The sequence below is a fragment of the Cibotium barometz genome, chromosome 24 (assembly GCF_041138505.1).
Source record: "Cibotium barometz isolate CiBa-2024 chromosome 24, ASM4113850v1, whole genome shotgun sequence".
NCBI classification, from domain to species: domain Eukaryota; kingdom Viridiplantae; phylum Streptophyta; class Polypodiopsida; order Cyatheales; family Cibotiaceae; genus Cibotium; species Cibotium barometz.
This window is the reverse complement of record NC_141069.1, coordinates 56,007,489-56,077,073: the sequence shown is the minus strand read 5'-3', so window position 1 is coordinate 56,077,073 and position 69,585 is coordinate 56,007,489. Positions and strand designations below refer to the sequence as shown.

At 42.5% G+C, this 69,585-nt stretch overlaps 1 protein-coding gene and 1 pseudogene across 1 annotated transcript; one reads left to right on the top strand and one right to left on the bottom strand.

The window, feature by feature from the left end:
- Positions 1 to 10,505: 10,505 nt before the first annotated feature.
- Positions 10,506 to 29,928, top strand: LOC147625472 (uncharacterized). Its single transcript, XM_086818820.1, has 5 exons — positions 10,506 to 10,918; positions 11,276 to 11,402; positions 11,727 to 11,795; positions 11,933 to 12,096; positions 28,523 to 29,928. Exons 4-5 carry the CDS (start codon positions 12,025 to 12,027, stop codon positions 29,180 to 29,182), a joined length of 732 nt encoding a protein of 243 aa, XP_086674946.1. The 5' UTR covers positions 10,506 to 10,918; positions 11,276 to 11,402; positions 11,727 to 11,795; positions 11,933 to 12,024; the 3' UTR covers positions 29,183 to 29,928.
- A 16,521-nt stretch (positions 29,929 to 46,449) lies between these two features.
- On the bottom strand, positions 46,450 to 46,848 carry LOC147625471 (secreted RxLR effector protein 161 pseudogene; annotated as a pseudogene).
- Positions 46,849 to 69,585: the final 22,737 nt, after the last annotated feature.

The window sequence follows — 69,585 nt, the reverse complement described above, 5'->3', positions numbered from 1 at the left end:
ACAATGCCCATGGCAAATTGCTAGACCTAATGAAGCCCCTGGTGAGGCAGTCAGCAAGCTGACGCTCTACCTCACTGTCTTCACTAGTGCTAAGTCGATACGGAGGCTTGCAGACTGGTTTAACATCCTTGAGCACTTCAATGGCATGTTGGACATTGCGCTCAAGGGGCAAACCAGACGGCAAGTTACTTGGAAACACATCACAAAATTCAAGCAAAAGGCTTTGCAAAGAATTAGAAACTTGTTGAGGGAGCTTAGGAAAAATTCGAGTTTGTTTATTATTATGCATAGCACTAATATGTTCACATATGACAGAAATGAGAGATTTAATACTCAAACTGGAATTAAAATGACCACCACTAGCATCATCATGAGACAAAACTGAAGGAGACATATAACACAAAAAGAGATTTTCTATTTCATGAGCATGTACAAGGCGGTCCACTTTAGCAGAACAATTGAGTGAAGATGGGGGCATATAGCGCTCACCTTGCAAATGAACTTGTTTACCATTAACCTTAAAATCAAAAGTATTATCTAGATAACTACAAGAAAGAGATGGTCCTAAATGAAACAATCATTCACAACCCAAAATAACATCAGCTCTAGTAATATGCATAACCTGAAAATCTAAGTGCATTTCATGTCCTTGAATAATGAGTGGTACTTGCTTAACCAGCGTGTCCCATACAAGCTTCAGAATAAAGTACTATAGCCCCATTGGCCTCGTGAGGGAAAAAAAGGGGGGGATCCCTAGCCCCCTCTTTTTTTCCCTCATGAGGCCAACGTGGCTATCCTCTGAGGTGGTTGATCAGATTTTTGGACGGAAGAGGATAGGTCCTTGCTTTTTGATCAGATTTTTGGACGGAAGAGGATAGGCCCTTGCTTTTCATGCAAAAAAAGTATACGAGAATACCAGTATACCTGGTCTACATTAACAAGTCGGACCCTTGCTTTTCATGATGGAGATGTGAGTATACTTGGTTCAAGGATGAGTGTGATTCGAGAGAAGCCACCGATTCAAGGAAGCGATGGAGAAGCATCATGATTTAAGGATGATACAAAGTAGAGGATGGAGGATTTGAGGATGAGAGAAAGTAGAGAATGGAGACAAAGTAGAGGATGGAGATGATAATATTAGGTATAATATTACTAATAGTACTATATTAATATGGAGGATTTGAGGATGAGAGAAAGTAGAGAATGGAGACAAAGTAGAGGATGGAGATGATAATATTAGGTTTATATTAATATAGTACTATTAGTAATATTAATATTAATATATTATTATAATAATATTTATTTTTAATATAGTACTATTAGTAATATTACTAATATATTAATACAATGGTAATATTAGTAATATATATTAGTACAAACATATTTAATAGGAATTATCAATAATAATGATACCAAATATTAAGGGCGGCTTGCATTTAATAGGAGCTATCAGCTTTAGCATAAAAATTGGTCACGGCCTCATGGAATGATTATGTGAATATGTCCACCACCTCATGGGATGATTATGTGAATATGGTCATGACCTCTCTTTCACAACAACCTTGCAGAACTTTTACATGTAATAAATGCACATGGGTGGTAAATATGGCCACGAACTCATGGTGGGATGATTATGCGGATATGGCCACGACCTCTCTTTCACAATCACCTTGCATAACTTTTTCTAGCTCAGTAACCTCTAATAACATTGTCTTTATAGTGCCCTTATTTTCCACCATCTTATTGCTTGCTTAGTAGCCTTCACTCAGTAGCCTCACTTTGCTCATCTGGGCTCTCCTCAAATGCATGATGGCTTCTGAAGAGGAGGCCACAATAGAATGGACTGTCAATGGTGTTAAGTTGAGCCGCTCTATCCCTCTGAGAGGTGGGAGTGTAATTGTAAGTTCACACTTCCTACAAATTCTTCTTCCTCCCGGGCATTAGTTTGGGAGGCTCAAAGCAGTTATGGAAGGGATCCCACCAATGGAGGTGAAGGTATTCTCGCATTGGGATATAGAAGGCAATGAGCATTATCTTCTTGATACCATATTGTTAAAGAGGTTTGTTCTTCTTAATGATGCATTAATGGATAATCTAGAAGAGACATGACCTTCAATAGGGGGTGCTAGTGCTAATGTTGTACCTAAAGAAGAGTGGGGTGTTGATGTAGATATGGATTGTGTCAAACCAACAACTTTTATTGTTAAAAGTGAGAATGAGGTGGAGTGCATTAAGAAAGGTATAGGGTGCAAAGATGAAGATGAGGGTTCAACTAGTATCAGATGTGAAGGATCAAAATCTTGCTATGTCAACCTTGATGACATATTTGGAGCTTCACAAGACCTCACAACAACTGTGGAGCATCACTGGTAGGTCCATCAATTGTTGTGACCATCAATTGTTGTGAGGGAAAAGATAGTTCATGTACCCATTCAAGACAGTGGAGACGATGATTAAGAACCCTCAAAAGACAATGAGAATTGTCAGTCAAGCCAAAGTATTTTTCCATGGCTCATGGAGAGCAAGAAAAATAATATCTTGAAAACCAAGATTATGAACATAAAAAAGAGGATCCATGTAAAGGAGATACCAAGGGAGTACAACGGAATTCTTATTTTGGAATTTCCTCCTACTTTTGGAAAAACTAATGGAATGGATGGCATGGAGCAGAAATATGATGGGCATGTATGGATGAGACCTTCAAACAACTAATATGTCTATCCAGAGCACTGTCAGACTCAGCTGTTGTGTAGGAGCATTGGAGTGTCACAGGGTGAATTGGCCTTATTATATTAATAATAAGAAATACAACACATCCTTCTTTTAGGGGAAGGTTTCAAAAGAAAATTGCACTTGGCCTTCAAGTTAAAGAAGGAAACAACAAAATAATATGTCGCTATTATCATGGGGCTGCCTATTGTGTGGACATGTGTCCTTGTATAGTTTATTATGTCGCTGCACGATGTAACCATGACAATGATAATGGTTCACTTTGGTGATCATCTTCATTTGGTACAACCTGGAACATCTAAGGTTATGATAGAAAAAACAAAACATCTTGTAGCGAACATTGTAAAAGTGGATAAAAATGCCGGTCCTCACAAAGTGCAAATTACTGTGGCCAAGGAAATGCTCATGTCTTCCTTGCACAGCTCTACTACTGATGATAACACTATTGGAGATGCAAAATTAAATCACTTCTTGGAGGAGCTTGTGTCACTAGTTGAGAACCAGAGGTATGCACATTTGTGATAAATAGACTCTTTCTAAAGCAATGGTTTTCATGAATACTACTTGAGTGTAATATTGTACGTACGTAGATTTTGATAGATTGTCGCACAAGAAAAAAAAAACAAGGATGCTTATTGGGGAGGGTTATGATAGCATGCTAATGCTTAAAAAGAGATCAATGTACTCTTTCTTTCATGGTAGTAGATTTCCCAGGCAGGGCCTACCTGATGAGAAGTGCTTCATATTCAAAATGTCAACAAAGGGCCCCGCATCAAGAGTGGATCTTGTGAATCACATGAGGCGAGGAGGTACTAGAGATTTGTGTCAGTCATGGGTGCAGTTTGATCATACACATCAAGTCATCGGTTGGAACACAATGACATGTCACGTATATGATCCAAGGCATGACAATGACCTCTAGGTTATGACCATTTGCATCCATAAAATCATTATCCTTCTCTTCAGTGTACTGGAGCTCACGATTGCTACGTGCAAAATGGAGGAGGAAGACACTCAAAGCCAGGTTCTATTTTGGGATATGTTGAATGCAACCAATAAAGCAATGCGAGTGCCCACCATCAGATTTCCATGGTTTCATGGCAGATGAGGCAGGAGCAAATTGGCTTGCAGTGTTGTGTTCAATGGAGGTCCTGATAAGATAATGGTGCATCGTGAACATTATGGTGCAACACCTCATTCGGTACCCTCGCACATCGGGGTATCTATACTCATAGACGCAATCCACGTTAGTTAAACAATTAATTGAACACATCAATTAATCCTAACATCGTCATGAGATATAGGCAACCATAAAATCAAAATACATGTACCAACAACAGGCACGGCACACATGGGAATCCCCACTATAAAATAAGAAATATAATTCCCAATAAACAAGAGTTAATTCCCATATCATTCCCTCTTGCTAGGGTTACAACTGATCTCAAATGCGTAAATCCATGAGAGGATGGCTTCATGATTGGTGTGGAAAACTAGATCAACACATAATACAAATATGCAATGAACCAATCAAATGAACATATGTGAAACGAGTCTATGTGTCCCATACCACAAAGGCATATTCCACATATACACATAAGATGGTAAAAGATAGAAGACATAAATGTGTCTAGAGTAAGTACATGAAATGAATATGATGTCCCATACCACCAAATTAATTGCACATATCACTCCTTTAGAATAGAAATTTGAGACGGAGTGGCTAGTTCCCTCTGAAACTTGAATTCTGACACAAATTTTCTTTATCTTAAAAATTTATTTAAGTTATCAAATTAAAACTAATCTTAATGTGTTGAATCTATGGTTTACTAATTAGGTTCTTAGGTTTAAAAAATATTATAGAAATGCTTAAATAAATATAGAACAAATGTGACGTTTACAAAAGGAAGTGAATATATACATACCTCCATCATTATGGTGTTATTGAAATTATTTGTCAAAAACAATTTTGACACTCCAAAGAGATGTGAATCGTTATGGTTTCTATGGATAGGGAATATAAAGTTGTTAAACATAATTCATGAGAAACTAAACATCATAACAGTAAAAGATAAATTGATTATGGATATAAGGATAGGAAATACTAACCTTGGGTTGAAAAGCTGTTTGAGAGGTTGTGAGATTGTAAATAAAGAATAGATAGAATTGATTTTTCAATATATCCAAAAGCACAATTATAAATGTGAATGACAAGTAACAATCCTAACAATCTTGATTAAGTAAATAAGTCTAAATCTATGTACTTACCTTAGTGTCAAACGATATGATGATGAAAAGATTAATTTGCATTTGAAGTTGAAATAAACTTGAATAATAAATATGAAACTTGGCAATCATAAGGTTGAGTGAATTATAAGATCATACCTTACATATATTCGGTTACAATGATTTTCTACATTGAGAATAACTCATTAGAAATTAGAGAGAACAATGAGAAAGCAATGCGAATGGATTGAGTTTTTTTTGAATTTCTTCCAAAGCTGATTAAGGTTATATTAAATTATAAAGTTATAAGAAATAAAATCTATAGTAATATGGTTTGAAATTCTACGCACAAATATTTAAGCATGATTACTATTGCAAGGATAGTAAAAATGAGAAACTTACTTGCGAATCACTGTCTGAAAGATAAAGCTTACATAGAAATATTGGAGGAATTATTTACTAACTTATAGAGAGTAACAACTTACTTGCAAGTGTTGGATAGCTTTGCTACAAAAAAATGCATCATTAAAAGGACACAAATATTGCAAGCATATGTGATGTGTTAATTTACTGCTGATGATTAAAATTATGAAAAATAGAGAAACTTACTTAGGTTAGACTACAAAATATTAGTTAGAAGAAAACAAATCGAATACTTAACTGGTAAATCATTGGAGATTTTGCATATACTAATATGCAGGTTAGTTTCAATTCATAATATAATATCAAACTTTAGTTGTTAATTTATAGAATTTAGAAAGTTTAGTTATTACTTAGCTTTCACTTGCAATTTGTAATAAGAAGTGGGAAGCTCGTATGTCAAAAAGTAAGTGGAAAATTTAATATTTATTGATTTCAAAAAATTAACTATTAACCATGGGTCCGAAAATCTCCAAAGGCTTGAGAATAATGCTCAAAAAATGCATCTGATGTAGAAGATAACTCCTTAATCCAAGTTATAAGTTATAACTCCTTAATGTCGAAATAAATCCAAGTGATAACTCATTGAAAAGTCTTCTTAAGAGTAAAAAATTGTCAAGGAAGAAAAACCCTGGTGTCCACTTGGTGAATTTCCTTTTGCTTTTGTGTAAACCCCCTTTCTTTCCACTACCAAATTAAGAATGAATGATGCCGAAATGAACCAGTTAAGAAAAACCCTAGTGCCCACTTAGTGAATTTCCTTTTACTTTCATGAAAAGCCCCTTTCTTTCCACTACCAATTTGAGAATGAATGATGCCGATGAACCACTGATCCCCTAAGAGATTAAACATCTTTTTGTTCACATAGGTTAGCAAATAATCTATCTATTTAGAATCAATATTCACTAATAAACCTTGTTAGGCTAGCATTAGCAAAAAGGAAAGAAGGTGAATAAACGTATATCGAAATAGGATACATGAATAATCAATATGAATAATTAAACAATTAAATAAGAGAAGAACTAGAAAAAATCTATTGGTCAAATAATGTTTTAACGACACTAAAATTTGAAGTAACAAATAATTGGGAATAGCAAAAATTATAAGGATTTTTTTTCTTATCTTTATTGGTGAGTCAGAGAAGTCAATAAACTCCATATTCAGAGAAAATATCGTTGTCGAAAATATAATCCTGCTTCCGTTCATAAATAAGTCAATAAATTCTGAAAACGAATAACTAAGATTGAAAATCAAAGTCGGAAGGATTTATAAAATTTTCATAATAAGGCCCACTTGTAATCCCTCTTTGAAAATAAGTAAAAGCTTTTTTGAAAGCTTTTTACAAGCTTTTGTGTTATGCTTTTTTTTAAACAAAAGCTTTTAAGCTTTAAAGCTTTAAAGCTAAGCTTGGAAGTAACCTTATCAAAGCTTATTAAAAAGCTTCACAGTCCGCCCCCACATTGTTCGTGGGCCAACGGCTAGCGTAAAGGAAGAAAAGGAAATGAAGCCGCCTGTGAATGCTCCTGTCATTGCCATAGTGGAAAAGAAGATAGAAAAGTAGCCAGCAATCTGTGCAATCAGCCAACAGTGTGACGCAAGATATATATTATTATTTTTTCTCTCTCTCTCTCTCACTGCACACTGCACGAATTACACCAGTGGATTTTTAAATCCACACACGCCCGTCTTTTTGCTGAATTTTTTTGAATCTATTGCTGCTTTTGATGCCATGATTTGTTAATTGAAAAGAAAAAAGTAATTAAAATTAAGTATACATGATTTTCCCAATTGATTCAAATGAATTCTTGCGCTTATTAATTGAAGAAAGCTTGAACCCTTGATTATGGAAATCCCGTCATATCCATTGTCTTGAAATCTAAGAGTAGGAGAATTATTCTCATGCCTTGCTCCATACATCCATAAAGAAGGATCTCCAAACCATATTCAATTTGCCAAAACTACTTTTGTGAGACTAAGGATGGTTTCTCTTCCACAATAGTGGTTTTACAAGAAGGGGTGACACCAATTGCTAGCCTTTGATTCCAATCTGCATCCAAGGGTCTACAAATTCCCATGAATCATTCCACCTTTGTCCAAGAGTTAGAGTTCTTGAGGCTTTGTCTCCTTTACCCTTTGGACTTTTGTGAGCTTGTATATGTATCAAATTGATATGAAAGAGCATAACATAGCATAAACAAGAGAGATGGAACAACATCACCATCAAGACAAGATTGGGTTCAATCTCCCCCCTTGTGCATGTAGCTCCACTTCCACCACATGAGTATTTTGAGAATTATATTTAATAAATATCCCAAGGAGCTATTAATAGTTATGCATACAAAATTGGGCTTGCTTTTCCACTTTTACAAAAATAGCTCAAACACTAGATCTTGTTCACACACTAAGTGTAAATAATTAAAACTCTTCTAGCATATGTACTAGGAATATAGCAACGCCATGCACAAGCGTGCATAAATATTTTGTTCAAACATTTGGCACGTGACCAACAAAATAACTCATAAAATAACCTTGTGCTCATTCGCATATATAATAACCTTGTGCACATTCGCATAATATTCCATTAAGCTGATTTTTACAAACATTAAATCAAGCATATTTTTCTACGATTATTATGCATCAAAAATATGATAAAATATATACCTATAACACAACTGGTTGTCTGGAGAGGGGTATAAGACAAAGATTACATTGTATGATTCTTGTGTCTTTGACATGATGGTAGATGCATTGCTACAGAGTGCGAAGCAGCATGCTTACATGGTAGGTAGGCATGTTGGAGATGGACCTAGCCTAGAAGGATCCTGGGACTTTACATGGTGATAAGGAGACAGTACAAAGGAAAATAAGATAAGCACCAGGCACTTATGTAAAAAGAACAACTCTTACAGGCTCATGCGATGGAGACAAGGGAACGTAAGTAGCATGGGAGACCACACAAAATTAGGTTTGAAGTTGGAGCTCTAAGCAATGCAAACACAACGTAAGGGTAGGCGAGAGTGAAATTTCCACCTTTAGTTGAGGATCGGCAAAGGTCACACATAGAAAGTTCACCAATAGTCAAGGAGGGGGACCCATTTTATTCAGTTCAAGAATTTGCAATGAATCATTCTATGTGGGCTATAAGAATAACTCCAATAAACTCAAAAGTGAAGTGCTTGGGGTGGATAGATAAAAAAAATTAAGTGTAGTCGCGATATTCCAAATTCTTCAAGGGGGGTGGTGGCTCCTTGTTTCTTCTTTGAGAGGCGACATACTGGGCTAGGTCATCCAAAGCCACAAATGACGTGGTTCTGCCCTGATGAAAATACACATTGTTGGCACCCAGATCCAAACATTATATACCAGCCTGATTTTCCTGAATCCATTAAGATGGATGTGGGGACAAATATCACATCTTCTGAGATAAGTAAATTATTAAAAGGTGGTTATAAGCTACATGCACTCACAGTTCATGGGCCTTCATTAACAAAGAACATCACAGGTGCTATTGCTACTCCTAGAGATGATGACCATGGTTTCAAGGAAAATACACCACAATCAACATCAACAATGTCCAAAAGATTGACCAAATGGAGGCATGTAATATCAAAGGAGGCCAAGAAGAGAATAGAAAGTGCAGAGACTATGCATGCAATTTTGGTTGAGGAAAGAACAATTGAGTCTGGACATCATTGTGTGTTTCAATTGGCAACAAGTGAGAGTGTCCAAATCTATGATGTGCACATCAAAACTGAGCCCATGTGTATCACGGGAGTGAGATTTTTCAGAATATTTTATCAGGGGAGTGAATGCAATTAATTATATATGTGATGCATGATTCATGTGTGAAGCATGGTTATGGATGATTTCCATTTGTTATAATTATTTTTGTGAATGATTCCAAAGTAATTGTGATCTAACATTGTGGAATTATGTTGAGTATAGATCATGGATTCGAGACAACCAAGGTAGACATTGGTTTATTTTTTATGAAATGCTTTAAAAGCATTGGACTAAGGTTCAATTTTGTAAAAGCCCAATTTTGGAAAAGCTATGCCATTTATGGCTCCAAGGGCTAAATTTATTAATATGATTAAAATACCGAGTGTGGGAGTGGAGCCACACACTTCGGGGGAGAGATTGCACCCAGTCTTGTGTTCTTGATCTTTTATGTTGTTGATTCATGCTCTTTTGATTTATGCTATGATGTTATGGTTTATTTCTTTTATTATTTAATTTGTGGAATTTGGGGTTTTGGAGGAATGAGATTTTTGTTTGTTGCTTCCCTCTCCACACTCACAATCTCTCTGCTACAGCCCCTCATTAGAGCTAGATCTCTCAAGCTAAACAAATTGACTACCATTGCTTCCATGGTATAACAGCAGTGATTCAAGCTTGCACTTAAGTTGTTTGCAAATCCATGACATCTGTACAACACCATGGAACTGCCTGTTGAGTTACATATGGCATAACATGTTGCTTCATACAGCAGTAAATGCCATACATTTGCAGAGTCGATGCCGGTTTCTCTATTAGCATTGTCAGCTGCACACTAGCATTGTCATTCTGTATAGCAGCCCATCATCCTTTTCACACAACGGCCACACTGGATTCACAAAATGTCACATTTGAAAATTTGGACCAGTTCTCTCTTACAAGAATACTGTTTATGTGCATGATTTTGTGAGACCTTAGTTTCCAAGCATTGAAACTCTTATTTAGTTTGATTCTATTTTATTCCATTCCAAATACTGTTTATGTGCATGATTTTGTGAGACCTTAGTTTCCAAGCATTGAAACTCTTATTTAGTTTGATTCTATTTTATTCAAGCTTGCACTTAAGTTGTTTGCAAATCCATGACATCTGTACAACACCATGGAACTGCCTGTTGAGTTACATATGGCATAACATGTTGCTTCATACAGCAGTAAATGCCATACATTTGCAGAGTCGATGCCGGTTTCTCTATTAGCATTGTCAGCTGCACACTAGCATTGGCATTCTGTATAGCATCCCATCATCCTTTTCACACAACGGCCACACTGGATTCACAAAATGTCACATTTGAAAATTTGGACCAGTTCTCTCTTACAAGAATACTGTTTATGTGCATGATTTTGTGAGACCTTAGTTTCCAAGCATTGAAACTCTTATTTAGTTTGATTCTATTTTATTCCATTCCAAATACTTCCGCGTTTATCATGCTCTTTTAGTTCTTTATCATAGTACATACATTCATTAGACAGATTACACTTCTTTAGAGGTAGGAAGTGGCTCAAATGGGTTATTGCTCAATTCTTGTGTGGTAAGCGCAGGATTGTTTTTTTTTTTTTCATGCAGTATGTTAGGCCTGGTGCTCTTGGTGGGGCAAGAGCAACGTCAGGTGCACAGGGTCCAAACAGAGTCTCTCTATCCAAAGCTGGTAGGCGGAAGAGGTGACTGGAGTGGGGCTAGTCGGGGATTTCCTCCTCTACCTTCTTGGGGAAACAATGCATCTCGGGGCATACAATATGGTTTTGAGTATACTCTTCCACCAAACAAGTGAGTTATTATATCCGTTCTGAAGTCAAGAACATTAGGGGATTTTGTTGATGGCTCCTGTTAAGAGCATTTTATTCGTTAGTATTTTAAACAACATTAACGAGCATATATTTTCTCAGGGTTACTTGTCCAAATATGCATGTTTGTAAATTTCCTGTTCATCATCTTGTATTGTCTTCTTATTGGTATGCCTAGAAAAGGCAAAGTTTATATTTGTTTTTGTTTGGCTAACCATATTTATGAAAGTGGTTACAGGTGGTATATAGATATCAGATTCTGGTGTCACTGTTATGATATTCTGCTTGTTGTACATTTAGTTAGTGACCATATAACTTGCTTATAAGAGTTACTGTGCAGGACAGTGTATGATATTGATCTTGATACGTTAGATGAGAAGCCTTGGAGACATCCTAGTGTTGATGTCTCTGATTATTTCAACTTTGGATTCAATGAGAGCAGTTGGAAGGATTATTGCCAGCAGTTGGTATGCTTCAATCCCAAAGTTTAACATTCAGACATTCTCTTTTGGTGGTTCATCAGATGCCTCTTTAAAAGTAGGACAAGGGAAGCTTGCTATGCCATTTTTTGTAGTAATTCTTTCTTCCATACATCTTTTTTGTTGGGATTTTTCAGTGAAAGGTGGTGCTTGTGACTGTGAACTTCATTTTGTTGTTTGAAACTGTGGCCGTTAAAAAAGTCCTGTAGCTTAACTCTTATCTGAAGTTATGTGCAAGGTGGACAGATCTTAATTTTTAGACGCGATTTGAATGCTGGCTAGAGTTCATGATATTGCTTAACTGAATTATAGGCACAACTTCATCTGGAAAGCACCATGCAGAGCAAAATCAGGGTGTATGAAAGTGGGTGATCCGAAAAGGTTAGTATATGTGAAGCTCTTTAATTTACTGAGGCACTCTCTGATAGTTTTGACAACTGTTTGTTGAGACTTCCTGACTACCTTAAGCATTTGTTTGTTACCGATAATTAATGAAATGGATGATACTTTTTCTCTAGGAGTATGATCCAGACCTACCTCCAGAGTTGGTAGCAGCTCTGCAGGCATACGTGGAACATCTGGTGAAGGTGCACAACATCGTCAAATAGGAATGGTGGTCATGACTACAGCTGCTGCTGCTGCAGGAGGTGGCCAAGGTGTAGGGCGAGGACATTTATACCATGTATATCACCACTGAAGCTCATGTTCCTATACCTCCTTCAAAAGGCACTCTTTAACTATTTTTTGATGTAAGCTAGATCTCATATGATGTGTTATGGGTCACTATTTCAAATCTTGGTTACAGTCCAAAAGTTTTGTTTTAGGAGTCAATTTCAAGCTGGAGTTTTGTAGACTCCTTGTTGTGTTGACATATATGCAGTTTTTCCCTTAAATCTCAGCCAGTTTTCTTATCGCAGTTGATGTTGATGCCATGCAATATTTTTCAATTGCTGCATTTCCAAGTTAACGTGTCCGCAATCACTGACCACACTAGGGAAGCTTGACGTCAGGATTTACGTGACTGGTGTGCAAAAGTGAGAGTGCATTCACACCATGTTTGCCAAAACTAAACCTGCCTATGCTTGGTGGTGTCAGATGTTTTAAGGGTTTCATTGGATTTGGGAGGCTCAAGGCATGAAACTCTATTGAAACTTCTAAAATGCAAAGAAAGTCCAGTAGACTCTAGGTGAACTCTATGGAAATCCACCAAAAACACCACTGAAAACATAAGAAGCTCCGTGAAGCCTTTCTAAAACTCTTAGAAACTCCATTGAACTCTAGTGAAACTCTATCAAGATCCACTCAAACTTCATAAAGCTACGTTGATATTGTATGATCTCCATGAAGCTCCCCAGAAATAGGTGGAAGCTCGTCGAAACAACATGGAACTCCAATAAGCTCTGTGAAACTTCATGTAAACTCCAATAAGCTCTGTGAAACTTCATGTAAACTCCATGAAACTCTTTTGAAACCTAAGAAGCCCCATTGCAACTCCTACACCTTGAAACTCTTGTGAAAATCTATGACAACACCATGGAACTCCGATTCATGAAATTGCAATGCATTCTAAGAAACTCTTTCACACTTCGAAGTAACTCTATCAAACGCCTACTGACTTCCATCAAACTATCCTGAAACTCCCCTAGAACTCAAAATGGATAATATGTAACTCTTTCAAACAGTAGTGAAACTCCACTCAAACTAAAAGTCCTCTTTAAAGTCTTCCGAGTCTCCTTTGAAACTGTTAGAATTTAGGACGTCTAGTGGTTTCCTATCTGAGAGAGGGCCAATAGGTTGGCAAATAGTCTGCCGTTGGGGTGGCCAGATTTGGCCGGCCACCTTTGCGGCAGCAGACTGGGCCTTATAAAAAGGGGCCTATCACCAAGATCTAAATATCCACGAGTAATAATAAAGATTGACCAAGTTTGACTTTTAGTCAAAGGATTATTTTAATGGTCAAAGTTTGATTGATTTTGGTCAAGGATTTGACTTGGAAGTCAAGGATTTCACTTGGTCAACCCAAGATTAAAAGCACATTGACTTGGTTAAAGCATTGACTAAGTCAAAGAGACTCGACTCCAGTCAAGGAGAATGGGTTCCGACCCAAGGGGTTTGACAATAATAAACCAAAAATCTGGTGCTTGCTTCGGTTAGAAGGTTTGACTTTGGTCAAAGGGATTTGACCATAGTCAAAAGGGCTGACCTGGGCAACCAAGTATTTATATGTTGTGTGCACATGTGCGTTTCGGCCAAGAAGAATGGGTTTCAACCCAAGGTGGTTGATGTAGTCAGGGATTTCACTTGGTCAACCCAAGATTAAAAGCACATTGACTTGGTTAAAGCATTGACTAAGTCAAAGAGACTCGACTCCAGTCAAGGAATATGGGTTCCGACCCAAGGGGTTTGACAATAATAAACCAAAAATCTGGTGCTTGCTTCGGTTAGAAGGTTTGACTTTGGTCAAAAGGATTGTAGTTGAAGGGTTATTTCAGGGCTCCTTTCTTGTGTTTGTTGGTTGAATCAATTGCCGATCTGGTCGGCATGTTTCAAGAGGAGAAAAACTGAACGGAACCAATTATGCTCATTGAAAGTAGCGACTCAAGATTTGATTAATCCACAAAGGTCTTTGGGAACTTGTTCAGGGCTTTAAAAAGAAACTAGGGCGCCTCGAGAATCTGAAGAAATGGACCATGGATCAAGAGGACGAGTTCCAGGAGGAGCTTTAGGATTGGGAGGAACGAGATTCAAAAGCTCACTCAGTCTTGGTTCAGACAATTAGTGAAGAAGTCTCACATGTAGTTCATGCCTTGACCAATGTGTCAAAGGTGTGGTCCAAGCTAGAGGACCTTTATGCACGGGACTCTGTGATGAGGGTAGTTATACTTATGGGGAAGCTATTTAGACTTGAGTTTCTGAGTGGCAGTACCATGCAGCACTTTCCAATGAAGGAAAATATTATTCATGATGAGCTTTTGTTGATGGGAGTGGCTTTGATTTCTCTTCAGCTAGTGGCACTGTTATCCCTAAGCTCCCGCTTGGTTATGATATGGTCTCTCGCTGTCAGGCCACAAGTAATCAACTGGATTTTGATGACCTTAGTTCATTGTTACTTGAGGAGGAGTCCCTTCTGTTGTCAATTACTGCAGGCAGTAGTGCATTCCGTGGTAATGAGGCATATGTTGGAGTGCAGAAACCGAAGAAGAGTAGAATTAGGTGTTACAAGTGCGGGAAATGAAGACACTTGGCGAGAAATTGCAAGTTCAAGAGGAAGGATGTTGACTCGTCATTTGATTCCAAGCCAAGCAATATCGCATGTATTGCTTTGGCACTAGCTCTACTCTTCTAGGGCAGAGTCCCCCTCCCACGAGGTCACAACTAGAGAGGGCATGTGGGAGGATGGTTGATGGGTTGCTTCTGACCATTAGAGCTATGGACCAGTTGTGTTCGAGTTTGATGCTTTGTTGTGCCTCCGTCTATGCTGGGATGCCCTCCTCCATAGTCATGGGCGTCTGGGCCACCCAAGCTCAATCGCACGATCAATCAGTGTACCGCTGGTGTGGGCGGTATCCATGTCCTGCTGCTGCTGCTGTGGTCCATCTGGCGCAGTGATGGCTGGACTAAAGAAGTCTGTAATGTGCCTCTGAGTCTGGCTCTCTGTGCGCCTAAGCAGGCTATCTCTATATCTCCGCAGCTCAAGCAAGAACAATCCCAAACACCTCTGGTCCTTGTACCCCATGACTCTGGAAAGTGGTCCAAAACCCTCTCTGAATAAACAGTGGAAACGACCACGTATCTCATAGTATACAGTACAATGGCATATATAATGCAGCTCTGTCTCTGGCTCCCCATGGCATACTCGACATATCCTGGCCTTAGCTGTTATACCTCTATATTGGCCAATCTCAATCTCAAGCTGGTGTGAGGATGTGCGAATCTGACCAATAGCACATCGTACTGCATGAGACAAGTGTACATCCATGTAACTGGGTCTGATCACAAAACCATCTGCTGTGAGCTGAAGAAATGCTCTCTGTAGAAAGCCATCTTCGTGCCCAGCTTCTCAGTCGACTGTATCCATGTCCTCCTAATGTCCAGCTGAACTAAATCCTGACGGATGAGTCTGGTAATCTCTGTCCGTGTGAGAGTGAGAGAGGGTGCCTCCAGAGAATACTGGAAGGGAGGCAATCTGTCCATGCTAAAACAATGTGCCTGGAACCAAGATGTCATCTGTCCATACCAACAAGCCGTGTCTCCCTGTAAAGCTAACTGTCGGGAGGACTCAAGGGCGAGGCGTGCATATCTGTCTCGGGGGAGATCCCACAAGCCATGTATGTAGGAGACTGATCTCATAAGAGCCTCAATCACCAGAGGGGCAGCCGCCAGCTCTACTCGAATAATCTCATGAGGTACCAAGGCCTTGGCTCTAATAATCCAAGCAATCATAGATACCAAAGGCCTCTCCATACCTCTCCACCCGCCTGTGATGGCCCACTGAAGGTCCCCATATCTGCACTCCATAAAGCATAGCTGAGATGTCACTAGAGTGTCAAAAAGCCAAAGTTTCGTTCGAGGTTCTTGAAACTAAACCTGCAAACACATCCTCTCCAAACCACCCAGGGCTGCATGTGCTCTAGTCAATCTAGTCTCTGCTGCTCTCCTCATCGAAAACACTGGCCCACTGAATACTACCCCAAGATATGTATATGCATCTGTATACTCCACAATCTCCTGCCCATATGTAAATGTGGGAGCTGATTGCCTAACCCACTGTGGCGTGGTGTTAAACACCATAACCTTGGTTTTGCCAAGGTTGACAGACAATCCACTATCATGTGCAAACTCATGTAAAGCATCCAGATGACGCTGCATACCCTCAGGGGAGTCAGAGATCAACACAATATCATCAGCATATAACAATAGTGGGATCCATGTACCTGCTAGCTGGGCTCCTCTGTCCCCTAATCTCTCAATGTAGTCAGAAGCCTCATCCACATATATACCAAACAATGAAGGAGATAACGGGCAACCTTGCTTCACTCCTATAGTGGAGTCACGAGTGAACCAAAGTAGAGACCCCCTCTGGGGTGCGTACCTGTCCTGCAAACTGATCTATATAAAGCCATAATCTCCGATATGAGCTCTATGGGTACCCCCATCTCCTGTAATCGCCTCATCAATCTGGCTCTGGGCACTGTATCAAATGCTTTGCGGAAGTCCACAAAGCTACAATAAATCCGTCGCCCATGCGACCTGCCCTCCTCAATAATGGCCCGCAGAGTCAAGATGTGGTCAAGAGTAGAGAAACCTCTCCTGAACCCTGCCTGTCCCTCTGCTCGAATGCCCTCTCTCTGCCCATCTACTCAACTGCTGCTCAAGAATGGATGCATACAATCGTGGTAGTGTGTGACCAATCATAATAGTGCGATAATTCCCTAGCTCCATAGGGTCCCCTGACTTGAAGATAGGCACGATGGTGGACATACTCCAAGTCTCGGGTAAGCCTTCACACATAGCACGATTGAACATCACTGCTAGAAGCTCTGCCAGCATGTCTCTCGCATGGATAAAGTGCTCAGCGACCAATCCATCATGATCATATGCTCTCCCACTCTTCATCCTATCAATGGCCTTCCTTACCATCTCTGCGGTAAAGAAAGTACATGTCTGTGGGCATGGTGCTGGCGGGTCAGGAAAAGGTGTCTGTTCAGGAACTGTATATAGAGATGCTGCATAACTACCCCAGACCTCCGTAGAAGTGATGGCCAAAGCAGGGGAGGACTCATGAAACAAACGCCAAGCCTCCCTCGAATCCTGGCTCAAGAACAGCTAGTATAATTCCTGCTCTAGCTGAGCAAGGAAGGCCCGCTTCTTCCTTCGCACAAGGCGTCGGAAGGCAATACGTGACTGTCGGTGAGTAGTGACTCCCAAAGCAACCTCCCGCTGCAGTCGGGCTCTTGTCTCTCTGCACTCCTCATCATACCAGCTGTTCTGGGGCACACACCCAGAACGCTGTCTCTGTCCAGGCTGAGTATGTGGATATGCCTCTCTCGCTGCATCCTATAAAGTCTCTGTCAGTATATGGGTCAGCTCCTCCAAAGGTCTCCCTGGCTCCTCTGTGTACAGACGTCTATAAATCCCATCTCTATAGACAACATCAGTCTCTGAAGTAAAAGTATATCGAGTGTGATTTGCCCCTCGTGTCCTCTGAGCTGTGGTAAAGTGAAAAGAGATGGTCAATGTCAACAATGCATGATCCACTACTACCCCAATGGGCCGAGATCCAACTGTGAAGTCCTCAATGCATGAAACAAAGCTCGGCATAGCCATAACATAATCCACTGTGCTAGCACCATGTCTATGTGGAAAGCAAGTAAATCCAGCTGCTGACGGAAACCTCTGCAAGCCATTAAGTATGGCCAACCCATGTGCAGTCCCCATATCTACCAAATATCTCCCATACTCTGTGCACTCCACATCCTGTGAGCGTCTGTCTAATCCCATATGCAGAGTGTCCAGCTCTCTCAGCATCTCCTCTGAGGTATCATAAAAGGCTGTCTGGCGGTTGCCCGTCCGGGCATTAAAGTCCCCTAACAGGATGATGTCTCCATCCCTAGAGAACTCCCATATGTTATCATCTAGCACAGAGAAAGGAGACTAGGTGTTGCATATGTCGATGTACTAGGAGCAAAATAGCATATGGCAATATACAGGAATCTGCCTGTGTCGGCCCTCAGTCTCACCCACATATATCTGGCCTGATCATCTCTCCGAACGATGTGTAGAAGCGGTTGCAGGTGCAAGCTGTCTCCTTCTGTATCCTGTCACCTGTGGCATCATCTGACCAAGGGCCTGGTGAGTCTCCAAGTAGAAGACTATATCTCTATCTCTAAAGCTGTCCTCAAAGGCACCTACATCAAGTTTGAGGGATCCATTGCAGTTCCAGGCTGCCAGGTTTAATTTGGTCTCATAGGTCTCGCACCGTCATGTAGAGCGTCGCTCCACGATGACCACCCTCCCTTGTCTATAAAATGCTATCTTTCCCTTTTCTCTTGCCGCCCTAATCTCTGGTATGACTTCCTTCATATGTGCAAGCTGTGAAAGAGTAAGATCGTCACCAAGAAAAATGCCTGTATTCTTTAAAGTGGGTCGCCTCTTCAAGAACTTCTTCTTCGCCTCAATAGAGGGGAAGCGAAGTATGAGAGCTCTTTCCTTTGATGTTTCCCCGTTGCCTCCGCTTTTTTTGCCCACTCTCCAGGCTTTTGCATGTGCCGGACTGTCAATCCCCATCAACACCATAAGCTCTTTCACCTCCTCTTCAACTTTATCCCCGTCTTTAAGGCCGGTAATCCTCACATGCAAAGCACGTGTACGTCTTCGTTGTTCCTCTTCCAAAGTCATGTTAATGATTGTAGGTGTAGGGATTGTTATCTCCTTACCTTTACCCTTCTTGGCGACCTCTATCCACTTCTCCGCTTCATCCATCTTCCTTTGAGTCTTGGTGATGACTTCCACCCATGAGGAAGTCTTTGCTTCGTGTTGCTTCTCTTCTTCCTTAATTGCCCGTACTTGTTCCTTGATAACCTTGAGCTCTTCTATCATGGATGGCTGAATTTCATCTTCTTCAAGTCCACCATTTGCCTTAGCCTCTGCAAGCTCCCTCTGAAGAGCTGAAATTACGCCTTTGAGCGTGTTGACGTCCCCGTGAAGGTCTTTGAGTTCTGCTATGAGGTCCTCCTTCTCCTCTTTCCACCGCTTACCCTCATTGAATACCATTTGGAGAAAGTTGGCTTTCTCCTTCCACCATCGCTCCATCTCCTTTTCCACATTTGTTATCCTCTTGTTTGTGACCATAAAGGTCGCCTTCGTCGGGTTGCGCAAGGGGGAAGCCATGGAAGAAGTGAGAGAGAGTTATGTTGCTGCCTTGGGGGCCTGAGCAAGGGTGGGTGGGAAAAGCGTGGGTGAGGGAAAAGCGTGCGCAGCGAAGAGAGAGAGAGAGGGCGAGAGTGAAGCGACGGGCACAGGGCAGAGGAGAGAGGCGAACAGTGAGAGAGGGGGCGGCGGAAGCGAACAGAAGGCGCAGTGGGCGGCGAAGAGAGAGAGAGCAGTGAACAACGACGGTAGCGAACAGAGAACAGCGGGGAGAAGGCGGCGACAGTAGCGAACAAGGGCGGCCCAGGGAGAAGGCGGCGGCGAGCAGAGAGAGCCCAGGGAGAAGGCGACGGCGAGAGAGAGAGAGAGAGAGAGAGAGAGAGAGAGAGATTAACGTCTACGAGAGGCCAAAGTCGGCCTATGAGACAAAAAATAATACAACTGTGTTCTTCCGGTCATCGGAAGAAAAGAAAGAAAAGAAAAAGTGTGCATGTGTCTGGATACAACTGTGAGTCATCATGGATCGGTGGAGCCCATATACAAACAATATAAGGGGGGGTGGGGATGTGGATGGAGTGCTAAGGCAAGATGCATCTCTATATGCTGAAGGGGTAGTACAAGCATGCTATGCAGATCTATGTCTAACTCCATCCAGGGCCATAAGAGGGATATAAGATATCATACATCGCCGATGCTGAGGCTGTGAATGGCGTGAACATGTACCCTGAGTCTGAATGAAAGCGAGCTAGCCTCTCCTGTGTCTCCATCTGGTGTCTCATTCGGATAGCTGCTATCTCTCGGTGACGGAGTCGGGATGCTCTATGTCCAGTCTGTCTAGGTCTCCTCCTGGCTCTCAATTCCTCTGTTCTCTGTGCGGTCACCCCACGTGGTACATCAACTAGCACTGGTATAGCTCTCTGGAAGAAATCTGTGAGCTGGGACTGTCTCCATAGTCACAGGGGACGGCGGGGACGGAGCCTAGGAACGCTGGGACGCCGAAACGGGACGGCGGAGGGACGGGGACGGACGAACGTCCCCCCGACGGGCGTTTCAAACAGGGGACGGCGCAGGGGACGGGGGAGGGCTGTCGGGGACGGCCTGTGCGGGGGACGACAGAGAGCCGTTGCGCCTGTCGTTGCTCCTGCCGTTTTTGGCCGTTGCGCCTGCCTGCCCGTTTCTAGCCATTTATGGCTGTTACTTCTTGTTGCTATTTTTCTTGAATGATTTTGTGCATAATAGGATGTTTTGCTGCCGACCATTGAAAAAATCATCACGATTTTGAGTTCGTTTCAAGCTTCGGGGGCGCTGCCCCCGAACTCCCCTTGGATCCCCCCGGCGGCAGAAATTTAGAGAGAGTAGTGTAAGAACATGCTATCTATATATGGTGCTGTCTCAAACACATTGCATAGACTGTCTCTCTAGCGGCTAGCCTCTAGTCTTCAGCACTTTTTTTGTCATTGACTCATTTGAGTCCGTCCATGTAAATTTGTGCTCATTTTGATGTACTTCCAAAGTAGAATAAGTGTAGAGTAGAAAAATTAAAATAAAAAGTATTTTTTGAGTGCCGTTCCCTCCCCCGTCCCCGTTCCCTACTTATGGCCGTCCCCCGTCCCGTCCCCGTCCCCGTCCCCGTCCCCCGTCACCGTCCCTTGTGACTATGACTGTCTCCCACCCCTAGTGGGAGCAGGTGTCTGGAGGAGTCTCTCTCGAGAACTATGAAGCTCTAGTAGTAGTCTGCCAAGCTGTCGCTGGTCCGAGGCCTCCATCAACTGATGTAGTGAAGAGTGCTCCTCAAACAATCCTGCATATCTATCTCTGATCCCCTGGTGGGCTCTACATCTACATACAAAGTGATCCTCTGTCTCCACCTCCTCGCCGCACAATCTGCATATCCGCTCAGCTCTGGGAACCCGTGCCACTCTCCCAGCCTCTATCTCTAGCTGATGTGATGAGACTCGTAGCTGTCCAATAGCAACGCGAGAGCTGTGTGGCATGTATACATCCATGTACCGTGGTCGATGTATAAACCCATCTCCTGAGATGCTCATAAAGTGGTCTCTGTAATACAGCATCTTCGGTGGTAGTGGGCTCTCTGGTGCTGTCCATGTCTCCTATATGTAGTGCTGCCATATGTCCTGTCTCATCACTCTGTTCCTCTCATTGAGAGAGAGGTAACCCCGTGGAGCAGACTGATCATACTGAAAAGGTGGCAACCGCTCAATGTCTATCCCATGATGTGAGAACCACTGTAGCATCTGTGCATACCAAGATCCAGTGTGTCCAGCCTCGGCCAGCTGTCTGGATGCCTCAAAAGCTCGGCAGGATAATCTCCCCGTGGGCATCTCCCTCATCCTGTATATAAAGGAGATCGTCTCGAACAATGCCTCCACTGCCATAGGTGGTGCAGCAAACTCAGCTCGAACAATGTCGTGCGGGACGGATGGTTTGCTGCGTATCATCCTCGAGAGCATCAAGATCTGTGGTCTCTCCAGCTGTACCCATGTGGAGGCTGCAAGCCCTGGTGCCCAAACCACTGCTGCATACATCAAGGCTGGTGTCACTAATGTATCAAAGAGCCACCCCTTCGTGCGGGGTTCTTGAAAATGTGCCTGATGACACTGACGCTCAAGGCCAGCAAGAGCTGCATACCCCCGGGTCACTCAGTCTCGGACTGCCTGAGCCATGGAGAAGCGTCCAGCTGAGCTAGTAAATGTGATGCCAAGGTAAACATAAGAGCTCACCACCTCGACCCGCCCTCCTACTAATGTGAGAGTAGTGTGGCTCCTGACTGCGGGTGAAGTGTGGAAGATCATAACCTTGGTTTTCCCAAGGTTCACTGTGAGCCCGTGTTGTGCGCAGAAGTCATCAAGAGCCACAAGGTGTCTTTGAAGCCCAACCTGCGTGTCGGATACCAAGACGATGTCATCAGCATAAAGCATAACATGGACAGTAATACTTGATAGCTCAATCCCAGAGCCTCCTCCCTGTGTGATGTAATCGACCACCTCATCAATATAGAGCCCAAAGAGCGTGGGGGAGAGCGGGCACCCCTGCTTCACACCAATGGTGCTAGCAACTGTGTCGGACAAGCCTCCTGGGCATCGGACTCTCCCAAAGACCTGCCCATATAGCCTGTATATGCCCCACATCATGTCTGAAGGTATGCCTATTGTCTGTAGTCGCCGAAAGAGGCGCTCTCTGGGCACAGTATCAAATGCCTTGCGGAAATCCACAAAGCAACAATAGAGCCGTTGCCTCCGTGCCTTGGCCTGATCAATCAGGCACCTCAATGTAAAAATGTGGTCGATGGTCGAGAAGGCTCGACGGAAGCCTGCGTGGCCTGTTGCTCTCAATCCCCCAACCTCTGCATGAGTGCTCAGCTCTGCCTCCAAAACTGCCCCGTATAGTTTGGCCAATATATGGCCAATCATGATGGTCCTGTAGTTCCCGGGGTCTAGTACATCTCCCGCTTTATGCATCGGCACAAATGTGTGCATCGTCCACTCAGCCGGAAACCCCTCTGACAGAGCTCTGTTGAAGAGATGAGAAAGAAATGGTGCCAATGTATCAATAGCATAGATGAGATGCTCTCCCTTTAATCCTATAAGATCTGTCGCCCGTCCATGTTGGAGTCGGCATATGGCCCTCCTAACCATAGGTGGGGTGAAGAAGGTGGAGACTATGGAGCATGGCTCTGTGGACTGTGGTATAGGGGGCTGTGCAGGCACATCATAAAGTCTCTCTGCATATGTCTGCTAGGTCTGAGGATCGGCAATAGGTGTGGGAGAATGGGGCTCTCTGAGTCTCCTCCAAGCAGCAGCAGCATCTGGCTCATGAGCATGTGATATGTGTCCCAGTACTGAGTCTCCTCATAAGCTCGCCGCTTACGGCGGGTGAGAGTATGCATCCTCCTGCCTGCCTGCCTCTGGGTGATCTCCCCGCGAGCCCTCTGCACTCGGAGACTGCGGTTAAGGTTTCTGCACTCATCATCATACCATCGGTTCTGGGGCATGCTCCCAAATGTAGGTGGCCGTCCTGTCTGTATATGTGGTATGGGAAACTCCTCGCGGCTACGGAGTGCAGTACATGTGAGAGCTGGGAGGTGAGCATGGCCATGGGTGCCAATGGATCTAAGGCAAATAGCTGATCATGAACATGATAGTCGTACACCTCGGCTAGGTCCTGAGTGAAGTGAAAAATAGTGCGTGGTGGCTGTATGATGGGTGGGTGGGTCTCCAATAAGCTCCTGAAAGTGAGGGATAGGTATGTATGATCCGCCCCAATGGGGCATGGTGATACGGTGAAGTGAGACACCATATCTGCTGCCTCCCGGGATCCCATCACATAATCCACTGTACTACTGCCGCCTCCCACTGGAAAGCAAGTCAACCCACCTGAATCTGGCCACTGAGTCATCCCGTTATAAATAACGAGATGGTGTCGGGCCCCAAGCTCCAACAAATGTTGCCCATATCCAGTGCTGTCAGCTCCTCCATCAGCGGAGATCCGAGTGGTCCCTGTATCCTCTGTAGCTAGCGGCTCTAGTCTCAAGGGATCCTCAAAGTCATAGATCTCGCACTGTCTGCTCTGAGTCCATGCATTGAAGTCCCCCATCAAGAAGACTTCTCCCAGTGTCGAATAGTGTAAGATCTCCTCAGATAAGACAGAGTATGGAGACTCACTAGCCTCTCCTCCACCCGGCTCCTCGGTGGTGGCAAACCGTGACCCCTTCGGAGGAAAGTAGCAAAGGGCGATATAAATCCATCTGGTCTCCGAGAGGCGTAAGCTAATCCACATGTATCTCGCCTCCGAGTCTCGTGCTACGACTCGAACATGCTCATGTAACCCATGTCTGAAAAGCACTGCAATACCTCCTGAACCTCGGGAGGTGGCTTGTCTCATCCCCTGTCGGTGAGCTGACTCCCACTGATAACCCTCAACCCGTGGTAAGCCCCTCTCCGGGCTCTCATGTGTCTCTGTCATCAAAAACCGGCTGCTATATCTGCTGTACAACTGTCGTATGGACAGCACAAGAAAGAACCCCGCTGGCCAGCACTCAGCCACCCACTGCAGGGTACGACCAACTCAAGGGAAGACAGAAAAGTCTGCTGCCCTGCTGAAGATAATAGAGAGAGAGAGAGAGAGAGAGAGAGTTTATTAAAGTCTTCGGGAGACCGTGAAGGTCTATGAGACTAAAGATAACTGGTACAACGGGCATAACGGTGGCGGTCTCAACATGGGCCGGCCCAACCGTATCTACCAAAAAATTTATGAAGGACGGTGTGTCTAGTCCTGATACAAAAATGTGTCTATCTCCAGATGATACAAAAAATGGCACAAAAGAGAGAGAGTGAGAGAGAGAGAGGCCCTCATGGGGCTATGCGACAAAATACACATCCAAAAGGGAATGTCTCATACAAGCCACAAGGGGCTAAAACAAAAAAAGAAAGAGGCAAGGGCAAGATAAGCCCAAGCTGAATACTATAAAAATAGTTAATCTAAAGTACTAGTTACTGCATGGTAGTGTACATCAAGGGATCCAACATACATAGAGAAACTGGTGCCTCTAGTATAGTGGCTCTATGGGATGTGAGGATCTCATGAATCTGTAGCTGGCGGGAGGTGGTACGTCTCGGTGGTGGGCGAGGCCTGCGTGCTCGTACCCGATCAGCCATATCAAGGTTGACTCCTTGGGTAGGGCAAGTCCCACTAAGGAGAGCAGTGATGGGAGAACCGTGATCGTGCGTGCTCGAGTGTGTCTGCGTGGGGTCCGAAGTTGCCACCTGCCTCTTATCCGGTCGTCATGGTGGTCCACTAGCTCCTCATCTACCATCTTGCTATATCCTGGAGCCTCCTTAGATATGAAGAAATCTGTGATGTGCCTCTGTCTCTAGTCAGTTGTCGGTGTAGCACTCTGTCTGCGATTGTCTGATCTGTCGAAGAAGACTGTCCCTGTGGTGTCGCATCTCTAGTAGGTATAAGCCAATGCAGATCTGATCATAATAGTGAAGGAGCCGTGTAAGTGGACCAAGACCGTATCCCTCTAAGAAGAGGCAATGGTAGCATCCTCTGGTCTCATAATAGACTGGGCATTGACACAAAAAGTGCTCCTCTGTCTCAATCTCTCCTGTGGTACAGAGCCTGCATGTCCATCTCTCTCTGGGTATACCAACTACTCTGCTTGTCTCAATCTCCAGCTGATGTGAAGAGACTCAGATCCTTAGTGCATGTGAAACTCCTCTGTCCTCTAGGTACCGGGGTCGGATGATGAAACCGTCTGCTGATATTCTCAAAAAGTGATCATGATAGAATTGGGACTTTCTGGAGAGAGAGAGAGAGAGAGAGAGAGAGAGAGAGAGAGAGAGAGAGAGAATTTTTAACATCATAGGAACAATCCCAAGAGACCACAATGATCTATCCAATGGGAGGATTTGAACACAGGACGTGCCAAATTTGGCTTCCATGAACAAATTGGGCTAACCAATCTACCACAGTTGAGAGAGAGAGAGAGAGAGTAGAGTAGAGTTTATTATCGTCCTCGGGGGGCCAAAAGATGACCCATGGGACCAATAACAATCAGAAGGACAAAAGTCTCCTCCGGTGTGGAGGGAGGCTCCACCCAATTTATCCAAGACATCATCAATGCGAGGAATGGGGAACCTATTCTTGATGGTCATCTTGTTCAGAGCACGATAATCCACGCACATCTTGAACGAACCATCCTTTTTCTGCACTAGAAGTACAGGTGAACAAAATGGTGAGGAGCTGGGCTGAATCAACCCTTTGGACATCAAGTCCTGTACTTGATTCATGATCTCCTCCCTCTGAGTAGCACTGACCCTGTAAGGTGGTCTGTTTGGTGGCTCACTCCCTGGCACTAGATCTATCATATGATCCTCTGGCCTCTCTGGGGGTAGCTGTTCTGGTAGTGCCTCAAAGAAACAATCTTTAAATTTATTCAAAAACTGAAAATTATTTTCATCTTGTACACTAAAATCAGCAAATACATCTGAGATTCTGTCTCTGACAAAAACCATGTACGCAGAAATTGCTGATTTTATTTCCTTGCCAAAAGACTTATCAGATACAATGGGAATAGTCTCCCCTCTGCTTTTAGCAACTATCCTCTGTAATTTACCCTTATGTACAAACTGAAACACTCTATCTGGAAAACTCAGCTGTACACTGTGGCGGTGAAACCATGGAATTCCAAGCACTACATCATGGTGCTTCAACGGTGACACAAAGAAATCCTCTTGATCTACGTAACTTTCCAATGAGTGGGGTAACTGGCACTGGGTCTCCATGGAACATCTGATCAGCATCCAAGGCCGTGCCTAATTCTTCCACCTTGATCCCAAGTCATATGGCCAAGTCTTCTGAAATAAAATTATCTGAAGCCCCTTGGTCAAAGAAGATCAATGCTGGCTGGTCATGAATTTTTCCCCAAGCCAATCACATCTCCCTTTCTTCTGGATCCTGGCTGCGTCCCAAAACATCGGGGATTCCTGCAGCTCTAGGCCTAGGTGGCTCTTGTTTTTCTGCCTCTTTCACCTTCGAAGTCGAAGGCCTTTCTGGGCACCTGGCAGCCACATGTCCTTCCCCACATCGGAAGCATTTGCCCTCTTTCCTGAATACTGCAATCTGCTCAGGAGTAAACTTGGATTTAATCCTAAATCCTCTGGGCAGTGGTGGTTTTCCCCTCGGCTTCTGAGGCTGAAACCCCTTTCTTGCCCCTCTAGGGAATTCTTTTCTTTCAGGGAATTCCCTTCTTTCTGGTCTGTAGGGTTCAGGCTTCCTTCTCTGTGGCATTCCTGCTTGCAGTGACATTAATGTCGAGGGGTCTTGCATATACATCAAGCTGGCCACTGTGGCAGAATGCATTAAATTCTGAATACCCTTTATACGTTGGGGATTCACCTGGGTCTGAATTTTTGGGGTCAGACCGGCCATATACCTTTCCATCTGTGTCTTTCGGGAAATCTTCCTGAAAGGCAAGACTTGCAGGTAGTAGTCCCAAAACCGTTGATTGTAATCGTCAACTGACTCTCCTGCTTCCATATGCAAGCTGTCCCAAGCATTCATGACATGGCTTTTAAATTCCTTAGGCAGGAACTGCTTGAAAAAGGCCTTCTTGACCCCTTCCAATGCTTTGGTGCTGTGCCATCTTGAGTTTGGGCTTCCCACCAAGCACTGGCTATTCCTGTTAGATGCAGACTAACCATTCTTAACTCAGAAGATTCCAGGAAGTTCTCACTTCGAAATGCTGCATCAAACTGTCTGACAAATTGTACCGCCTTCTCGGCTTGCCCATATCTGCCATTAAAGGTGATAAATATAACAGATTTACCGCCTTCTTTAAATTCCCTTGCCTTGTCAGACTTTTTCTTCTTTGCTGTCTTTCCCCTTCTTGATTTCTCCTGGGAGGTATCAGAAGAAGAAGACGCGGAACTGGATGTAGAGGATGAAGAGGAACTAGAGGCTTCTTGACGATGCTTCCTCTTACTAGTCCTGGAACGGGACCTTCCCTTCCTCTGGCTTCTAGCCTCTGGCTGTATGTCCGCTTGCACGGGGGCCTTGGCACATCATAGGCCGTTTCTGAAGTTTCTCCCTGAACAAACAAGTGCTGCAGTCTAGGATCTCTTTTAAATGATTCCATCTGTTGCATCATGTTGTTTGTTCCAAACCCATAGACATCTGCGGGTTCATCTCTCGTGCAGCAGGAGCACCTTGGCCTCGTGTCTGACTGCTCTGACCTTCGTCAGCCATCTTTGTACAAGTCAGAACGGTATTTTCTTACAGTGACAAGATATCCAAGTTCACCATGTTCTTCCCCAAACTTCCTTGCAGTTGCACAGTAAAGTCTAACAAAATACAACTGTATGTCAATTATTCACTTCATAGGCATTTCTGGGGCATCGATTAATCATCGACCTGTTCTCATTTTTTTAAAAGCTACAGTACGCTTTATTCTATCTTCTTAGGGTTGTGTTTGTTAGGTTAGAGAGTATTCTATGTTGGAAAACTAGGCTTTTCTAGCTGCATGTGAATCATGGTCTTTTGCTCAACTTGTTGCAAGTGTGATATTCGGCAACTTTGTGGATCGTTGTCTCTTTCTTTGTATTAACGTGCTTTTTTTCCAGCTTTTCTTCCTGTGATAAAACTGTAGATCTACATCCCTCCTCCCCCTTCTGCCAAAAAGAAACTTCTTCTGAGTAGAAGGGAGTTGTATTTTGCAGGCTCTTAGCAGTCAATCATTAAATACGATAGACGTCCGATGGGAACAAGCTGAACCAGTCGGTGGTAATGGAGAAGTAAGCTTGGAAATCTGCAGGTCACAAGGGAATGCTTTTGAGGCTCGATGTCTTACTGCTAAAGAGAGCCCTCATGTGAGTCACAGTGGGTTGTCACAAGATGAGCACCACCAAAGAGGCCGCTCAAAACTAGAACGCTGGGCCAGCCAAAAGGGAATCGATGATGATGCTTCCCGGGTTATGGCATATAACAAGAAGCTTACAAAGAAAGGCAGACAGCGTGGTAAACATTACAAAACTTCTAGCAGACAGTCTCAAGAGATTGTGCCGGGCAGCAGTGATAGGCAAATTTTCAGCCAAATTGATCACTCAGTACCTGAAGCTAAAAAAGGAACAGAGTGTGACCTTAGAAGGCATATGCTTGAAGGAGTGGGTGGAAATGAACTATGTAGGAATTGGAAAGACAAGGGAGCAGTTAAAGAAGAAGATGTAGCTGTTATAAATCCTGATGACAGTGGTCTGAATGCACATGTCCAGCAACCTCTGAAGATGCAGCAGCTGGAGTTGGCAGCCAAGTTGGAAAAGCGTGAAGAGCATTTCAAACTGCCAATGACAGAAGAGATCAGCAAGAAGGCTGACACTTAACAACCATCATCCCCCTGATCCAACAGAAGTGACACCTGAGCGACCAGCGAGAAAATGTAGATGGGGTAGTAGTTGAAGCTAAAATAACTTTTTAGCTGCAATCTGAGGTGCTTTGAACTTGTGAGGGCAACTTGCAAAGGCACCCATCCCTAGCGCTGGTGGTATTTCATCCATTTTAACCCCATGGCATGACATCTCGAGAGAAACTTCTCATTGTAAACAGGCTTGGGCATTGTTTGGTATGATGCATTTAGCATCTTCCCATACACATTAAATGCCTTAAGTAATGATGGTGATTAAGAATGTATTGTCCCGACTTTTATGGATTAGGACTGTTGCGTGACAGCTTCTTGCCAGCAGGCCCATCACATAGGGAACATGGTAGCTGTGATGCTTCTCTCTCTAGAAACATTACTGTTCAGCTGTTGGCTATGACATTGATTGAAAAACTGGAAGCAAAACTGGAAGCATCTATGGGGTAGAACTAGTGCTCCCATTCTGTTGCATCACTTGTAAAAATACACACAAATAGTAAGGACACGAGTCTCCATACATATTATTCATTAGTTGATTCTTTCCAGGAAAGTATGAATGTACAATGCTTGAGGCTATTTTGCTTTACGTTCGTGTGGCAAAGCAGGTTTCTGCTTGTCATCTGAGAAACAGGTCAAGATTTCCGTTGTAGTTCATACTTTTACCAGCTGTAGTAATTTTGAATAATGACACTGAAAATGGCATACTAAAACAATGAGTTGGTCTGTCGCATTTTAATGGCTCACTTAAAAATGAAATGGAGATTCACTTGATGCATATCTGCGCTTGCAAGAATATCTTGCATTACCTCAGGCTACACTTCGGGTTTCAAAGGTTGAGTTGAGATTATTTGTTTGTCTACTGACATGAAAGTGTGTACGCTTGACTTGTGCTTTCTCACACCTGTTTACTGCCGGTTCATACCACGAGAAGTCAAATCTGCATAAAAGTTATAACACGGAATTTGGTTCATACTCCTGAGAGTGAGCGTAGTCTGGATGTTTGTTTTGTTATTCAGTTATGCTTGAATTCTACAAGTATGGTTTCAGTATATTAAGAGTTGAGTTTGAAGTTGAGCATCAAGGTTCATGATCATCACGCACTGTAAGATTTTCCTTCTCTAGAAGGGTGGAAAAAACAATCCATAAAATTGTAGATCCAATCATATGGTTCATGTCATCTACAGAGTATTGGTGTTGATTTATGTTATTTTGCTATAATGAATTCCTTGTAATTGTTACTTATACATTACAAAGCAGACCGGAAGAGGCTCCAATCATTTCCTTAATGGCTTTATATTGCAATCATCTTATTTTGTGCACATTTCTCAGTTTGCATTGATTTCTTAATGTAATATACCAGTGTCAGGTTGTACCCTTAAATGTTTGCTTATGCAAGGCTTGGCAATTTTGTTGGTGGTGGTTGGAGCTGAAAGACAATCAAGAGGATGCAAGAAAGCTGGAAAGCACATGGAGAGCAGAAACGTACATGAGTGGATCTCATGGAATGGAATGGGTGACAAATAGTAACTCTTGATGCAAAGGATTGGGTTGTGCTTACTAAGCACACCATGCAGGTCACCTACTATTGTGCCTACTAAGCACAAAATGACACAAGGGAAAAAGCCTCCACTTGCTGGAGTAAAAACTGCCCTCACCTACACATTAGTGGCCTACACCTAATGTGTCACCCTACACTCCCAGCATATAATGCTAACAAACCCCACTAGAGTGGAGTGGTGACAATGTACAAGGTGCTGTGTGACATCAATCAGCGAAAGGAAGTAAGTTCAAAAGCTTCTAAAAGCCTTTGAACTTCTCGCAAGACAATGCCTTGGTGAATATATCTGCCACATTGTCATGTGTAGGTATATAGATCATGCTGGTCTCTTCTGCGGACAATCTTTCTCTTGACATAAAGATAATGAACCTTAATATGCTTTGTGCGAGCATGAGAGATGGGAATTTTTGAAATTGTCTATGAAAATAGAGGTAGCAAACGGCTGTCCCGTACCCAAATAAACAAATAATCTTCTGAGCCAAGCACACTCAACAGAAGTTGTGAAAGATGCCGTGTACTCAGCTTCACAATTGGAAGTGGCCATTGACGGTTGCTTCTTATTGAACCAGGATATGCATGACTAACCAAAGTAGAAGCAAAAACATGAAGTGGACACTCGTGTGTCACAACATCTTGCCTAATCTGAGTCACAGAAGTCGTGCAGCTGTGGATCAGCCCCCCACAAACCAAGGTACAAAGTACCTTGCAAATAGTGGAACACCCACTTAACAGTTTGCCAATGCTTGCTTTGGGCAATGCATGAATCTCAATAAAGAGATCCCAAACTGAATCCGGCCGTGTATTGCACAAATAGATCATGCAGCCAACGGATTGTTGGTATAATGTTTGATCAAAAGCATCGTGAGAGTCCTCAAGGCTGAATTTTATTGCAGGCTTAGCAGGAGTAGCAGCTGGCTGACAATCCTGAAAAGAAAACCTCTGAAGTAATTTTTGAATATACTTTGACTACTTCACTTCTATAAGGTCATGGGCATCACATCTATCATCCCAAAATTTCACCATGAAGCCACAACTAGCAATGGTTGAAACTGATAGCAAATTTTTATTGATGTTTGGCATCCATAACACATCAGAGAGTGTAAATGCATCACCATTTGCTGCAACTTTTCCAACTCCTTTCACATGATAGGAGGGAATATTGGCACATGTGATTGTGCCAGTATGAGAATCACCAAGAAAAGAAGTAAAGAGATCTCTATGTGCAGTGATGTGCTTTCTAGCACCATTGTTGAAGTACCAAACACTGGCATTTGCCACATAAAGGCATGCATCATGAATAGACGGATTATAGTTGCATAACATTGTAAAGGCATAATTCTCATAAAGAGGAACGACTTGAGTATAATGTGCAATGTCTTTCTTATCACCTCCTGCAAATGCACTATTTGTCACAGCCATGTTGGCCTCTTTCTTCTTTTCTTTTTGAATCCACTTTGGACATTCATCAATATGATGCCCAGGCTTCCTCCAATAATGACATTTCCCCTTTTTCTTTGGCTGCTTACCCTCTTCTATATCCTTTATAGAGGGCTGGTCTGCATCTTTTCGAGGATTGCTCCCCTCATGTAATGCAACCTCCTCTTTCCCTTTTTGATTGGCAATAAATGCTTGGTCTCCCACAAGCATAGTTGACCTATCGTGTCTCGACTGCTCCTCTTGCAGAAGAACTAACACAATCTCAACGAATGTAAGGGAATTGGCATTACCCTTCGTCAACAACATGATAGTGGTATTGGCATTTTGATATGCATCATGGATAGCCTGCAAGATAATGGAAAGTAGAGTAGCATCTGGAATAATCTCATCTATATCCACCAACTATTCTCGCAAATCTTTAAGCTTTGTGAGGTAGGCATCCATAAAATCACCCTCATGCATAAGCAAATTCTCCAACTACCTCTTCAAGTATGCCACATGAGCTTCATTCCTAACATGATACATGCTAGCCAAGCTGTCCATCCTTAGTTGTCTTGCATGACCGAATATGCAGTATGATGCTCCTCTTCATAAAAAGGGCAAGCAAGGCATGGGCATTGGCATCCTTGCCATCCCATCTCGCTTGCTCAGTAGTGGGAGCACAAGTAGTCCCAGTACAACAAGGGGAATCACCCTCTCAATTAGCAATACTAGTAGATGAGGTAGAAGGTGTATGGGGACGCACCTCAGTGCCCTTCGCAGCTCCCCACAGGCCCTTGGCCATGAGGACATGTCGCATCATGTATGACCAAAGGGGATAATTAGTTCCATCCAATCTATCCTCATAGGAAAGCATGCCAACCAAGTCTTTCTCAGCCATGTGCGTAGGCACCAAAATGCACCATCCAAGTGCTCGGGCCTCAAAACACACTTGTAAATTGTAATTGCACAAATGTGGCCAAACTTTGCCCCCCAAAATATCAAACATGGCTATGGAAATATCAGATGGCATAGAAATAGTAGTTTGGTGGAGATATGGTAGTGGAATCTCAATCCAGAAGCAAATGACCCACATAAGGATGTGATACCCACCATGGAAAACAGTTTTGATTGACGTGCGGAGAAGAGAGTCATGCTATGCCAATTTTGAAGACATAATTCATGTGCAAAGTCTATCCTTAAGGAGAAATATCTCAATGACGTCCTTTCTTTAGGTGCAATGCATTTGTCACACCCTTTCTCCATATTCTTGCTGTTGTGTGTGGTTGAGTTGATCCAAGACTCGTCTATTCTTGAGGTGGAATACTATGCGATGTCTATGAAGAATGTTAGACAAAGCCACAGAGCTTGTGAATCACCCTGTCTATTTGCCTGTCAATCAACTCGTCAATCATTGTGAAGCATATATGACTAAGAAATCTGTTGAATATGCACTTGTTGATGTGGTCACGATTTCCTTTGGCCTTCACAAGCGAAGGATCAGAAATCCCTCGAATTAGCTACCGGCACTTCTAGAACCTTGCAAGAGATGAAAGCTTCAGGCACTTGAGCTATGATACCATTTGTTGGAGCTGAGAGACAAGCAACATGATGCAAGAAAGTTGGAAAGCACATAGAGAGCAAAAACACACGTGAGTGGATCTCATGGAATGGAATGAGTGACATATAGTCACTCCTGACACGAAGGATTGGGTTGTGCCTACTAAGCACACCCTACAGGTCACACTATTGTGCGTGCTAAGCACAAAATGGCACGGGAAAAAACCTCCAATAAGTGGAGCAAAAAATTCCCCGGCTCCACACCTACTGCACTCCTAGCATATAATGTTAGCAGTTGTGTATAGCTTATTGACTACTATAGACTTCCTCCAGAGAGTTGCTACTGAAACTGTTTTGATACTTCATATGAGAGTCAAGAGCATGAGGCTATGATGAGGAACTTGAAAATGGTCAGTTGAATTAGTTTTTTTTTACAAAAAAATATTTTTGTATTCACACGTTAAAGTGCTTTGTCATTGGTTGGGGATAAGAAAAATGAAAGTCAATATGGTGGAAGAATAGGAGCCTCTCATCGTCCCGTCAAGGATTTGTCAAAAGCACATTAAAAATGCACTAGGCTTCCATTATTATAGAGAATGTAAGACAATTCCATCTTGCTAGTTACCAACAATAACTAAGAATCAAAATATGAAAGCACTTGTAAGCTTCACACGTTGCTCATATCATGCATATATAAAGCTCAATCGAGTTGTAGTAACTTTTTTCATTTAATCTTAAGTCTCACTTGAATAGAGTGACAAGGGACGTTTTTCATGGAATAAACACATGAGATCATTTTCAGAGCAATAAAGAGTGAAAGCTAGACAATACGAAAAACAATATTCATGAATGCAATGGATTAAACCTTGGTTGTGTGACCATGGCTCAATACATCTATATAATGGGAACTTATATTGCATGGACAATCATGATGCCTACAACTTGGTCATGAAGTGCACCATCAATATAGGCAATCTTAAATGGTGCATCTATTTGTTTTCAATCATGGATGAATAATTATTTAACATACTATAGCACATTTGGTGTTAGCCTTCATTTTATGAACATTCAATGTTGAATCAAAAGTGAAATAAACCTAGCCTGTTTCAAATGTTCGTGCCGAGTTTTCCTTTGTTGCAAATTTTAATATGTGAAGTTTTAGTTGTTAATGCTTGCTCAATCAAATTTCTAGATGTAAAAGTTTCAGTACAATCATGCAAATAAAGTATTTAAACCTCCCTTCGCCCCTTTAAAACTTGAAGACCTTATCTAATTTCTTGTGTTGTAAATCATTTGGCTAATTGTAATTAGTATGAGTCTTAGAGTTCACCCAATCAAAAAATATGAATTATGCATGCATTTCAATAATTTATCCCAAAATTGTAAGCCACACGTCCCAAATTTTAACTTCAAATCACAACCTACATTATCCACTAATGATACAACGATGTTTTTAAGCATTGTTTTGCATCCTTAGATTCATATGTTTGCCATTCTTGACATGGGAATCTTGTAGTGCATTAGTTTCCCTTCACTCTACATTTTGACTAAGTGCCCTTCTACATATTTTGTGTGTTCTTGTAAAAATTTGCTCCACTATCAATGATTCACCCTTTGTGTGGTTTGCTTTTCCTTACAAATTAGTGTTTGACTTGTTAAAATACAAAGGCTTCATATATATTGAAGTGGATATTGTATAAATTTGGTTCAAAATGCCTTAGTATCTACTATACCGTGCTTGTTATTGAAATTGGTGCCTTTTTTCTATTGGACCCAACCAAAAAGCTTGGTCTTTATGAAGTTCCATTAGTCTACCTTATGGGTCTCATCCATCCATGGTCTCGTGTTAACTAGAACGAATGAAAGCAAACAAAGGTCGGACAACGTGTTGCTATGAACCTAAATTCATCATAGATATTTTGATCAAGTTTTGAAGTCGTGATACATAGAACACAAGATCAATATACACACTAATATCATATTATGCTCCAATACATAGAGGGACTCACATAATGAGACCTCTATTGAATCTTACTTCATTGCGATCAAAAGTATGTGAGATCCACTTTAAACCAAACAATCATGGGATTGAATAATGTAAATTGACAAGGTAGCATGAATGAATGAACTGATCAAGAATATACGATTGATGTGAAAATAGTGTTGGTTTGTCTTAAAGTACCTTATAAATGAATTTATCTTAAGATTAATTCTTTACTAGGGTTTTGCATATTTTGTATGATGAACCTTTTGTTGGCCCATGGAGGAACCCACTTAAAAGTCCCTAAGGCGTTGGAGCCATGTGCGATGGCCCACAAGTCTAACCACACCATGATCCTACTCTCCCTTGGAAGGAAGGCGAAGGGTTCTCCTTCTCATGTAAGACATACATCTGAAGATAGTTATACTCACCACATCCCATGTGGGATATCTAGAATCCATAAGGTAGTAGCGTATGCACCTTCTCTTGCTTCCTTTCTCCAAATGTTCCACTTATCTAACATCTTATTAGGACCCCCAAGGGGACACAAAGTCTAAGATAATGGAGATATCACCACGCCCAACACCCTCCATTGACCATCAAATCAACAATAGAAGTTGTGTACAACCCATCAACACAAACATGTGGGTATACGAATACCACAATACATGTGGACTACTCACTTCTAGCCCTTGCAACCCCAACTCATGGAAGTGACATGAACATCATTTCCATAGGAACCACTCTCATAATTATATGCATATGTTCCATATATCAAGTATTGTGTATACCAAGCTACCAACTCCCCACATACCACTTGAAAATTGGTCAAATTCAGCCCAAGGTGATCTTGCCACGTGTTTCCACATTGTGCTTGCAAATATTGTAGTATGATGAATTGCCTACCCACGTAGACATGTTGCCTACCAAACTAACATCTATGTGCAACCAAAATCAATTAGTGCCGTGTTCATGTTTGGAACCCTATGCAAATGTACACACATGCGCGCACACACACACTTCTCTTACTACAATTTTACACACGTACACACACACACACCCACACATACTATCGCACTCACGCATGCACACACACATGTAAACATTAATTAATATTTTGAACATGCCACCTAGTTCAGAAGTATGGATCAAAATGTGTTCCACCTTCGGAATACATGCCTTGTTCACTTACATACCTCAAACATTGTTATTTGCCTTGATTTGCTTCTGTCCTACTAACTTTTCATGTAGACTCTATGACGATGGTTTATTGGATGCTTGGAATATTCAAAACACTAAATATGCCTTGGTTGTTTTAATCATTTTTATGATGCCATTACTTTATTGGTTTTAGATTGGACTTGTTTTTTGGTGATGCCACTATACTTCTAGTTTATGATGGCTCAAATGTGCCACTACACTTGTGGCTTATTATGATGTTTCAATTTAAGTTCATTTATCCTTGATATTTTTAAATAACAAAACCATCCTATTCTAACCTTTTAATATCCCCTTGATTTATAAATAATAGTTGCAATTCTAGCAACACCCTTGTTGCTTTCACTCATTGCAGTGCTTTATATTGCAAATTTTACATACTGCTTCCATCTCACCTTCCTGACTTGTCTCCCTAACACTACTCTTGCTAAAGCTTCACTTCTCCTTCACCATCCTTCCATTGAAAACCCTAGTTTTTCAGCCCTCCTACCACGCTTCCTCTTCCCTCAACAGTTTACACCTCAGGTGCACCCTTCCCCTTAAGACACTCTTGCTCTGTTCTTCCCCTTTACAATTGTTCATGTTGGGCTTGCTGGGTCAGAGTCATAGTGATCATACTTGGCCTTCTCACCTTGGTCTCTTTCAATGACGATCTGAGCTTTTGTTATTCCTTTGACGTGATAGCTCTTTTGCTCAGTCAAGGTCAAGGATCGGCCAAATTCTTGGTTCATGGACTTGCAACCCATGGTATAGCAATGTCCAAGTACCTCCCCCATGACATTGAATGGCCTTGCGAAGGGCCATTCCATGACAAGCTCCCGGCTACCAGTTAGTCGCCTAACCGATGGAGTGGCCCTCCCTAAGGCCATTCCCTACTTCATCTCTATCATGTATGTTTCCTTCTATCTCATTATGGAAGCCTTTTCTGTATTGAGATCTTTTCAAAATCATCAATTTTCAAATTTGTGGGTCTGATCATTTTCGGATCAGAATCATGGGTCTAGTCTTACGGTTGCTTGCATATCACAAGTATGAATCTTTGGATTTTTATGCATGCTTGCATACCGCAGTATTTTTGGTCACCTAAAGATCAGTTGATGCACAGCCTTAGGTCAGGGCTCTTCCTAATTTACAACCATGTCGATTATCCCCTCTCAAGATATAGTGTTCTAAATGTCGGCAGGTCTAAAATTCTACACTCTTATGAGTTGATACTTCTTTCTTCAATAACTTTTAATAGACACTTGGATTGAGATGATGTAAAAAGAACAATTATAGATCTTGAGGAGATTTTGATTCTTTCTCTAAATACCAGTGTTGCAAAGTCGACAAGCTAAGACTTTGCACTCCTATATGACTTAACCCTTGCTTGTTTAATGCATCATTAGTTCATTGTTGCAGGAGTTCTTTTGGTTAGTCCTACAAGGATAAATTCCCTTGGAAGTTCTAAATGCTAGTGTGCCAACACTCATGATGGATTAGGTCTGACTTGTACTCAGTTATTTGCACCATTCTTTGCCTTGGGTAGTTAGGTTATTTTTTCTGCAATTATTTGTGACATTGATAACAAGAGTGTAACATAGTTAGAAATTATCACAAATTCCTAACTATGATTTTTGTATGGTTGGCTGGTAGGTATAGTTCCCTACACTTCAAGTAATTGGAGGCTTGGCTACCCCGACAACTACTATACCAACTCAAGATTACATATTGTACCATTGGAACATATATGTATGACCATGTCTATTTAACTCTAATTGTCTATTCTCATTTTATAGTTTAATTCTAATTGTATAGTGCAATTCTACCTTGATAATTCTATCTTGGTTTTCTATTGTAAATTGATTGTATGATTCATGATATGATGGGAGTTCTAAATCTAAACACACACACACACACACACACACACACACACAAATGCACACAGACACACATACTCTTTTTTTGTAAAGCTTTCATTACTATGGGAAACCTCACCCAATTTGGGAATGGCCTTTACCATTGTGGTTTTGCATGTTTGTCCTACTCTTTGTCTTTATCCTATTCAATCCTCCCAAGCACTATTGGGGGAGTTTGGTCTACTATTGGTGATTGTTTTGGATGTATATCACATGATCTTAGGTGTCTGGGGAGGCCTCCTTCACCAATTGATGAAGCTATTCTAAGAAAACCACATCATGGTGCCTGATGAGCACCTTCTTTGTCACAAGGTTATATAGGCGGTAACCCTTTGCGTCCTCACTGTACCCAAAGAAGATACATTTCTAGCTCTTCAGATCCCACTTGTTCCTATTAGCATCAGTAACATGCACAAAATAGTCACTTCCAAAAATTTTGAAATGTGTTATTGAAGGTTTCTTACCAGAAAAGGCTTGTAGTGGAGTCATCCTTGTCACAAACTTTGTAAAGTTGTGATTCAAAATGTGTACTTTTGTCTTACATGCTTTAGCCCAAAAAGTCTTTGGTAGATCTTTTCCTTTCATCATACTCCTTTCCATTTCACAGATGATGTGATTCTAGCACTCCACTACTCCTTTTTGCTGTGGTGTATTTGGTGAGGGTTTCTACCTCTTGATCCCATGACTTTTGTAGTAACTTTTGAATTCACTTGATGTGAACTTGCCACCTCTATTTGACCTAAACATCTATGACTTCTTCCTCGATTCTTTCTCAACCATCACATGCCATTCTTTAAACTTTCCAAGAGCGTGCTCCTTGGTCTTTAGGAAGTATATCCAGATTCTCCTACTATAGTCATCAATCAACGTCATGAAGTAATAGGAGCCAACCATAGCTTCCATCTCCATTTTCCCATAGAGGTCACAAATTCTAGCAAGTCGACAATCATTCCAAATTTATGCTCGGTTTAGATGACCGAACCTTTCATGGCACAACTTACTATTGCTCATATTGGCCTGAGCACTGAAAGATGAGAGTTTTTAAATGTTGTTGTGTTGAGTTCCTCTGCCAATGACCTTCCCTTGAAGATACACAATCTCCACACCATTCTTATCTGAGTGAACTTTGAGGTCCTGATCAGTGATCGCAATAATAGACAACAAGTTTCTCTTGATATTTGACACATAAAGAATATTAGACAAGTGCTTTACCACTCGATCTAACTTCAGGGCAATCATACATTTTCCTCTTGTTGGACATTTTGCATCATTGTCAACTACTATCAGGATGTCATTCTATACCGGATGTAGAGAGTTATACCAATCCTTATGACTAGTCATGTGGCATGATGCACCATTGTAAATAATCAAAGACTCATCCGTAGATACGTGAACCACATTTGTGCTGCAAATCTCCTACATCGCTACAAATAGCTCCCCCATTACTTCTTGTGCACTATTGCCAAACTCTTTCCTCGTGTCATTTTTCTCATGTGCATTCTTCTAGCACTCGCTCTGCGCTCCGCATTGTTACAATAGAAGCATTTGATTTTCTTCTTCCTCTTTTTGTCCTCTGAAGAAGATGTACATGGGTCCTTACCGGCCTTTCCTTTATTTGATCCAGCTAAGAAGGTTGAATCTTCATGGTTTTTTAGGTGTAATCTTTTTTATTGAAACCATTATTAGGTGTTGCTATCATTCAAAGCATTAAAAATGCTAACATAAATTGTAGGTTAATTTATCAACTTCTTTTATAACTCTACGTGTATTGTTCTTAAAAAAATATTTGAAATATTATAAAATTCTAATGTGTCTTGCAAATGTCTAATATATTTTACAATTTTTATTTAGGAGTTGCCTTCTCTCATTTTGGACTGTGGCCGAGTCCAAAATTACTAAATACATTGTTGGCTCAATCTTCATGATTTATTATAAAAGTCTAATATCATACAGTCTAAATTTTATAAAAGTCTAATATGTCTTACAAATTCCTAATTTATTTTACAAATTTCATTTTGAACTTGCCTTCTCTCATTTTGGACAGTGGCCGAGTTCAAAATTAATGAATACAATGTTGGTTCAATCTTCTGCTTGCCACACGATTTCTCATGTGGAGAACTAGTTTGTTTTTCATACATGCAATGCTCACAAATAGCAAAATTTGAAAACTTGAAGTCGTAATGATGGAATCAAGGGTAATTTGTGAGCAAGCCCAATGGAATCTCACTCAAAAGCAAAATTCTTCATGGAGGGCGAAGGCTTGAGTTAAATTGGCTAACACTTATTTTTCTAAGGCATCGAGACCTTCAATATCAATGATTGAGGTCAAGAGCAACACAAGAACTAAGATCAGGTAGTGATATCAAGGGAAAATTATTCACAAAAAGAGGTTTCTTCACAAAAGGAGGGAGCGTCATGTGGTAGAACTCCAAATCTTGTTCATCTCCACTATTGATATAATTGAGTTGTCGTAGGAAGGTGTGCAGAGATGCATTAGCAATATGCGGTTCTTTTTGGAATACCAAGAGTAGTTGCAACCAATATTAAGGGAGGCAATGCTGATGGTTGATGGCGTGTCTTTTCCTTGTGCATATTCTTCAAATTGCATCATTTTTTAAATGAAATCCATTATCTAGAAAGAAAGCGAGTATGGTCTGGATCTTGAGTCAAAGGATTCCAAATGTCATCATTGAAGCCTAGATGTCTTAGGAACTTGTTCTAGTGTTCCTATACACATCAACTCGAAAAAATGAGAGATCAAGGCCGCACGATGTTAATCCGGCCAAGGATTAATGGGGTTAAAGTCGTGTGCTTTAGTTTTAAAGACCCCCGCAAAAACTAGCAAACGAATGCTCAAACAAAATGAAACTCATAATAACTTGATGAACTCTCATTTTAGTGTTTTGAGTACAAAATGAAGTACACGAGAGGGCAATTTACAAATTTGTGAGGTAGCACTAGCTTCAAGGTTAGGATCCACTTACCTACCAGCATCCAAATAAACAAATAAACTAGATGTCATAACATAGTAGCTTAAAATGGGTGGGAATTGAATAGACATGTAATGTCCGTGCACCCTAGTTTGTTACTGCTTTTACCTCAAAGCAAGTCTAGCCTTTCTATAGATGCTAAAAGTTAGACAAACATCATGACAAATTTATGTAAATTTGTGTGTGGACTAACAACATTTATTAGGGGGGTAGTCCACACCCTTTATCAACAATATATGAATAAGGAGGGTAGTTTGCAACAAATAACAAGGTTAGAAAATAACAAGATATTAAGAATGGAGCAAGTCCTAAGGGGAGGGAGTCTGCCACCTGAGGGGAATATAAGAGGTAGGGGTCAAAAGGAGGTTAAACCACTTGATTCAACATTAATCGAGGATAGTTAGGTGGTAGTCCACACCCTTTGTTTACAATTTATGATTGAGGAGGTAGTCCACATCCTCCTACATTGACAAGGATAGAGAGGAATATTAGAAATACATTAGGAGTGGAGCAAGGTCTAAGGGAGTTAGTCCACACACCGGCTTAGGGGAATGTAAAGGTTAGGGCCGGCCTAAGGGGTGTTTGACAAGCCAAGAGAGGGAAATTGTATATGAATTAAGAGTAAGGCCTAAGTGGCACAGTCCATACCCTGATGGGAATTACCCTGATGGGAATAGGCTTAAGAGGGATACCTTCATAATCAGTCAAGGGTGGTAGTTTGCTCCCTTATTTTGAAAAACTAAGTACTGAAAGGTCAATAATTAGTTTAAAAAAGGGGATGCTCTCCTCGGCCTCACATGTAAAAGCAAAGTGTTATCTTATGAGGGGGGTAATCCACACCCTTAGACTCGAGAGTTAAGCCAAGATTGACAATCGAGAAAACTATGTGCACATGACAAGCTTTCGTCCTCAAAGGAAAGATGTAGTTGGGTCTTCTTCTCTTTTCCGAGATAACACTATGCAAAGCAAGACGTTATGAAAAAGGGAATTAACGATATCCCTTTTGTTGCAATTAAGCCTTAATAGGTATTGTGGTGAAGAATTAGGGGATAAAATGTATCAATACATCCCTGGACACAAGTTAACTATATCAAAAGGAATTGAAGTCCCTCTTTCCCAACCATAGATTTAATCAGACACGTCGAGGCACGTGACACTCGCAGTTGGAAACTGTTGTAAATGTACTTTCTTGCCACGTCACATTTTAAAAAAAAGTAAAGTGTAATTAAAATCGGGCGTTTTGGCACCAAATCGAATTTGACATAAAACTTGCCATAAAACCTGCCATCACTCCGTCACCCTAGCTAGCTAGCGACATCAGAATGCTGTTGTGCGCTTCCGTAGTCAACCAATCTACAAGAGCAAAGAGCTAAGAGCTTTTGAGAACGACATTGTTTGATCTGCATTTTCATCACGCCGGAATCTCGAGGAGATCAATCTGCAGGTCAACTGCTCCATCTTCGATCAACGTTTGCTCATCTCATGTGATGATCCTACTCCCTCCTTGCGAATTCAATATGTATTTCTCGGTAGAGCGCTCTGTCTCTCATCAATGTGTCTCTCATCATCACCAATATCTGCTCATCGACATCGTTCGTTCATCATTTCGAAACGCAACGTGATCAATTTTAGATGAAGCCTTGAATTGCTCTCCTTTCAGCGTTGTCTCTGATCATCTCATCTCATCCTTATCCTGATCATCGCGCATCATTTCTAAACGCAATGTTAGCATTTACTCGATGAAGCTTTAGAAGTTTCGAAACACAATGTAATCTACACTATCCGGAAGAAGTCTTTTTTTTAATCATCATTTCGAAACGCAATCTTATATTTTTTACTTTATGAATCTTCGAAACGCAATTAATTTTACTTGTCGATGAAGCTTTTCGAAGTTTAATATAAGGATCCGCAAAGCACTAATTGTGATCTGTTCGGAGCGATAAATTCATCATCATCATTTTGAAACGCAATGTTATTGATGAAGCTGGCAAAGTTTCAAAACGCAATGTTTTACTTGATCCATGATGAAGCTTTCGTCAAATTTTAGGATTCTCAGAGCTCTTGTCTGTTCGGCATCGAAAGTTGAACGCGATCTAATTTGCTTGTTGCTTCATCAGTTGTACCCTGCATCTGTCAATATTCCTCAAATTGTACCCTGCATCTGTCAATATTCCTCAAATCCTGATTCCTTGTCCTCATCAATTGTTGCCACTGTTGTCGGAACGTGGATCAAGGCTCTCATCACTTGTTGAAGTTGAAGATCAACGCTCGAATGCTTTGCGTTTAACATGCATGCAACTTGCTTGCTTTTGCTTTTGTCGTATGCTGGCTTTCGACGCTTTTTCAAGTTCCTGCTATAAATTTGGATAGCTGCACTAGGACCATGGCAACAGATTTGCAGCGTTCAACGGGCACAGACTACGAGGGATCGGAACATGCTGGCAATCCATGATCATGTCGATGATGAGATGCTTTCCATCGACATGATGTCCTTTACGCCTGCGGAGTATCCACCTTGGCGCTGCGTTGACAAGAGTGCTTCAACTATGCTTGCTTGCATTCAACAATTCTTGCGTAGACATGCATCGCTGTGTCAGATGAACAAAAGACCTCCATCAGCAAACAATGCAAGGATGTTGCCATCGCAGACTTCGTGTTTACGGTGTGCAGCATTGAAGGTGAAGGCCTAGACTCCGTTGAGCAAACGCGAGAGTCGCTCAATCCTTTAACGTTCTGCACCAACAATGCTAAAATCGAATGTGCAGGTCTCCCATCGATAGAGTCCACCAAAGAGGCGCTTTTCGCATCAGACACCAGATCATTGATGTGCAACAATCCTTTCATGGAAACTCCTTTGATGGAAAGAAGCGATCCACGCTCAATATGTTCACTACCACCCAGCTTGTTCTGAATAGGTCTCTGTCTACTGGCCTGCAACAACCTATGCCTGATGGTACCCGCTTCATCAAAGAGCTGCATACCACCCTCTTCGATAACACTGAGGACTAGTTCGAAGTAGGGAAGTTCAAGAAGTGCTCAGCTTTTACATTCTTGTCAAACGGAGACAAGTTCAGCTATTTGTCTTATCACAAGATCGCTCAAGAGCTCAATCTGTTGGTTGAGCGTGTCAACAAACTGTTCACTCACATTTTCACCAGGATGGCCGATAAAGAGGACAAAACTCTCATTCTCTTGAAGTTGGGAGGGACATTCTTTATGCAATTTAAGACAATACACCCCTTTCATGATGGCAATGGCAGAGTTGGGCGTCTCTTATTGGCGTGTCTGTTGTCCCCCCTCACACTATTTGGTGTAAATACCTTTTATGTGGACGGAGACAAATTTCCTATGTTTGTGGATCGAAGCACTTATATCCAGACATTTGAGAGCGATTCAAGAGATCCTTCTGAGCTCAGTGCCTTGATCATAGAAGGCATCTATGTAGCCTGGAAGCGTTACTTCAGGGAGATCTACTGATTGGGGCCGCTTGGAGGTTTCAAAATGCTCATTTTCCAGAGTCATTTTACATTAAATCTCATCGACATTCCATGGTTCAAACTTTGATCGGTTGAAAGCAAGCCTTTCTCAATATTATTGAGTGCTTCCATTGAGTTAATATGCTCGCTCATATCAATCGTGAGTTATGAGTTAATATGCTTGTTGTACCAATTGTGAGTTCTAACGGCGTGATCTCCATATACACATTTAAATCTATATAAAAAGCAACCACTATACGTGGTAGTCACCAAGTATTCAATCGGGTGTGAATGATAAGATGAATATAACTGTTGCAATCCAAAACAAAATGTTACATGATAGAGATAGGCACACAAATATACGAGGATCGGCGCATTGATTATGGATACCATCCTGAGATCGTATGAAAAAAGATGGAATGGTGTGTGGATGCACGGCGTCGAGGCACAGGAAGAGAAGCTCGCTCTAGCGATGCATGATACATAAATACTAGGTAGTACCCAAGTGGTAACCTAGTGTGTGTACATTCAAACGATTTGTCAATCGATGTGTATATTGTGAGACTATAAAAATTGTGGAAAAGACAGAGAGAGGAAGCATGCATGCGAGAGGGAAAGAGAATGAATCGATTGCATGTATTCACGGCAACTGCCAAGATAAGGGAGTTACAACCGTGTCCCTAATGGACTTATTTGCATAATCAAATAAGGTTAGGAAATCTAATAAGCAGTAATCTAGTTAATGTTATTCCATCACCCCCCCTTAACTCCTAATGCATTACAGCAAAACAGAAAATTGAAAGGAACTTCAAGTAGAGGAACGAGAAGCGACTGCGAAAATTGGATCAAATGGGAGTGTAGATGGACGAGTTAACCCAAGGGAATCACAACAAATCCAATGTGCCGTCTTTGGTAGAGGTTTAGTGAGCATATCAGCAGCCATCTTAGAAGAGCTCACGAACTCCAATTTTAAACGACCCTCTTCGATCTCATCCTTGATGAAATGGTGGCGGAGTTCGATGTGCTTTTGCTTATCTGGCTGGCTAGTGTTGTTGACAATATCAATTGCAGACTTATTATTGCAATAGATGAGTAATGGATCACCTTCAGGGAAACCAAGATCAATCAGGAGCCCTCAAAGCCAAATTGCTTCAGTAGTAGCAGTAGATGCGGCCACATATTCAGCCTCAGCCGTAGACAAGGCAACAGTAGCCTGTTTCTTTGAGTACCACACAATAGGGCCATCAGATAAAAGGAAAGCATAACCAATTGTCCATCTGCGAGTGTCATGATCGCTGCCCCTGTCGGCATCACACCACCCATGTAATGGATAGGAGGGAGCTGAGTTATATTCCACACCAGTGTCAGCAGTGGCAACCAAATAATGGAAGATCCATTTGACAACATTCCAATGCACAAGGCTAGGGTTCTGCAGGTATTGCGAGACCTGAGAGGTGGAATAGGTGAGATCCGGGCAAGTGCAAGACACCAAATAGCAAAGAGAACCGACGGCTCGCCGGTATGGAATAGCCATCATGTAGGCACAGTCTTCCTCAGTTGGGGGACGTGGTACACTTCCGTGAGTTGCAGGGATTGCCCATTCACCAATTGGAGAAGGACACGACCAGTGCCTTCTGCTGAGAGTTGAGAGTGATCCCCCGAATAGACAGTCAAGGGTTGAGAGAAGGGAATGTAATCTTGAAACCAAGAACATTGAGAAGACATATGTTGAGACGCAGCTGTATCAAGATACCAAACATCTTCTGCATGGAATTGAAGAGACTCGTTGGTGGAGGTATAGAAGAGTTGAAGAGGCGGTTGTATTTCAATGGCATTAGCCTGGGGAGAGCGAGGTTTAGGGCGATGGCGAGACCATGAATTGTTCTAGGCAGGTCTGCAAAAATTGTTTTGTTTGGAGTTAACCCGTTGAGGGGGTGTCTGTAGCAAAGGGGGATGACTGTATCTGGAAGGTTGGTTGCAACCCCCCCTAAACCCACGTCCTCTGTTTCTGTGGCCTCCACATGAGGCAGTGAAGAAAGCCTAAGGTGAAAACGCCTGATGTTGAGGATTGTCGGATTGGAGGGAGGTTCTCCTCATAGTGTCTTCTTGGAGAACACAACCAATAAGTATGGGAAGGGTAAGCCCAGCAAGATTGGTCTGGGTAGTTACAAAGGGGTGCCATAAGGGTGGTAAGGCAGACAAAAGGATAGTAACCTGCTGAATCGTAGGTATTGCAAGGCCAGCACTGACTGTTTCGTCCAAGAGGCCTTGCCAATGATCGATGAAGTCAGGAACAGAGTCACCTTCTTGTAGTTGTAGGAGGATGAGGCGACGATGTTGGGTGATCTGAGTTGCAATGTCAACATGGTCATAGGTGGATTTGAGAGTATCCTAGACCAACTGAGAAGTAGGAAGAGAGTGCACCAACCGTATTTGTAGATCCCCGCAATTGAGGATCATGTTAGAGTAGGCCTTAGCATCAGCAAAAAGCCATGCAAGATTTGCATCCGTCTGGGCAGTATGGATGTTGATTTCAGCTTGAGTGGGGGTGCTGGAACAGGAAGAGGTTGAGGGGCAGGAGGCATCTGCTTCGTGCCATTTACATACATCCAAAGGTCGGCTCTTTTGAGCAACATCTCTAGTGTTATCGCTCATATGTGATAGCTTGTAGGAACGGCTCCCTCTCGCATGCATGCTTCCTCTCTCTGTCTTTTCCACAGTTTTTATAGTCTCACAATATACACATCAATTGACAAATCGTTTGAATGTACACACACTAGGTTACCACTTGGGTACTACCTAGTATTTACGTATCATGCATCGCTAGAGCGAGCTTCTCTTCCTGTGCCTCGACGCCGTGCATCCACACACCATTCCATCTTTTTTCATACGATCTCAAGATGGTATCCATAATCAATGCGCCGATCCTCGTATATTTGTGTGCCTATCTCTGTCTCGAGATCTCTGTCATGTAACATTTTGTTTTGGATTGCAACAGTAATATTCATCTTATCATTCACACCCGATTGAATACTTGGTGACTACCTCGTATAGTGGTCGCTTTTTATATAGATTTAAATGTGTATATGGAGATCACTCCGTTAGAACTCACAATTAGTACAACAAGCATATTAACTCATAACCATGATATAGCGAGCATATTAACTCAATGGAAGCACTCAATAATATTAAGAAAAGGCTTGCTTTCAACCGATCAAAGTTTGAACCATGGAATGTCGATGAGATTTAATGTAAAATGACTCTGGAAAATGAGCATTTTGAAACCTCCAAGCGGCCCCAATCAGTAGATCTCCCTGAAGTAACGCTTCCAAGCTACATAGATGCCTTCTATGATCAGGGCAGTGAGCTCAGAAGGATCTCTTGAATCGCTCTCAAATGTCTGGATATAAGTGCTTTGATCCACAAACATAGGAAATTTGTCTCCGTCCACATAAAAGGTATTTACACCAAATAGTGTGAGGGGGGACAACAGACACGCCAGTAAGAGACGCCGAACTCTGCCATTGCCATCATGAAAGGGGTGTATTGTCTTAAATTGCATAAAGAATGTCCCTCCCAACTTCAAGAGAATGAGAGTTTTGTCCTCTTTATCGGCCATCCTGGTGAAAATGTGAGTGAACAGTTTGTTGACACGCTCAACCAACAGATTGAGCTCTGGAGCGATCTTGTGATAAGATAGATAGCTGAACTTGTCTCCGTTTGACAAGAATGTAAAAGCTGAGCACTTCCTGAACTTCCCTACTTCGAACCAGTCCTCAGTGTTATCGAAGAGGGTGGTATGCAGCTCTTTGATGAAGCGGGTACCATCAGGCATAGGTTGTTGCAGGCCAGTAGATAGAGACCTATTCAGAACAAGCTGGGTGGCAGTGAACATATTGAGCGTGGATCGCTTCTTTCCATCAAAGAAGTTTCCATGAAAGGATTGTTGCACCTCAATGATCTGGTCTGATGCGAAAAGCGCCTCTTTGGTGGACTCTATCGATGGGAGACCTGCACATTCGATTTTAGCATTGTTGGTGCAGAACATTAAAGGATTGAGCGACTCTCGCGTTTGCTCAACGGAGTCTAGGCCTTCACCTTCAATGCTGCACACCGTAAACACGAAGTCTGCGATGGCAACATCCTTGCATTGTTTGCTGATGGAGGTCTTTTCTTCATCTGACACAGCGATGCATGTCTACGCAAGAATTGTTGAATGCAAGCAAGCATAGTTGAAGCACTCTTGTCAACGCAGCGCCAAGGTGGATACTCCGCAGGCGTAAAGGACATCATGTCGGTGGAGAGCATCTCATCATCGACATGATCATGGATTGCCAGCATGTTTCGATCCCTCGTAGTCTGTGCCCGTTGAACGCTGCAAATCTGTTGCCATGGTCCTAGTGCAGCTATCCAAATTTATAGCAGGAACTTGAAAAAGCGTCAAAAGCCAGCATACGACAAAAGCAAAAGCAAGCAAGTTGCATGCATGTTAAACGCAAAGCATTCGAGCGTTGATCTTCAACTTCAACAAGTGATGAGAGCCTTGATCCACGTTTCCACAACAGTGGCAACAATTGATGAGGACAAGGAATCAGGATTTGAGGAATATTGACAGATGCAAGGTACAACTGATGAAGCAACAAGCAAATTAGATCGCGTTCAACTTTCGATGCCGAACAGACAAGTGCTCTGAGAATCCTAAAATTTGACGAAAGCTTCATCATGGATCAAGTAAAACATTGCGTTTCGAAACTTCGCCAGCTTCATCAATAACATTGCGTTTCAAAATGATGATGATGAATTTACCGCTCCGAACAGATCACAATTAGTGCTTTGCGGATCCTTATATTAAACTTCGAAAAGCTTCATCGACAAGTAAAACTAATTGCATTTCGAAGATTCATAAAGTAAAAAATATAAGATTGCGTTTCAAAATGATGATAAAAAAAAGAACTTTAGAAAATTTCTCTTGAAATAAAAATACATATCTTTATGCATCTTTCTATGCATAAAATCAAAATTAATGAGAATAACTATTTTGAAATAAAAATAAGTTCCTTTATGCATCTTTCTATGCATAAAATCAAAATTAATGAGAATAACTCTTTTGAAATAAAAATAAATTCTTTTATCCATCTTTCTATGCATAAAATCAAAATTAATGAGAATAACTCTTTTGAAATAAAAATAAATTCCTTTATGCATCTTTCTATGCATAAAATCAGAATTAATGGGAATAACACTTTTGAAATAAAAATAATTCTTTTATGCATCTTTCTATGCATAAATTCAATTTTAATGAGAATGACACTTTTGAAATAAAAAAATATACCTTTTAGAATGCACAAACGGAAGGAATTACTCTTTTAGAATAATCTAATGATAAACTTTAGTTTCACAAAATTTAAGAAAATTTTACCATAACCTCCTTTGTATGGCTGACCATTTCTCAATTTTACATTCAAGTTATGACTTGAATTAATCCAATTTGAATTCTAATATCTCTGATCTACTCCATTTTTCAAAAATCAAGAGAGTAAACAATGAAAAGAGTTTAATCAATCTTTTAATTAGGCTGAATTGTAAAGAAGAGAAGGGGATGGCCTTTCCATTAAGGCATAGCATCAGATTTTAATTCAAACATTTACAAAGCATAAAATTTAAGAAAACCATAGATTTTAATTCAAACATTTACAAAGCATAAAATTTAAGAAAACCATAGATTTAAAATTCACAATAAGTAAGAATTAAGCTTACATGGAACTTGTAAGCTTTCTTTTAGCTTGAGGGATTGAGGGTTCTACTCTTGTTTGCAACAAGAGTGGCCACCAGTTCTTTTGGAGAAGATTTAGTCAAAAATAATTGAATTATCAAGTGAATTCAATGTATTTGACTCTCAGAAGGAGTAGAGTAACAGTGCATAAACACTATTAACCTTTTACAAAGGAGGAAGCTTCTATTTATGGGAAAAAGTGACCCTCTAACCAAGCAAACTGATTCTAGAATCTTCCAAATCAGTTTGGTCACTTTTTGACCATTTTTAGGTCAGTTTAGCTTACTTCTTGGACGATTAATCTTATTGGTCCATAGGAACCTTAATTCAAAATTTTTAAAAAATCTGGACCCTCAGACTAAGGTCCTTTTTACCTATTTTCAATTTATTCCAATTGCACACTGGAAAGTTATTTTTGAATTTCTGTTTCAGGGGAAATCGTTTTAAAATCATATCAACCACATTCGAATTCATCATATGGATAGCATTTTAGCTTATATTTCAAGATCTTAGATTTACTTGTATATACTGCCAGTAAAGAGCTGCAGTTATACCCTCGGTATATACGGGTAGTCACGGTCCTTGGAACTATAAGATAAATACCATCATGTCTAGGTCTCAAGCAAGTCAAGGATTCCATATAATTGTAGTACTTCCATCTAAAGACCCAATTATCAATTTAGGAATTTCATTCTAAATATCAATGTGTATGAGTTTCATCACACAATTCCAACCTTTTGCTGCTACTTCGTAAATTTATGACATTTCTGGCTTCTCGATTGATCCACTTTAGCCAAATTGCTCTGATACCAGTTGTAAGATCCCTGTCCCCACCGCGCAATGAATTCAGGGGTGCTAGCAGCGGGAGAAACACTTCTTACGCGGGCCAGGGTCCCACACTCGGGGCCTCGCCCACCACGGATATCCGGACAAGAGGCTAATCCATCAGTTCTTCCAAAACCAAACCCGAAAAAACTTTGCTTGCTCGAAAAGCACATGCGATTCCTCCAGGATAAAAGATTTTCTCTAACGTAGTCAAAAGCCTTAATTAACTGAACTGATCTGACCAAACCCGTAGTATCAAGTCAGATCAAGTAAAAGATTGCACTTGGATCATAGAGACCAACGCTTCTTTTACTCATTGAGAGGCACAGCCGTTGATTCTTTTCCATAGAACAATTTTTCATCCGGGATTTACTTCATCTATCGAACCATAACATAATTGAATCTCATTTTAGGGATCCATCAGTCCAGCCTAAGTCCCATGGGTTAGCCAACCGCCCACCAAAACCACTCTACTGATGGGATCCAATTAAGAATTTGGTTAGGTTTTGTCCCAGGTACCAGGGAAAAGAGTTCCCCCTAGCCAGATATTCATGCAAACTTAAAACTAGTCACACCACTTACACACCTAATATGAAATTGCCTTTTTCACAGAATCAGCTATCTTTAAAAATAATCATTTAATGAAACCATTGTGTCACTGATCATAATCCTCAAAATCTCCAGTTAAATCTTTATTTCCAATCATTCCTTCATCGGTGTACCTATGACATCATTGGCAACCAGAACGCTCACCACCTGTCTACTCAGGGGCCTTGTAACCGGTAATATATTCACATATAAAAAATAGAATCTCCTTTGAAGATCATCAAGATCAACCAACGGATCCATATAAAAGAGCCATGGACTCATCCGTTGAGGACCAGCAAGGTCAATCAACCAAACCCATCCCCGAATTCAGAAAACAACTCTTACTCCTTGTCCTAATATCTTCCACCACGCACGTGTGGGTATCGTCGCTCGGCGACCAAGAGCCCGAGCATCGTATGGTCATCACCCTCTAGGATCCTTTGCACAGGTGACCTAGCGCTTCACTCATAGGCTGCTTCCTTGGTCCCTCATCCACCGTACCTGAAAGCTCACCCTCTAAATCGAACCGAGGCTGGCCCCAAGACCTCGGCCAGGACCTTGCTATGCGTGATAGTCCTCTCGTTTGAGAAGAACAACCGTCCTTGGTTGTAACTATTAGCACACACGAGTGGTCAAACATATTAATTGTTCCCACATTGGATTCACTCATATTGTCATTATGTATTTAAGTGGGTTCACTCCCGCATATCTTCACACACATCACACGTGTCTTAAAGTTGATCGAACTCACTCACGATCAACTAAATCACATTGCCACTGAAATCTAAAGCCCTTTTCACCATATCTACTAAAACTTTACGCCAGTAGGCAAAATTTATGCCTACATTTGAAAATCTCTTCAATGAGTCTCTCCAGAGCTGGTCATACTCATTCATGTGAAATCTACCAATTAAAGAGTAGTCTCCATCACTGAGCTGCAATAGCTCCTAAGGACATTAAAACAACTACTATGACATACCACTAACTTCATCAGCACCCAATAGGGCATGTAGAACTTTATATCACACAAAGCATGAGCACATATTTGTACAAAAACTCTGCATACCGAGTTTCTGTCGGGCCTCAAGAGATGCCAAGAAGATTCAACCACAACAAACCTAGTGTCTACAGAAAAGTTGGACAACTGCAGATCCGTAAGATAGACCACACACAATAATTACAAACCATAGACCCCATCATGCATAGTAGGTACTATCAAGTATGAAATTCCAACCAGCGGTAAAATGCTTCAAACATTCGGTTGCAAATTTTAGCATTATAATAGTCCATTAGCGCACACACCGACAAAGATGGTGCACAACTCGAACAACTATTTTATAAAGAGATATGCATGTGCATTAATATACCAAACATTTGCAACGAAAGATAAATCCACATGACCAAACGAATCACACAAAGACAAAGGTATAAGATGTAGGCTTTAACTTTGACCTAATTAGTCACAATCTTACAAATCAACTCCATGCATAGTAGAAACTAAAACTATTGAAACCAAAGGAATCATAGCAGTGCTGATATCTTCCTTCAAAAATTTGGCAAACTCAACAACCATTGTATGAGGAAATAAAATGACAATATACATTCAGAGCCATGTCCTTTAATGGCTATCAAAGCTGAATTTCATATATTGTTCTATGTCCTTGCAGTCAGCATTGATTGTCAACTAATCTCCAAAGGACTTTGAGGTCATCAATACATATTGAACATACACTTCACTCCACCAAATATTTAATAAGGCTTCATGCAAGTTGCTAAAGTAGAGATCTACTCTTTGAGGGATCATGTTGCATATATTCAGAGCACATCATTAGGTTGAAGATTTGCCCAGCCCTTCTCGAACGATTGTTGAATGATATCTGCAAACGTTCTCGATAGGTGATCATAGGTTCTTTATTATACTGTTTATTTTGACAATTTTGATTGAGCAATTCGTTCTCCAACACTTTTCACTCTCATAGCAAAACTTATGAAGACAATGTAGAGAAATCAGCTCATTCCATGTGGTCCGGTGCACTTTGGACCTACTAGTAGGGTTGTGCAGGAGACCCAAGTTGGGATTGCTTGATACTAGAGATTTGATTTCACACTCATACACTCCTTGTATTTCACAAAAAGGAACTGACTAAAGGGTCAATTTTTGGAATTGATTTTCCTTCTATGGACTCTGAGGAATCCAAGTCATCCCGAGCTTGCTGATTTTTCACAGGTGTGTCTACAATTGAAGAAGGCATTCCAACCTTGCATCCATACATTGCCTCAATCCGGCTTATTATGCTAACACATAAATGATTTGTACAGTTGTAACAAAATGCAGCAAGTGCCAGCCACTTAGCCCAAGACCTCTAAGTATCATGACAAAATGCCTCAAGTATTCCTCCACCCATTTGTGCACCCTTTTTGACTGTCCCATTAGTCTCAGGATGGTATTCAGTGCTAGATGTGAGTAAAGTAACCACTGCTGTAAATAATTCTTGCCGCCCATGACTTTTGCATTTCTGTCACTGACAAATTCCTGGGGAAAACGACAATGCTTAAACACATGCTCAACAAAGCGCCAAGCAACGTGTGATCCTGAATATTGGGCCTTCGTGTGAAATGGGCCTGTTTTGTCATTCTATCCACGACAACATAAATGTTGTCCCATCCTCTCTCTGTAGAAGTAAAGCCTGTGATGAAATCCATTGCTATATGTGTCCATTTTCCTTCTAGAATGGTAAGGGTTGCAATAGACCAGCTGGTAGCTTGCTTTCCACTTTATTCTGTTCGCAAGGCAACAACTCGGTAACATATTTGATCACCTCTCGCCACATGCCTTCCCAAAAGAAACTCTACCTGACCCTCTCATTAGTCCTTGGTGACATCCGGTGATGGGAGAAGAATGCATTTCTTGCAAAACCAGCTATCTATACCTTGAGTCTGTCACAAGGTAAATTCTGTCCTTGCACCACAACAAACCATTGTGCAATTTAAAGTCAGGGTGACATTGGCATGACGGTTCCTGCAAATCCGAAAATATGGTTGCTGCCCTTGAAGTCTGCATGTGCTCTTCCTGAATGCCATGAATCCAATCTTGATAAATGGTAGAGACAACAGACAATGTGCAAGTCCACATACGGGACAAGGCATTTGCAACCATGACACATTTTCTTTTGCTTTTCTGTACTCAATATCGAAATCATAGCAGCCAACCATCTCTTCTGTTTAACTAACAAGTTCGACTGCATGAGGAAGTATCTGAGTGTCCTATGATCTGTTTGAACCTTGATTTTACTCTGATAGTGGTGCCATTTCTTGAAAGGATGCAAGATAGCCAACATCTGCTGATCATAAACATGGTAATTGAATTATTTGGCGTCAAGCTTCCTGCTTTCAAAGGCTATAACCCCATACTCTTGCCTCAGAATGGACCCCAAGCCTCTGCCACTATGAAAGGACGTGAGAAATCAGGGCCCACCAAGACATGTGCATGAGTCAATGCAATTTTCAGGTCTTCAAAACTGAGTTGCTTCTTCTAACCGCATAAAAGCATTCTTTTTCGAGAGATCAGTAAGAGAGGATGCTCTCTTGGTAAAGCTTCTAATAATCACCTATAGAAAAAAGCACTATCCAAAAAGCCTCTCGAACTTTGTGACTGTGGCCAATCTTTGATTGCAGATCCACCCTAATGCCATCTCTGCTCACAATATGCCCCATATACGCAACCTTCTCTGCCATAAAAGCACATTTGCTGGCCTTTGCATAAAGCTGATGCAACCTCAGAATTTCCAGCACTTGTTTCACATGTTCAACGTGCTCCTGTTTGTTCTTGCTGTAAATGAGGATGCCATCAAAGAAAGCCAGCACGCATTTGAAGAGAAGTGGCTGCAATATTTTGTTCATGAGTGCCTGGAAGATGGCAGGTAGTCAATCAAAATGGCATCATCTTAAACTCATACAAGCCCTGCTCTGTGCATGTGCTCCCTTTATCTCATCGTGAGACAAATCTAGGAACTTAAGACGCATTTATCAACTCTTCATCATCAGATACCTCAATAATCAGAGTGAGTTGGATATGCTACAGTTGCACATTTTTCACGTGTCCCTATGCTCGAGAGTCCATTTGTCACCACAATTAAAGCATATATTGGCCCTCTTCCTGCTGTCCATGATGGTCCTTGGGTGCTATTTTATTTCTGATTTTTCATTTGCAACACTTAGTTTGCCTCTTGGCTTTGTATCCAATTGCCTTTAGGGTTCTGCATATGGCATTTTGCTACCCAATATTGTGGGAAACCTTGGGAAGGATGCTGCTGCAGATTCCCCATCATGCCAATCAATTATTTTAGGCTAGCCTCATAAGCAGACCCATGTGTGCTGCCCATAGAATTCTTGTATCTGTTTTGGCATACTTGGGCTCAAACACCTCTGCGAGTTGGGCAGCTCCTCAGTATTCTGCGGGTTATGAGTTCTCACAAGGAAGGATGCAACCCTTGGATGAAATGCCGCAACTTCTGCTTTTCAGATATGTCGTGCACAGAAAAGGAAATCCTCAAGAAATGCTGCAGGTACTCCTGAATCATTCCGGTTTGTGATAATGCATAGAATTCAGCCAAGTACAGCTCCAATATGAGTGGACATACAAAAGGCGGTGACCATCAATTCTTTAGTGTGGTTGGACTTTGAGGGGAGTCCCTCATATATCGCCACCAAGTGTGAGCATAACCCTGCATGTGCATTCCAGCAAAGATGATGCGATCCTCATCTTGCTTGGGGTAGAAGCAGACGTACTCCTCTATCTTCGTGAGCCACTCATCAAGCTCCTTGGGCGTGCGTGTATCCCCATTAAGCTTATGCACCCATGACCTTAACTTTGACATCCTTGGCTGCATAATTCCTGTTGGAGTAACCACCAGATGTGCAGGCTTCATCATGACCTTGATTTCCCAACATTAACTATCAAGTATCTCTTCATGCAGAACACCTCCAGAGCCTCCAAGTGCCTCTTTAATCTCTTTGTTGAAAACGATAAGAGATCTATGTCATCTGCATTTAGTAATATCTATATCATCAAATCACCAGCAATGATCTCTCACCTCTGAGACGATCAATGACGGATGTGATTTCATCTATGTAAAGCCCAAAGAGAGTCGGTGAAAGGGAGCATCTCTATTTTACACCAATGGTGTTGTCCACCCAGTCTGATAGGCCTCCCAAGGCACGAACTCTCCCTCTAACGAACTCATAAAGGAGGCCTCCAGAAATTGCATCTCTTGGAACCTCTTGATCATGCGAAAGTGCGAGACTGTATCAAAGGCCTTCCAAAAGTCAACAAAGAAAGTATAGACTTTCTAACGCCTCGATCTCGCCACCTCAATGACAGCCCCTAAGGTGAAAATATGGTCTAGAGTAGAATGATGCCTTCGAAAACATGCATGTTCTATAGCCCACAGGCCTTGATTTCCCTCTCTAGGATTGACCCATAGACCCCCGCCTTATGTTGTATAGGTACAATAGTGGTAGTGCTCCAAGTATGTGGGAAACCATAGCATACAGCATGGTTGAACATCTTTGCTAAAATCGGTGCGAGAAGCTCTTGCCGATGTGCAAAATGCTCAGTCTGCAATCCCTCATGGTCTTGACCTCTCCGATTCTAAAACCAACGGAGTGCCTCTCGTACATTCGATGTAGTGAACAAACAGCATGTGGTAGGCCTGGGCATAGAAGATATATCAAGTGGTATCGGCATCGGTACAAAATGCGGCGAGCTAGAATATGTGTGCCAAACCCTTGGATCTGCATCCATGGCTGTGGAGCTTCAGTGCGATCTAGACAGATACTAGATGAAGGGCTATTCACTAAATGACTTGATACCAATAGCTTGGGGAGGTCGCCTCTATATAGCCTGAGGTCAAAGGACACAATGGCGCCGACCATTCGTATTCGGCCTTTAGCATTTCGGACCCCCCATACTGCCCCGTGTTTAGGTCCACTTTGATCATGCCCTTGACCCGGTTTACGTGAGCCATCTCACCCAAGCACTTGTTCTAGTGGACAAGGAGACGAACCTTAGCCGTGCTTCGGATGCTCGTCTCAGTGATACACGATATGGTTGTCATCTACTTGAGTTATGGGCTGTCCATGATTAAATCATTTACAGCCTCCAGCGGTGGTCATTATCTAGGTGGAGGGACCAGTAAAGTGGACTACTTGATAGGCCCCCAGGTAGCTTTCGTGTCATGGGTTCACGACTTCATTGTGTCTCTTCTCTCACAGGATTTCATGGGCTTGCTCCATAAGATCAAGGCCTTGGAGCATCCTAAGATGGTACTCATCATGCTTTATCTGTTTGGTTTACAACTTGAGTACCAGAATGGTCCTAAGGAACCCAAGGATTCCTTGGACGATATCTATAAGTTTGCCAAGAACTATGACGTGACCTTGGCCACGGGTAGAGGCAGCCAAACAGCGAGAGACTCCTCTCACTATGCCTTCTCTACTCATTGGACCAAGAAGAACCCCTCAGCAACACCAAGTCAGTCAAGATCGACTCCTCGGAAGAACGAGTTCAACAAGAAGACTTCTCATGCTGACGATCAAACCTCCGCAACAAAATCCTTGGTAAACATTATCAAGTTACCAGGTATATTTTTTTATGCAAAAACTTCATAGATTTTCCATGTTAATGTGTAGTCGCCCGACTTGTCACACTGATAAAACCCCCGCGTTAGTGGAGAAATCAATGACCAGACCATCAAGGTTCTATTGGACAATGGCTCTACTCATAATTTGATTTATTCTCGTGTGATGCAACAACTCAAGCTCAGGACGGCTCCCACTGATCACACGAGTACGTGGTCTGTTATGGGGAGAGACCGCACGAAGATCGATGTCTCAGATGGTGCCTAGACTGGACCTTAAAATCCAGCAGTTCCCATCTTTATACAATGAACCTCAACCATGTGGATGTTATTTTAGGCATGCCTTGGTTTCATAGTAGGACAGATTCCTTAGCAATAGATTACAAGTCCCATGTAATCTCGTTTGTACTTGATGGTAGATATTATGTGGATGAGAGATTTCCACCCTCCGACACCACTTTGATGTATCTCTTATTTCAGCAATGGAATTCAATCATTTATTTATGAAACCCGACGTCCAAACTTTTATGTTTCTTTACTTTGTAAATTGTAATAATTGTGAATGTTTAATAAATAATGTTTCTTTGCGTGAGCATAAGTGCTTGCCACTGAACATTCTGCATCTATTAATAAAGCATTCGACATGGTTTTAACTGAATTTGCTGACGTATTTTTGTCTGATTTACTTGACAAATTGCCACCGTCTCGTGGTCCTAGCCTTGATCACAAGATAGTCACTCTGCCCAGTAGCAAACCCATCTCTTGGCAGCCATATAGTTTTAGCCCGAAAGAGGAGGATGAGATTGGTAGGCGATTGCAGGACTACCAGGTCCTTGTGAAAGGCTTCATTGAGCCCAGTAAAAATCACCATGGAGTGCTCCTCTTCTTCTCGCTAAAAAGGATAGTGACCGATGATCCCACAACTTTCCAGCAGATGATGAATGATGAATGATATCTTTTGTCTGTATATGGGAAATACTTCTCTATAGTCGATCATGGGAAGAACACTTACAGCATCTTCGTCTTACTCTTCGTATTCTTAGACAAGAGAAGATGTACGCAAAACAATCCAAGTGCAAATCTTTTCGCATGGAGCTGTTGTATCTTGGTCATATTATCTCGAAGGATGGAATCCGTATTGATCCTAAAAAGGTGAGAGTAGTCCTTGACTAGCCTATCCTCTGTACTAAGTGAAATCGTTCTTGGGCTTCACGAATTCTTTTAGGAAATTTATCAAGGATTATCCCAAGGTGGCGGAACCCTTAACACAATTGTTAAAGGGAGTTCGCAGCAAAAAGCGGGAAGCTAGTCCACCCGTTGAGTGGTCCAATGAGCTTAACTAATGCTTTCAAACATTGAAACAACTAGTCACAACTACACCAATGTTGTAGATTGTCTATCCGAACACACCTTTTGAGGTTGAAACGGATGCCGGTGACTTTGATGTTAGTGTCGTCACTTATCAGGATGGATAGCTTGTGGCATTTGAGAGCCGTAAGCTCACACATACCCAATTGAGGTGTACCACACAAAAGAAATGTTGGCTGTCCTCCATGGACTTAAAATTTGGCGTCATTATCTTTATGGTGTCCGCTTTGTAGCATGGACCCATCATCATTCCTTGAAGTATCTCTGTGATCAGCCCGGGCTTCGAGGGCGAAAGGCAAGGTGGGTTGAACTCATGTAAGAGTTCAATTTTGAGATATGCTACCAAAAGGGTGCAACAAATCATGTTGCCAATGATCTCACTAGGATCTCTTGCTAGTAAATGCTCTATCATTTTCGAAAATCTCGACTCATTTCTATCTTTCTCTCAAATGGCGTTGTCAAGCGGATCCTTACTTTGGTGGGATTTGGCAACAAGTCCAAGACCAAAGGAGTAGCCCGGAAAGCAATGGTGCTCCGGACACTCGTAGGCTGGCTACTGAGAGAAAGGTAGCAGATGAGTACTCCATTAAAGGAGGACTTTTATTTAAGGCAAGCTAAGGTGTGTGTCCCCAATAATGGAGATATCCGCCAGCAAATTTTGTATGAGAGTCATGATGCACCTAGTGCATGACACCTTGGCATACACTAGACCTTGGCCTTGGTTAGCCGATATTTTTATTGTCCACGTCTAAAAGCTTTTGTTGAAAGTTACGTGTGCCAATGTTCTCAATGTCAGCTTAACAAAGCCAAAAGACACAAGCATGCGGGACTGTAACAACCATTACAAATTCCCAAACAAAAATGTACTAGTATTTCCATGGATTTTGTAGTGGGATTACCTCGTACTAATCATGGTCATCATGCCATGTGGTTCATCATGTACCGCTTGACTAAGATGGCATAGTTTATACCAATCAGATCCACCATCAAAAGTCATGAGTTGGCTCAATTGTTTGTGGAACGTCTTTATATATCATACGGTTTGCCCCAAGTAATAATCAGTGACTGTGACCGTAAGTTCATTGCGCATTTCTGACACACAGTCTTCCATAAATTGGAAACCCGCTTGTGCTTGTCGTCCTCGAAAACACCGATGGATAGACCGATCACACAAATCAAACTATGGAGGATATGCTTCGTGCATACATCTCCTATTGATAGTCTGCTTTGGAACATTATCTTCCCCACATTGAATTTGCTTAAAACAGCAGTAAGCACTCCGCTACTGGATATAGCCCATTTATGCTTATGTATGCTTATGAGCCAAAACCACCAATTGCCAATGGACGCAAAGGGGTTAAGATGCAATCCATAGCCGATTTCTTGCAGGATATGCAAGAGATGCTAACGATTGCTATGGAAAGCGTAAAGACTACACAAGCTCGTGCTATTTTCCATGCTAACCAACATTGTATTCCTTGTGTATTGAAAAGTACGTGGGTATACCTTAGGGTACGAAGGACCCAGAAACGATGTGTACTGGCAAATGTTATAAAATATCTTCAGACCATTCCAAATTACCAAGAAGATCAATAGTGTATCCTAGAAATTGGATTAACCACCTGCAGTTCATGTTCATCCTGTTTTTCACGTTAGCCATTTGAAAGAACGACTTGGACAGGATGAAGAGCTCGGATCTATTGAGGAAGTCCTGAATTTGGAGGATACTACTCATTACATTCCACTCGAACACGAATCGGTTCTTGACCCTAGGATAAAGCGATCGCAAGAGACGCAAGGAATATCCCAAACATTTGGGCAAGTGAAAGAATCGCCTTGAGGGGACAACTGCGACAACTGCATGGGAGATAGTACGTTCATTGAAGTCTCGTTTCCCCAACTTTATCATTAAGAACATTGTTGAGGACATCAATTAATTTTAAGGGGGAAGTGCTACCTCCCCAAACGTCTTGGGCGGACATGCCAATGGGTGCTTGCAACATTGGCCTTTGTGTGTGAACTAACGCTTATAGGTCACGTGTGAACCTGCCCTTAGGAGCAAGGTATGGTGTGGACCTACCCTTAGGTGTAGGACACCTGGGCACTGATCCTATATAAGGACCCAGTTGCTCATTTGTGGGAGCAGCGGCTCTGCACATACACGTGGTGGGTGTGGGTCGATGGTATGGGATGTTGACTCTTGTGGCAAGAGCTTGGCCTAATGCTGCTGGCTATCAGGCTTGAATAAAGTATGGGATGTAGTAGGAGCGAGGTGGGTGAGTCTCATGTCCGTTCCTTTATGTGTTTATATGCAAGTATGGCTTGTGTTATGTCATGCATGAAGGTTGTAGACATTACAATAGCATTCTCACGTGCCAATTTCCCCCATGTATCTTCGAAAGAGCTTCGTGTAGGCATTGCTAAAGCTATCCATTACTAAAGAGAGAAGTAAAACGTCCTTGAGCGGCCAAAAAAAATGACACATGGGACTCGAAAGATACAATCTAGCAAGCTCCCTCTCAAGAGAGAGGGGGTCAAGAGGTCTCAAGCTCCTGACGATACATAAAGAGACAAGTAACAAAAGCTCCTAGAGCTACCGGTGAGGTAATGGAGAGAATTGGCAGTAGCTATGTGTGAGCACTCAAAATGGATCTGAAATTGATGCAAAGCAAGGGGAGAAGACTATTTCCTTCTTCCGATTCACAGTGCCACAGTTAGTAATGCCAGGAGATTTTAGCTCAGCTGCAAGGATCGGAAGCCTTCTAGAGCTCCTCATTGGGGAAATTTTCATATTTTTGCTGATAAACAAGAAGTCTTTTCGAGGAAGCTCTGAAAATATTACAGGAATAGGAAAGTTACCCTTTTTTTCTGGTTATCCATTCATGGTGTGATTGCAGTGAGCCACTACAGATCTAGGTTTCAGGTAGATGCTACTTGTCCTCTACAGTGGAGACAATTCTACATTGTTTATGGGATTGTAGAAAAGCAAGGATCATCTGGAAGGCGATTGCCAGATTTTTAGCTCTTTAGCCCATTTCCCCTTCTTTATGACTTGGGGTTCAGTGGCGACTCTTCTTGGGCCTTCTTGGTACGACAGCAGGGTGTTCAGCTTTGCTCTTTAGATGATGTTCCTACATCTCCCTTCCAGAGGGCTAATGCTTCTGTGGATACACTATGGGAGACTTTGGCAAGCATTGCAGCATGGCATATTTGGAAAGCTAGATGCACTAAGACATTGGATTGCTCCCAGGTCCACCCTTCCTATTTTCTTCTAGGAGATCGATTTTTCTTAGAGAGTGGAGGGGATCCCCTTTCTTCTCTGATTCTAATGCAGGGTTGAGAAGGCATTTTCTGTTAGAAGTCATCTCCTGTCTATTTGTATACACCAGGGCCTCTGTTGTGGGTGTGCCCGCCCGTATATCATTTTTCCACACTCCCCGTATTTTTTCCCTATTTTTCCCATTTTTTCCTAGTGGCTGGAGGGTTGCCAGGTGATGCCAGGAGCATCCCAATGCTGGCCGACTGGACTTTCCTCAGTCGTGTGCATCTGGGCTGCTGGCTGACTTGTTCTGACCAGTCGTGGGCATCAGGCTGCTGGCCGACTGGTATTTTCTCAGTCGTGGGTTATTTTTCTCAGTCGTGGGCACCTTCTCGAGCTGGCCGACTGCTCACATGGAGATGTATATATTGCCCCTCAGCCCCCACCACTTTCTCATTCAGTTTTTCGGGATCTTGTGTATAGAGAAGAGTTTACACACCTATCTCTCTGTGTTTCTTGTGCTGATTATTTTCTGCAGTCTACTTGCTCTTGTCTACCCAAGTTTGGTTGTCATTTCCGCTGCATATTCTGACATGGTATTAGAGCCCTAGGCTCTAGGAGATCTTGGGCGTTTTTTTGAGCAAGAGGGGGAGCAACAGGTTGCTGATCGGTGGACTGTTTCGGGCTGAACGGGAAGAGAAGGTGCAAGAGGAAGGCGGGCTAAGGGGCTGGACAGCCACTTGCATATTTTCAGATTTTCAGATTTTTCCCAGCCACCCACCCTTTCAGGTTACTCTCCGAGATGGCAGATTTACTCGAGATGGCTGAGAAGCACGTGAAGATTCCGACTCTCCCCACGTTCCCAGTGGATCGTCAGTTGGACGGGTCCAATTACGGCATCTGGAAGGTCATGATGGAGTCAGTTCTGGAGTCATATGATCTTGCTGATTTTATTATCATAGGGGTGCCACGTCCGGAAGCTGAGGAAGGGGAGTTATTATCGACGAGGAAGGACCGCGAGGCACAGGCACACATGTGGAAACACATGACGCTGGCGAGAGGCATATGGGAGCACTTGGCTTCTTTGTACAACAGGGTGTCACCCATGAAGCGGATATCCTTGGGAGTGCAGATGCGGGTTATGAACCCTGCAAAGTCTTCGACGATGCGGGAACACATTAACAAGCTGCAGGCCCTTCAGCAGGAAGTCCTTCAAGCTGGGAAAGAGATATCATCCGAAGATATGGCCATCACGTTACTTTCCCACTTGCCTGGTCAGTATTCCGCTTTCTATTCCTCGTTGATCACGAGTGGCAGGCTCAGCACCATTACTTGGGAGGAGCTTGTGCCAATGGTCTTGGACCAGGAGGAACGTTTCACGAACCCTTCTCACGGCGGAGGTTCGGAGGCCTTGACTGGCCAATGGTCGAAAGGCCGTAATACCAACAAGGGCAAAGGGAAGGCTTCACCAGAGAAGTCTTCTGAGAAGAAGCCTGATCCAGAACGAGAGAAGCTGAAGGCCGAAAGATCGTGTAATGATTGTGGCGAGAAAGGCCACTACTGGAGGAAGTGCCCTAAGCGGACAGGGAAGAGTGCTGATTCCTCAGCCTCAGCTGCGAAGACTCCGGCATTTGTGCACTTGGAGATGGTGGACTCCGATGTTTCATCATCTTCGAGCAAGGAGGCAGTTGGCTTCACCGCGAAGGATACCCGAGAATGGATTCTCGACAGTGGTGCTTCCAGGCACATGACTCCATCCCGTGACTTCTTTCTAGATCTGAAACGGCAGTCAGGTCGTATCTTTATTGGCGATAACTCCACTAATCCGATTCATAGTGAGGTCGGATGGAGATTATTCCCGACGGCAAGGGGGGCAAGCATGCTTCCCGTGTTCTTTATGTCCCTGCTCTGGGCTTTCATCTTTTGTCAGTGCATGAGGTATGCAAGACTGGCTTTCGAGTGGAATTTGAGGAGCATTCAGTTGCTCTAAGGGACCGTGAGACAGGCAAAGTTGTTTGGGAAGGCTGTGTGGAGAACGGCATCTACAAGCTCTCTGCACTCTCCTCACTGACAGGCTCTCAGGTCGGAGATTTGTGGCACTTTCGTTTTGGCCAGTTAAATATGGATGCTTTGCGGCGCGCCTTCCGGGACCAGATGGTGGTTGGCTTGCCAGATGTTGGTAATAGGCAAGGACGCTGCAGTTCTTGCATACGTGGTAAGCAGCACAAGGAATCCTTTTCGAAGCAGGCTTCCAGGCGGGCTTCGAAACCATTGGAGTTGATTCACACTGACTTGTGTGGACCACAGCAGATACCATCCTTGGGAGGATCTCTCTACTTCATGCTGCTTGTTGATGATTGTACCAGATTCACGTGGGTCTACTTTCTTTCACAGAAGGACCAGGCTTTTGCTCGGTTCAAGGATTGGCACGTGATGGTGGAGAAAGAGTCTGGATTTCAGGTTAAGACTCTCAGGGCTGACAAAGGAGGTGAATTCTCCTCGACTGTATTTTTCCGGTTTTGTGCAGATCATGGCATCAAGAGGGAATTGGCCAATACCGAATCGCCTTCGGAGAATGGAGTTGTTGAACGTAAGAACAGGACTGTGGTGGAGATGGCGAGGACCATGCTGGAGCATCGTGATCTTCCTCGTCCACTTTGGGGTGAGGCTGTGGCAACAGCTGTCCATACCATTAACCGCTCTCCGACGACTTCTGTACCCCATATGACTCCATTTGAGGCATATTTTGGCAGGAAACCCGATGTCTCGCACTTCCGTGTCTTTGGGAGTGACGCGTATATACATATTCCGAAGAAGCAGAGGGGGAAGCTTGACTCCAAGTCCCGCAAGCTGGTATTTGTGGGGTATAATTCTCTTTCCAAGGGATACAGGTTGTATGATCCAGAGAGGAACGAGATTGTTGTCAGCCGGGATGTGGTCTTTGACGAGCATGTTCCAGCATCCACTGTCGAGGAGCCGCCACTTCTTGGAGATCCAGAGGAGTCTGATGATGATTCCCAGTCTACCACTCCAGTTGATCCACCTCAGTCATCACAGGAGGTTGAGCCCGCAGCTGGAGTTGAGCCCCCGCGACCACAGGAGGCTCCACGATCTGTTCGAGTACCTTGGTGGTTGTTAGACACCCTTCGGGAGTCAGGTGTCACGGAGCTACCCTCCGAGTGGACCACAGAGGACGGCCCTCGAAGATCACATCGAGTTCGAGATAAAAGCAACACGGCAGAGCTTCTTCAGGTGAACTATGCTCTGATGTCTCGTATCATGCGGGATAAAGAGCCCACTTCCGTAAAGGAAGCCCTTTCACAGGATACTTGGAGGGAAGCCATGCAGGTGGAACTTGACGCCATCGAGAAGAACAACACTTGGGAGTTGGTACCGAGGCCGTCGAAGCGGTCAGTCATTGGTATCAAATGGGTCTTTAAGACCAAGTACGCGGCTGATGGGTTGGTGGACAAACACAAAGCCAGGCTCGTGGCTAAGGGTTATGCTCAGCGGCCAGGCATCGACTACGAGGATACCTTTGCACCGACAGCGCGGATGACCACGATTCGGACCGTTCTTGCCCTTGCTTCTTCTCAGAGGTGGCCCGTGTACCAGATGGATGTAAAATCGGCGTTCCTTAATGGTGACCTGCAGCAGGAGGAGGTGTACGTTGAGCAGCCTCCAGGCTTTATTGTTCCAGGATCGGAAGGGATGGTTTACAGGTTACGTAAGGCCTTGTATGGTCTTAAGCAGGCTCCGAGGGCTTGGAATCAGAAGATTGATTCCTTCTTTATTCGAACTGGATTTCAGAGATCGGTTGCAGATCCGAACCTGTATCTCTTTCGGGAACGCGGCATGGTCACACTTATCATCCTTTATGTGGATGATCTCATTCTCACCGGCGGTCATGTGTGGAGCACATTGGAGTGACGAAGGCTGCTTTGTCAAAGGAGTTTGAGATGACCGACTTAGGCTTACTCCACTTCTTCTTGGGGTTGGAGATCTGGCAGACCCAGAGGGGGTTTTTCGTCTCTCAGCAGCGGTATGTTCATGAGTTGCTGAGGCCTTTGGGATGGAGACTGCAAGCCTATTACTTCGCCGATGGACCCGAACACAAAGTTAACCGTTAGAGATCCTTGTGAGCCAGTTGATGCCTTGCAGTACCGGAAGTTGGTTGGTTCATTGATCTGGTTGCTGAACACCAGATTGGACTTGAGCTTCTCCGTGGGGCTGTTGAGCTCTTTTATGCAGACGCCATTGAAGACTCATTGGGACGCAGGATTGCGGATCTTGCGGTATCTGCAGAGTACGAAGGATCTGGGACTCTTTTACACAGGAGGGAATGGAGTCAAGCTCCAAGGTTGGAGTGACTCAGATTGGGGAGGAGATCCAGACACGAGGAGGTCTACTTCAGGATACACTTTTACCCTCGGCTCGGGAGCAGTTTCTTGGAGCAGCAAGAAGCAGCCAACTATTGCCCTTTCTTCGACAGAGGCAGAGTATCGGGCTGCTTGTGAGGTTGTATGGCTGCGGAGGCTGCTAGGCGAGATGGGGTTTCCACAGAGGGAGCCCACAGTCATCCAGTGTGATAACCAGAGTTGTATAGCTATTGCTCGGAACCCGGTTTTCCATGCCCGGACCAAGCATATAGAGATACAGTATCACTTTGTTCGTGAGAAGATCTTGGCGGGTGACATCTTGCTACTTTATTGTTCAACGGAGGACAATGCGGCGGACCTCTTCACGAAGTCTCTACCTCAGAATACGCTCAGGCGGCACTCCAGCTCCCTGGGGTTGGTTACACAGCCAGGAGCTGAGAGGGGGTGTTAGAAGTCATCTCCTGTCTATTTGTATACACCAGGGCCTCTGTTGTGGGTGTGCCCGCCCGTATATCATTTTTCCACACTCCCCGTATTTTTTCCCTATTTTTCCCATTTTTTCCTAGTGGCTGGAGGGCTACCAGGTGATGCCAGGAGCATCCCAATGCTGGCCGATTGGACTTTCCTCAGTCGTGTGCATCTGGGCTGCTGGCCGACTTGTTCGAGAGTCGTGGGCATCAGGCTGCTGGCCGACTGGTATTTTCTCAGTCGTGGGTTATTTTTCTCAGTCGTGGGCACCTTCTGGAGCTGGCCGACTGCTCACATGGAGATGTATATATTGCCCCTCAGCCCCCACCACTTTCTCATTCAGTTTTTCGGGATCTTGTGTATAGAGAAGAGTTTACACACCTATCTCTCTGTGTTTCTTGTGCTGATTATTTTCTACAGTCTACTTGCTCTTGTCTACCCAAGTTTGGTTGTCATTTCTGCTGCATATTCTGACATTTTCAGCCACAATCCTAATTATTCTCTCCTTTAGTTTGAGGAATTTTTTTTTAACCTTTCTTGGGTTCCTCTTCAACCTCTACATAATGTATTTCACTTAGGAGTTTTCTCCCACGGTCATACTTAATAGAAGTCTTCTTCATAGAAAAAATGAAAAAATGGATCTGAAATCTGCTCGAATGTGTGTGTATCTAGGAGGGTACAGAGCTATATGTTCCTGTGTCTCCACAACTTGTAGATCACAATACTGATAGATCCGAGCATGTCATCGTAGACCAAGCCAACCACCCCTTTCTATCACAAGTGTAGGCGACCTGGTACAAAACTAGGCTAGGTTACTACGGTGTGTAAGCGGGATGAGTGTGCATATATAGGACTGAATGAGGCATCTTCTTGTTTATACAAAGAGAAACAAGAGGGATTTATATGTGCTTGATACATTGATGGCAAAGCCTAGCCAGCATGTCACCGTGCACCTAATGTAGGGGTGCACGTG

Excerpts from the sequence above, each read along its gene's own strand:
- LOC147625472 (XM_086818820.1), top strand. The coding sequence starts at position 12,025 with ATGGTGGTCATGACTACAGCTGCTGCTGCTGCAGGAGGTGGCCAAGGT. Across the intron at positions 12,097-28,522 it reads GGCGAGGACATTTATACCAT|GCTCTTAGCAGTCAATCATT; the intron begins GTATATCACCAC and ends TGTATTTTGCAG.